Source organism: Procambarus clarkii, chromosome 32, assembly GCF_040958095.1.
Source record: "Procambarus clarkii isolate CNS0578487 chromosome 32, FALCON_Pclarkii_2.0, whole genome shotgun sequence".
In the NCBI taxonomy this organism is placed as follows: domain Eukaryota; kingdom Metazoa; phylum Arthropoda; class Malacostraca; order Decapoda; family Cambaridae; genus Procambarus; species Procambarus clarkii.
This window is the reverse complement of record NC_091181.1, coordinates 11914449-11986537: the sequence shown is the minus strand read 5'-3', so window position 1 is coordinate 11986537 and position 72089 is coordinate 11914449. Positions and strand designations below refer to the sequence as shown.

The following is a 72089-nucleotide window of genomic DNA, read 5'->3' as shown; positions in this document are numbered from 1 at the left end:
TGATCTGTGCCACGGGAAACCGAACGGGATGAAGAAAGAGGAAGAGAAAAAAGAATGAGTAAACACGAGGAAACAGACACATAGGAAACGTTTCTACGGGAAAGTGTCGACATAAACTCCCATGGAGCTTCACAAGATCAACGCACACATACACATACACGACTATGACAAATAACAAGACCATAAAAAGGACAGGCGTTAGAAGGACGTAATGTAACCGCACACTTCCAGTGTTGTATCCGTAACTTATATTGTTATTGTAGAGAGGAGGAGCGGGATGCGTGCGGCGCCGACACTTGGTGAATGGTAACGACCCGCAGTGACCCAGGATACAGATGTTACTACGGAACCCTGCACCCATAACCCTACTTTACCAGGCAACACTAATGCTTCCCGTCAGGAGCTTGGCATTGCTTTCTTGTTAAGTGATTTCGCGTTCTGGTACCAATGTCGGTCGTCAGGCAATCGACAGGAGGATGAATCAGGGGATATCTTGTGGTATGAGACGAAGGGAAGGGGGTAAATGGAAATAGATATCAGGAAAGAGATTACGAATGAGAAACTGTGGTAAAGAGGAAGAGCAGAGAGAAGGGAGTATGAGACACAGATAAAGAGAGAGGAAGAAAGGGCAGAAAAAGATGTGGAGAGTGATTAGAGACAGAGGAAGGGAGAGAGTGTCATGGTACAAGCACATGTTCGAAATACGTGGTCACTGGTAAAATTAAGTGGCCGCCCTGTAGCCTGGTGCTAGCAGTCGTTCTCTGCATGTAGTAAGTGTGGCATTACTCCTCTTAATTCCTATTTGGTAAATCAAATGCTTTACTTTCAGTGGTTGTAATCATTTCCTCTCCTGGGGCGTTTCATCCCAATGAATGAGCTGGGGTGGGTTATCTTGAGATCTTGACATGATTTCGGGGCTTAGCGTCCCTGCGGCCTGGTCCTCGACCAGGCCTTCTTTTTGTTACACACCCTCAAGAAGCAGCCCGTAACAGCTGTCTAACTCCCAGGTACCTATTTACTGCTAGGTGAAAAGGGGTATCCTTTCCTGCCATTGCATTCATCATAATCATCTTCGCTGCCATTGCATTCATCATAATCATCTTCGCTGCCATTGCATTCATCATAATCATTTACACTTGCATTCCATTCATCATAATCGAGCACAGACGTCTGCTGCCACATGCGGGCATTTTCCTCATTTGGTTTGCGAGCGAACAATTTATGTTTAAGGCTAAGAGTTCTATTTATAAGTTATACTGTATATGAACGTCAACTGAAGCCGCATGTGTTAACGCTTGCTGCGACTCAGGCGACTCATTCGTGTGGTAAATGACTGTCAGAAGTAATAACAGTTAATAACAGAAGCAATAACTGGAAATTGTAATTATGAACGTTATACAAATATATAGCAAAGGAGAAAGTGTGTGTGTGTGTGTAGTTAAAGAATGAGAGCTACGCTCGTGGTGTCCCGTCTTCCCAGTGTGTGTGTGTACTCACCTAGTTGTACTCATCTAGTTGTGCTTTCAGGGGTTGAGCTCTGGCTCTTTGGTCCCGCCTCTCAACTGTCAATCAACTGGTGTACAGGTTCATAAGCCTACTGGGCTCTATCATATCTACACCTGAAACTGTTTATGAAGTCAGCCTCCACCACATCACTTCCTAATGAATTCCATTTGTCAACCACTCTGACATCAAAAAAGTTCTAATATCTCTGTGGCTCATTTGGGCACTAAATTTCCACCTGTGTCCACTTATGCGTGTACCCCTTGTGTTAAATATCCTGTCTTTATCTACCCTATCAAATCCTTTGAGATTCTTGTATGTGGTGATCATGTCCCCCATAACTCTTCTCTCTTCCAGCGACGTGAGGTTTAATTCCCATAGTCTCTCCTCGTAGCTTATACCCCTCAGTTCGGGTTCTAGTCTGGTGGACTGGTGGACAGAACTTTTTCCTGTTTAGTTTTATGCTTGAGTAGATATGAACTCCATGCTGGAGCTACATACTCCAGTATTGGTCTGACATATGTGGTATACAAAGTTCTGAATGATTCCTTACACAAGTTTCTAAAGGCCGTTCTTATGTTAGCGAACCTGGCATATGCCACTGATGTTATTATCTTGATATGAGCTTCAAGGGACAGGTCTGGCGTGATTTCAATCCCTATGTCTTTCTCTATGACTCTTGAAGAAATTCATCTCCCAAATGATACCTTGTATCTGGCCTCCTACTCCCTACACTTATCTTCATAACATTACATTTGCTTGGGTTAATCTCTAACAACCACTTGTTCAACTATTCCTTCTGTTTGTTCAGGTCTTCTTGAAGCCTCAAGCAGTCCTCCTCTGTCTTAATCCTTCTCATAATTTTGGCGCCGTCAGCAAACATTGAGAGGAATGAGACTATACCCTCAGGAAGCTCATTTGCGTATATCAGAAACAGGATAGGACTCAGTACAGAGCTTTTGGGGACTCCACTGGTGACTTCACGAGATCTGAGGTCTTTCCTCTTTCTGTAACTCTCTGCTTCCTATTGCTTAGGTACTCCTCTTATTCACCGGATCACCTTACCAGTTATATCTGCCTGTTTCTCCAGCATATGTACCAGCCTCTTATGGGGAACTGTGTCAAAGGCTTTTGGGCAGTACAAGAATATGCACTCCCTCCATCCTTCTGTTTCTTGCTTAATCTTTGACACCTGATCGTAGAATTCTATTAAGCCTGTGAGGCAAGATTTACCCTCCCTGAACCCATGTTGGTGGTTCCTTCCTCAAGTTCCTTCTCTCCAGATGTGTTATCAGGTTTTTACTCACAATCTTCTCCATCACCTTGCATGGTAAACAAGTTAAAGACACTGGCCTGTAGTTCAGTGCCTCTTGTCTGTCACCCTTTTTGTATATTGGTACTACATTAGCCGCCTTCCATATTTCTGGTAGGTCTCAAATCTCCAGTGACTTACTATACACTATGGAGAGTGGCAAGCAAGGCTGTACTTACTTAATTGTACTTACCTAGTTGTGCTTGCGGGGGTTGAGCTCTGGCTCTTTGGTCCCGCATCTCAACGGTCAAAGGTTGTGTGTGTGTGAGTGTGTACTCACCTAGTTGTGCTTGCGGGGGTTGAGCTCTGGCTCTTTGGTGTGTATGTGTGTGTGTGTGTGTGTGTGTGTGTGTGTGTGTGTGTGTGTGTGTGTGTGTGTGTGTGTGTGTGTGTGTGTGTGTGTGTGTGTGTGTGAGTTTATACATCCTGACTTGAGAGGATTGATTGGGCGCATACTCCCGAACCTGTATGCGCCTGTTTACCCAGCTGTAATTGATGACCTTAAAAAATAACTGATTGCAGGGTTGAGTTTGAGTGTAGAATTTGACTGGATACTGCACTCTGTATTACTCGCAAAGCTTCAACATTAGGTATTTTAGTCTCCTTTTTGCCGCTAAAATGGGTCTATCTTTAAGACGGAATATAAGAGATAGTCAATGGAGCAGGATCTGAATACCTAATAGATAACATATTTCCACATGAGGGTGTTATTGGTCCTTTTTTGTGGAATGTCTATTTCATAGATCTACTACACCCCATCTCCCGAAGCTGGAGCCCAAGCTGATCACTGTAATCTTTACATGTGGAAAAGGGAAATGCCAACTGCTCCGATGGCCATTAATTACGGCTTACGGCAATATCTAACTAGAGCATACGAGGGCAGGTATGATCTTAGAAGGGAACACAGGCGATGATGATGGCAAGTCAGTGTAATAATATTGTAACTCAGAGAGGTATAGAAACGAGTGGCAAAAACCAAGTATCCAGTTAATAAGGTGACATCCTGACACTGAGGTTTGACTCTTCAATGACCATGAAGAGCATTTGTTCTTCACGGAAAGAAAGAAAGAAATAATTTTGCAGCCCTTTCCCCATCTAAGATCATTTTGACAGCATGGGTGGAAAAGTTTTACATGGAGTAAAAGTTTGGTTCCATCTTGAGTATGCATCACTCTCCAGGATCGCCTGCCCCAAATCATTTATCAAAATTTTCGAAAAAGTGAAGAGCTTTGCGGGAATGTTCATTTTTTGTTTTTGTCTTGAGCCATTCAGGTGTGACCGGTCAATACAGCAGAGATATTCTTGCACTTACTGTTGTACACATGGACAATACTCTCAAGAGTCCTCGCCAGGCGCGACTACGAGGACATGCCGAGATTAGCCACAACACAACGCATTCTAGCATCAACAATTTCATGGTGGCTGTTCCATTCTCTTGAACCTTTCCGTTCTCCATCAGCGTTGATTCATTCCTAAATTGAGAATTGGCGCAAATGGTTACACTTGGTGCAAATGGTTACACTTGGCGCAAATGGTTACACTTGGCGCAAATGGTTACACTTGGCGCAAATGGTTACACTTGGTGCAAATGGTTACACTTGGCGCAAATGGTTACACTTGGCGCCAATGGTTACACTTGGTGCAAATGGTTACACTTGGCGCAAATGGTTACACTTGGCGCAAATGGTTACACTTGGTGCAAATGGTTACACTTGGCGCAAATGGTTACACTTGGCGCAAATGGTTACACTTGGTGCAAATGGTTACACTTGGCGCAAATGGTTACACTTGGCGCAAATGGTTACACTTGGCGCAAATGGTTACACTTGTTGCAAATGGTTACACTTGGCGCAAATGGTTACACTTGGCGCAAATGGTTACACTTGGCGCAAATGGTTACACTTGGCGCAAATGGTTACACTTGGCGCAAATGGTTACACTTGGCGCAAATGGTTACACTTGGCGCAAATGGTTACACTTGGCGCAAATGGTTACACTTGGCGCAAATGGTTACACTTGGCGCAAATGGTTACACTTGGCGCAAATGGTTACGTCTTCGACTCACAATCGAGGATTGCGGTTATATCCTCGTCCAGGATGGAATCAATTGGCAACGTTCCCTTTCGTATAATGTCCCTGTTAACCTTTGGGGCTAGACAAATGTTGTTGCTATATCCATTGAAGGTTAACAGCTTACAAACTAGTTAGGTACACACACACACACACATGTAATGTACAGGTTCCTAAGCCTATTGGGCTCTATAATATCTACACTTGAAACTGTGTATGGAGTCAGCCTCCACCACATTACTTCCTAATGCATTCCATTTGTCAACCACTATGACACTAATAAAGTTCTTTCTAATATCTCTGTGGCTCATTTGGGCACTCAGTTTCCACCTGTGTCTGCATTTTCTTGGATTGTCGGAAAGCCTTTGACACAGTATCGCATAAGAGGCTGGTACATAAGCTGGAGAGACAGGCAGGTGTAGCTGGTAAGGTGCTCCAGTGGATAAGGGAGTACCTAAGCAATAGGAAGCAGAGAGATACGGTGAGGGGTGAGACCTCCGATTGGCGTGAAGTCACCAGTGGAGTCCCACAGGGCTCTGTACTCGGTCCTATCTTGTTTCTGATATATGTAAATGATCTCCCGGAGGGTATAGATTCATTTCTCTCAATGTTTGCGGAAGATGCCAAAATTATGAGAAGGATTAAGACAGAAGAGGACTGTTTGAGGCTTCAAGAAGATCTAGACAAACTACAGGAATGGTCGAATAAGTGGTTGTTAGAGTTTAACCCAACCAAATGTAATATAATGAAGATAGATGCAGGGAGCAGGCGGCCAAATACGAGGTATTATCTGGGAGAGGAAATTCTTCAGGAGTCAGAGAAAGAAAAAGACTTGGGAGTTGATTTCACGCCAGACCTGTCTCCTGCAGCACATATCAAGAGGATAACATCAGCGGCATATGCCAGGCTGGCCAACATACGAACGGCATTCAGAAATTTTTGTAAAGAATCATTCAGAACTTTGTATACCACATATGTCAGGCCAATCCTGGAGTATGCAGCCCCAGCATGGAGTCCATATCTAGTCAAGGATAAGACTAAACTGGTAAAGATTCAAAGATTTGCTACCGGACTAGTACCCAAACTGAGGTGTATGAGCTACGAGGAGAGACTACGGGAATTAATCTTCACGTCACTGGGAGACAGAAGAGTTAGAGGGGACACGATCACCACATACAAGATTTTCAGAGGAATTGATAGGGTAGATAAAGACAGACTATTTAACACAAGGGGAACACGCATAAGGGGACACAGGTGGAAACTGAGTGCCCAAATTTACCATAGAGACGTTAGAAAGAATTTTTTCAGTGTCAGAGTAGTAGACAAATGGAATGCATTAGAAAGTGATGTGGTGGAGGCTGACTCCATACACATCTTTAAGTGTAGATTTGATAGAGCCCAGTAGGCTCAGGAACCTGTACATTAGTTGAATGACCGTTGAGAGGCGGGACCAAAGAGCCAGAGCTCAACCCCCGTTCTCGCACCTACTTATAGTCTATATTTGGCATATCAATAAGTGCATATGTGACATACTAATTTAATGTGAATATTTGAGTTTACGGTGAAATGCTGAATAGAAAACACCGACCTAACCTAACCTTCTTAGTATGTTAAGATATTACAATTAGTACTGAACCTATCCCTATATTGATATTACAGTTTTATAAAAATAATAAAACAAAACTAAAATATTTCAATAAATTGTAAAGTAACTCAGGGTATTGTCAAATTTTGTATAAAATCTCTATTGTTTAATAAAACTGAGAGGAAGAGTTAGTGGCTTGAAAAAAAATATGGCTTGGAATATGTCACATATGTACTTATTTATAAGCCAAATAGTGACTCTAAGCAATAAGTCCTATATGTGCTGTCTTGTGCGAGAGCGGGTTGCCTAACCACACACTGAGACCTTGACAAAGCACTCAGGAGAGAGCAAAAAACTTTATATAAATTTCTTACATAAATTTCACAAAAACACAAGTGTGGTTTTTAATCCTACAATAGACAGTAATATAACATTATATATCTATTAATATATATAAATAAGACAAATGAAAATATATTTTAACAAATACAATATTATAAGTTTGTAATAAACGGATTCTTCAAACTACGCGGAAGACTGATAAGGCCCTTAAGATTCGATATAAAGTTCTCTAAGAGTAAATGCCACATTGTTGTTGTCGATTTATATAGATGTGTTTACGTCAAGATCTGAATGGTTTCTCAGTTCTCTGTTATTGAAGCAGAGCAGAGACCAATATTCCGGTGATCACTCGTATTGACAAGAACCTTCCAAGACGCTTGTGTGTGTACTCACGTAATTGTACTCACCTATTTGTGCTTGCGGGGGTTGAGCTCTGGCTTTTGGTCCCGCCTCTCAACTGTCAATCAACTGGTGTACAGGTTCATGAGCCTACTGGGCTCTATCATATCTTTACTTGAAACTGTTTATGGAGTCAGCCTCCACCACATCACTGCCTAATGCATTCCATTCGTCAAATACTCTGACACTAAACAAATTCTTTCTAATATCTCTGTGTCTCATTTGGGCACTCAATTTCCACCTGTGTCCCTTAGTGTGTGTGCCCCTTGTGTTAAATGGCCTGTCTTTATCTACCCTGTCAATTCCTTTGAGAATCTTGTATGTTTTGATCATGTCCTCCCCTAATACTTCTGTCTTCCAGCGCGTCGGAAATCCGACACACATTATAACATAAGTTACCCCAATAATGGAAAAGAGAACGGGTATTCCGTAACGTCAACAACAGGACATATTTATATTAACTCTAATTTCCTTTAAACAACAGTCTAGTGTTTATACTTAATAAAAAAGTGTTCACTAGGACTGAATATAATTTCCAACACCAGGAATATAGCTTAACTCTCTTTTCCTTAAACATAAATAGAACCACCAAGCATTTGATGACATCTCCCCTGGAGCATCTTCACTAGACCAGAATTATAACAAACACGAAACGAGTGCTCCTGAGAGAGAGTTTTAATACTAGTCTAGTACGATAGACTTACTCTGTCTCATGAGAACTACCACATCAACACCTCTACCACACAACTGGAGCACTTGAGTATCCGACTACCAAGTATTCTGTTTTAATTGATGCATCTTTTAATATAGATTGGTGGCCGGTTATTAGCATGAAAAAACCACAAACAAGTGAGTTTACTCAGCTCTACACACACATATTCCATGTCATACCTGTACTTATATGTTTAGGGAACCGTTATTAATTCCTTACATCCCAAACAGGTAATTGTGAGGGAATATAGTGAAGCAGGAAGCTGGCTCCCAACATAATTATACAAATTTGCTACCACTAGCTGTACATCAAGCCTTGTAGGCCTCCAGACAGCCGTCATTACGTGGCACTCAGAGGCACAGGGCCACACCCTCATTTGATGCTACAATTACACAGCCTTAGCATGCCTAACCAACAGGAACAGCTAAGGTCTTTTGTGTTTAATACGGTAGACATAGTAATAGTGGTTATTAATTAAATTTGCTGATATAATAGTAGATTAGACCACAATATGTGGTATGATTTATAATTTATATATCAAAGACTAGGTAAACAATTTGTGGTTTATGAAGTAGCCACCTCAAAGTGGTTTAAGCTAAAATTGTCCCCCAATTGTGTGTGATAAGTTCTAGCAGCTAAGTCAGTATATACAGTCCACTCACTTACTAACTAACTTACTACTAAGAAAATAATCAAATAAAAATAATATAATATTAAAGTAAATTAAAAAATAAATAAATATTTGAATATTCACAAAATAAAAACAATTAAAGCTTGCTAGGATTTTCCCACACCGCGACGTGAGGTATAATTCCCGTAGTCTCTCCTCGTAGCTCATACCTCTCAGCCCGAGTACTAGTCTGGTGGCAAACCCTTTAACCTTTTCCAGTTTAGTCTTATGCTTGACTAGATATGGACTCCATGCTGGGGCTGCATACTCCAGTATTGGTCTGACATAGGTGGTATACAAAGTTCTGAATGATTCCCTACACAAGTGTCTAAATGCCGTTCTTATGTGAGCCAACCTGGCATATGCTGCTGATGGTATACTCTTGATATGGGCTTCAGAGGACAGGTCTGGCATGATATCAACACCCAGGTCGTTCACTCTCTCTGACTCTTGAAAAATTTCATATCCCAAATGATACCATGTAACTGGCCTCCTGCTCCATACACCTGTCTTCATTGCGTTACATTTGCTTGGGTTAAACTCTAACAAACATTGGTTCGACCATTCCTTCAGTTTGTCTAGGTCTTTTTGAAGCCTCAACCAGTCCTCCTCTATCTTAATCCTTCTCATAATTTTGGCATCGTCAGCAAACATTGAGAGGAATGAGTCTATACCCTCTGGGAGATCGTTTACGTATATCAGAAACAGAATAGGACCGAGTACAGAGCCCTGTGGGACTCCACTGGTGACTTCACGCCAATCTGAGGTCTCACCCCTGTGGTGTTTGTGTGTTACTGAGGAAGTCTTGGTTGTAGGGTTGATGTAAAGTCATGACTTGGTTACTGACTTTAATACTTAATATGATTACATGACTAGTAGCTACCAAGCTTGGCGGGCGTCCTGTACGCTCTCTGTTTACCTTCTCTGGCGTCTGCTCCGCCTCACATAGAAAACGGATGGTACCATTTTCTGTGAACATGACATCCCTCCTTTTCTTTAAAAAGAATGAATACAGGATGTCTACCATGCTTGTAGCACAAAGCAAAGTTATTGACACAAAGTAAGTTATTACCATATCAAGAGATACTGCATACATTTAACATTAATTAAGCATACAAAGAATTTAAACAACTTAATCTTTTCCACAAAGGATTTCAATGTTAAAAATACATATGCAATGTTAAACATGAAAGAAACTGTAATACAAAGTTACAAAATATTGAATGAGATATCTGCATTATTCAAACAATATTAAATTTAGTTTAGCACAATAAGTAAATACTTTTCATTACATAGGAACACAATTAATCATCAAATCGTGTAGGGCGTTTAACATGACGTTTAGGACGAGAGTCCTTAAATGCAATAACATCCCTTGATGAATTGTTTGTCGGGTTATAACTATTTTTTTCTTTTTCTTTTGCACGACTTTGCACTTCATCATTTTCTACACTAGTTGGAATCACTTTGAAATAAGCCATATTACGTGTTATACTATGATCTCTATTACTAGCTGTTACCATAGTTCCTTTTACACTAATCACTTTATATGGTTTTGTATCATACGGCATATCTAACTTTCCCTCTTTTTTCTTTTTAACGAGAACAGTATCTCCAACTTTTATGAACTGTTCCTTTGCACGTTGATCATGAGCAATTTTCATTTTGCCCTTGGCTAGTGCATCCTTCTGAGCGAGACGTTTATCCGTTACCTCGGCTGGCATGACGGGTAGTGTGATCCTCATAGGACGTCCAAATAAAAGTTCACCAGGTGACTTGCCCAGTGTTCCATGCGGTGTTGCACGGTAGTTCCTGAGAAAAGCATACATAGCTTGTTTCCAGGATCGTCCTTCGGCATGAGCACAGCGTACCGCTTTCATGAGAGGTTGCATGAATCTCTCAACTTCTCCATTTGCTTGAGGATGTAGTGGCATCACACGGCGGTGTTTGAATCCAATATGCTCAACAAAGTTGACAAAGTCTTGTCCATTGAATGGCGGTCCATTGTCCGTCTTGACAACTTCAGGAATGCCAAAGTTTGAAAAGATCTTGTCAAGTTTTGGGATGACGGCCTTTGCAGATGTGGAATTGATGATTTCTACTTCTGGATAACGTGAGTGATCATCAATGACTACCATCAAGTACTCTCCAGTTGGTAGTGGTCCGCAGAAGTCCATTGATACTTCCGTCCATGGTGCAGCAGGTAGTGGTGAAGGTTGTAGAGGTGTTGGTCTTGAAGTATCCACTGCAGCTTGGCAAGGGACACAGGCATCATGCATATCCTTTGCTTGACGATCAATGCCAGGAAACCACACCTTTTCTCGTAGCAGCTGTTTCGTCCTAACAAGACCTTGGTGTCCTTGATGTGCAAGCTTCAGAGCACGTTGCTGGAGAAGAGCTGGAATCACGATACGAGTACCTCGCAGCACAGTGTCGCGTTGTTGCGTAACACTTAATTCTGTCTGGATGCGTTCAAGTGCTTTGAATGCATCTTGGTCAACTCCTGAGGGTGGGATGCGTGGAAACTTTTTCTTAGTCAATGCATCCACTGTTGCTTGCAGAGTTGGGTCCTCCAGGGTTGCAGTACGGATTTCATCAAGAGTGAGAGCCTTAGGGACTGCATCACAGGTTACAGAGTGTACATATTCCTCGGCAACTTGCTGATGCTTGGTGATGGTGAAACTGTTGGCAGGATGTCGACTGATGTAATCAGCGGGATTGCCTGCACCCGGCTTGTATTTCACCGTAAAGTTGTATGGTTGCAGACGAAGAGCCCATCTCTCAATGCGAGCTGGTGGTTTGGACTTTGGATTATTGAAGATGGTCTCCAACGGTTTGTGGTCAGTGACCATCGTGGTGAAGGGCGCACCAAGCAGATACACATTGAAGTGTTCACAGCCCCATACAAGAGCAAGAGCTTCCTTCTCTGTCTGACTGTATCGTTGCGCAACATCTGTGAGAGAACGGCTGGCGTAGGCAATTACTACTCTGGAATCTGGTTGACCAGGTTTGTGTTGGGCTAAAACAGCACCTAATCCAACAGGACTAGCATCCACCGTTAACTCAGTGTCCATTGATGGATCAAAGTATGCAGCAGTTGCATTCTCTACTAGTGCATCTTTCACAGCATCAAATGCATTTTGCTCGATATCGCTCCAGTACCATGATGCAATTTTCTTCAGGAGCTCACGTAGAGGCTTCGTAATGGTAGCAAAATCTGGAATGAAGCGAGAACAGTAGTTTGCCATTCCCAGAAAACTATGTACTTCAGTGGACGTTGAAGGAGGTGCAGCATTCTTGATATCTGCAACTTTCTTAGGATCTGGAGACAGACCTTTGTCACTAAGTACATGTCCAAAGAATTCAATTTTATGTTGATTGAACTCACACTTTGCTCGGCTTAACGTCAGATTCTTTTCTCGTAAGCGTTGCAATGTTGCACGAAGAGCTTTGTCGTGTTCAGCTTGGGTACGGCCATAAACAATGATGTCATCAGACATGTTGTCAGCATTAGGTATGTCTTGCAATACCTGGCTGATGATGTGCTGGAATACCTCGGCAGCACTGTTGATACCAAAACTCAGGCGCTTGTACCTATACAGACCTCGATGTGTCGTAAACGTTGTGATGAATCGACTCTCCTCATCAAGTTCAAGCTGATGATAGCCCTTGCTTAAATCTAACTTGCTGAATACAGTTGCACCATTCAAGCGGTAGATCATATCATCTACAGTCGGTGTAGGATGGCGTTCACGCATTATTGCCTTGTTGGGAACACGCATGTCCACACAAATGCGTATCTCATCTGGATTCTTCGGCTTTGGTGGAGTGACAATTGGGCTTACCCATGGTGTTGGGCCTGTTACTGGTTCAATGATGTCTAGTTCTATCAGCCTATCCAGTTCGGCATCAACTTTCTTGCGAGTATGGAATGGTTGTCGGCGATGTGGTTGGGCAACTGGAATTACATCTGGGTTGATATGCAGATGTACTTTGCTATCAGTATAACAACCTATGGATTTAAATCGATCAGAAAATTCAGCAACAATAGCATCAACATTGTTTGCAGATTCCACTGCTACAGCATTAGAAAGCTGAAGTAGCCCCAATTTGGTTGAAGTCTTGTAACTGAGTAAAGACTCCTTTGCATTCCTAACAACATGGAATGTAGTAATGAGCATTGCATTCTTTGACTTAATCTCTGCAGTTAAAGTTCCAATCACTGGCAAGGCTAACTTCGAAGCATAGGCAGTGGCTTTACCATTGTATTTTTCTAGCTTTGGGAACTGTTTTCTAAATTTTTCATAGTGGCACTCAGCAATGGTATCGATGTTTGATCCAGTGTCAATGAGAACCTGGAGACAAATACCAGCAATGTATACACATGTCTCTGGGTTGTTTGGAAGATCATTCCATTCTGTGATTGCTTGTACTCCATAAGTATAATCACATTCACTGTCATCTGAGACTGGTTGTAATGAAATGTTGTCTTGTATATTATTAACATTCTGGATATGAGGTGCAATATTGTGTTTACCACCTCGACCCCTATGACCTGATCCTCGTACAGTGCTTTTATTCATTGACTGTGGTTTCTTAAGTGCAGAACGACTCATAGCACCAAAATGACCTAGTTTTCCACACTCATAGCACTTCTTACCTTGAGCAGGACAAACATTATCTTGGTGTGGGTAGTCTCCTCCACAATTGTAACATTTATTGTTGACACCCTCTGATGTGGGTCGTTGAGACTGCCTGAGCCTTGTTCCTTGACCCCAGTTGTGACGTGGTTCTCGGCTAAATTTACTGTTAGGTTTGCCATGATATCTTCTTTGATCACGGTGTCCTCCCTGAACCTTACGTACCTCATCACTGTTAGTAACAGTGGCAGAACCATTATTAGCACTGCACTCCATGACACGAGCATCACGTGCAGCATCTTCCATTCGACGAGCCATATCCAGTATCTTGGTAAGAGAACTGTCATCATCAACAAGTTCTAGAGCTCTTCGACGAAGACGTGTAGATGTGCATGATTCAATTATTTGCTGTTTGATTTCTTTGTCAACATCAGCAAACTCACAATGGGCTGCTAAACCCTGCAGACGTGTGTGGTATTGATCCACAGTTTCATTAGAGAGTTGTTTTGCTCTCCTGAAATGCATAATTTCCATTGCAGTATTTTGCCTTGGTTTGAAATGCTCTGTTAGTTTGGCTTTGGCAGTGTCATAATCTTTGGCACCACCAGTGTCTTTCAGTGTGTCAAAGATGTCACAAACTCTATCACCTGCATAATGAAGTAGAAAGGCACGCTTTCTTTCAGCACTTTTGATGTCAGAAACTATCAACAAATTTTCAAACTTTTTAAGCCATTTGACCCACCTCTGTGACAGGTTTGTCTGGTCACAGTCAGGATCAAATGCAGGAAACTGAGGTATATTTGCCATTTTTACTGAATAAATGTAACTTATCACTTAAATGTTCCTCAGAATATTAAACACTTACTGCACTGAATATGTTAGTCAAGAATTCACTGTAATTACTTTAATTTTGCAAAGCACACAAGCATTTTAATGCAAAAGTTCACAACAGTGCACAATATAGCAGCAACTGACTTCTTACCTAGCCCTTGTGTACATGTGTTGTTCCTACTCACAGCAGCAGCACAGCAGTTGGCACAGCAGTTGGTACAGCAGTTGGTACAGCAGTTGGTTCAGTGTGATGAATTTTGTAGCACGAAGCGTCGTTTCGTAACCAAAACATCAGGTTTTGTACACATCAAAGCGCCGTTTCGTACACAACGTCGGCAGATTCCTCAGTACACAGTTTCTTCAGCACAGCTTTGGTAGCACACAGCTTGGGTAGCACACAGCATTGGTTAGCACACAGCATCGTTTAGCACACAGCATCGTTTAGCACACAGCATTGGTTAGCACACAGCATCAGTTAGCATACAGCATCGGGTATGGCGCTCACAGCTTCTCTTCCTCCTCCAGGCAGCATGCTTCTCCCTTGTGTTTGAAACTGAACAAATACCTGCGTTCACAGTTCATCCTCGTCGCCAATGTGGTGTTTGTGTGTTACTGAGGAAGTCTTGGTTGTAGGGTTGATGTAAAGTCATGACTTGGTTACTGACTTTAATACTTAATATGAGTACATGACTAGTAGCTACCAAGCTTGGCTGGCGCACATAGATTCGCCGCTGTAGATTCAGACGGCGGCTGTAGATTCATTGTGACCAAACGACACTCTAGAAATTGAAGAGACGACAACGTTTCGGTCCGTCTAGTACAATTATCAAGTCGATTGTGATGAGACGAGGGAGGCACGGGCCTTACGTCGTAGTCTCCTCAGTTTCTAGTGTGTAGTTTGGTCAACATTTTTCAGCAGCATTATTGTGACTTAACATCTGTGTAATATTCATATTCATTATTCATTCGCTATTAAGCAAGTAAAAGTTGGTGTTAACAGCTAAGGAATACAGTTATTATTCTCCCGTATCTATCCATATTTCTCCTCATATCATGTATCTCTCTTTCTCCTGTCCCAGGCGCAGTCATTTACGACAGGAAACGTTACATATATTTTTGGTTCACATGGGTCATTAGGGAGCTCTTGTCCCTCCCAGCGCCCTCAGTTGATCTCCTCGACCCCCACCTCCACACCTCCGAAGCCAGCACTCTTTGAGGTCAAGTTGACCTCCTCGACCCCCACCTCCACATCTATGAAGCCAGCACTCTTTGAGGTCAAGTTGACCTCCTCGACCCCCACCTCCACATCTATGAAGCCAGCACTCTTTGAGGTCATGTTGACCTCCTCGACCCCCACCTCCACACCTATGAAGCCAGCACTCTTTGAGGTCATGTTGACCTCCTCGACCCCCCACCTCCACACCTCCTAGGTCAGCCCTCTTTGAAGTCAAGTTGACCTCCTCGACCCCAACCTCCACACCTCCGAGGCCAGCACTCTTTGAGGTCATGTTGACCTCTGTGGGAAAACTTGACTCATATAATTCATTTAAATTGATGCTAATTTTCGATAGCTGCGAAGGACCACCACTTTTTAAAGGAAAAGTGGAAACTGGGTAGAGCAAGTTGTTATCTATTAAATCCATGAACTAGTGTCCTATGGATATTATTGATAAATATTGTATTGTATATTGAAGGAACTGTAATTTATGAATCAAATTCTTTCACCCTAAATGGAGGGTTATATGTCAAAAGATTCCATCCCACACCGATGGATGTGGGATGGCAGTCCATCCCACCGGTGTGGGATGGACTGCCACTCTCGGATTGGCCTCAACAGTCACACCAGACGCTGCACCAGGATTGAGAACTAGGGCGCAACTCCATAGTCTCTCAAGACAGAAGGATGCCTTTAATGTCAAAAGACTATTGTATCCCTGGCATCATTTCAGTGTGGTTCGCTCACTGAAGTAAATAAAATAAGTAATTGCAAGAATTAGGCAAAAATAATTACAGGCGAATGGAACTCAAGATACTACGATAGACTAATAATACTACCAGTGGTTAGTAACATGGATCTCAAAGGGATATCATTAAAATGTTTACGTTATTAGTATTGTGACGGTAAAGCGTTGGTGTTCGGCTGTTTCAAAAGCTAGGGGCAGGGCCTCGTCACATTAAAGAAAAAAAAAAGAGAAAAAGCTGGAACTTTCGTCTGTGGTAAGGTAATGGCAAGACACACAAAACACAAGTAAATTTAACAATGAAATTTTAATTACGTTAGAAAAACAAGACATGAATAAAATTAAGCATAAAATATAACAGACAAGTCAACAAACAAAATAATAAGAATAATCACTGGCAAATGAAAAGTTACGTTAAGACAAGTGAGTTATAGCAAAATAAATAATAATGATGCCGGAATATTGGCTTCGAGCTGCCACCTCCCTTAGCACACGAAAGCCAAGGCTTAGTCTACCAATGAGAGATGTCAACTGCAAGGAGCACTGGGATATTCTGACTACTCTGGGCCACAGCAGCCCAGACATCAACTTGTGGCGGAGGGTGGAGGGCAGGTGTGACGGGACACCAGCCAATCAGCGACAGGCAGGCAATGGACAAGCAGTTTGGCGGTTTACGGTGGCGGGCGGTAGCAGGTGTGCCGGTGTGCTGGATACGTTTTGCTCTCTGGGCAAAACGTTTTGGAGATACTTGCTGGATATATCTTCTATATTATCTGTTGTTGTCACGTACTTTGAAGGGAAGAGCAGGCTCAATCTCTCTTGAAAGAGATTATCGTCACAGTATCTACATTGACATATTGAAATAATAGTTAGATAAGAAAATTGTTCTTATCTTAATTTCATGAGGCTATAGAAATATGTTTGGATTCTTAGCTCACATAAATTAAATATAATTTCAAGATATTATTAGGTTTCAACTATTCCTAAGTAAGCAATGAGTAAATTAAGGGGGCATTAAGTTGGTGTTTGAAAAGTTGTTCAATGTCAACCAATATTATTTGACTAGTTGTATATGAAAAGAGCTGAAATTGTCCCAAGTTTCAGTACTGCAGCGTAAATAGAAAGGGAGATTTTTTTTTTTTCAACGTTTTTTACACATTTTCAAGTCATCACTTCAGAACACACGTTTCAGATATAATTATTCTGTGACAATCTTCTGACACATTAGCATATAATAAAGGACCTTGAGATATAGAATTTCCAAAATATCTTTAGTTTTCCTAATACAAATGTTCAAAGTTCCCCCCAAAAATTATGCAAATATGGCATGTTTATTGCTATTATAAAATCAATAAATGAACTTAGAGAAAAATGAAAACTCACCAATGTAGAGACATGCCCTCCACATATACTGTGTACGTTTCATGTAAATTGAATAAAAAATGAATCAGTTTTGTTAAACATTTGTGTCAATTGAAAAAAAAAAGAATAAAGTCTAAGATTCTAAAATCTGTGGCTGAGGTTGACATCAACCAATTTTCTCCAAAATTGGCATCCTTACAGATAGGCTTACGTACAATCAGGTGTGTAAATTTGATGCAAATCGCCAAAAGAAAAAATGAAAAAAAAAGAATTTGAAAAAAAAAAAAATAAATACATTTTTTTTTTCTTAAAATTTTTTTTCCAATTAAACAAATTCTAATATTTGTTTAATATATGCTATTGTTATAGCAAAGAGTCATAGCTATGATTTCAGTTGACACTTTTGATTGATAATCAATTTTGACCATTTTGGCATAATTTTCACAACTATTTCAATATTTTTTTCCTCCCTTCCTATTTATGTTACGATGCTGAAACTTGGACCCGATGAAACACTTTTCATATAAAACTTGTCCAAAAAGTTTGATTGAAATCGAACGAGTTTTCATTTATTGCATTTTTGGAACCTAATGCCCCCTTAAAATAATCTCAGCTACTTAGCTGTGACAGTGAACGGAAGCGTGGTGGTGTGGTGGCGTTATCTAGAACCTGCTGGAACACATGACCCGATAGCATAGCGTAGGAAATTGTCTCACTCCGGCTGCTTCAACACATGCTGGAAACCCAGTGTGGAGTAATAATTGCTGACACACATTAATTTATATATCATTATGATTTAATAAAGGGATAAATTAAATTCCCTGTGAACGTACTTGTTGTTTGGGGAGGGAGCACGGTGTAACGATGGACTATGCGTAAAGTTTACATAATTAGAGCTCTAATACGAAAACTAGACCCCTTGACCTGCTGGTGGTCCTCCGATGCAATCCTTGGATCGCTAATGGAGTAACTGCACACTCCAGGGCCGATTAATAGCAAGGGCCGATCGTGTAGTTGACGAAAGCTTCACCTGTCTCTGAACTTATGGCCGTCACGTTGTCTATGGCGTCGTCCAACAGGCTTGAATCTGGCGTCTCCCTCAACCTCTCTCTCGCGCATGCGCAACATATTCTTATACAAACGGAAAATTCTTTTCCTTGTATTTACTCTACTTAATAAGTTAATGAGAATAAGGTCGCAATTATAGGTAATTAAATATTATTTAAATTCTCGTCGTATAACAGTTAATATGAACAGTGTTCTTATTAAACGAGAAATGGAGAGAATTTCTGTTTCCTCCATGTTAGTTTAAGATAACAGATAAACTGTTATATAGTGATCTTTTAGTTGATAGCTCATTGTTATTAGATCACTAGTTATTATATTATCAGGTATTAATTCTTGTAAAGAATACTGACAAAAGGCGAGAATATTATTCAATTCTCTGGCATGTTGACAATATTTATGCCTTGCTGGATATTATCTGACGCAATACTGTCCCTCTATGTGGGAAGAATTTGGTAAATGACGCGCAGACAGGAAAATATTAATCTATGTTAAATCTACAAATTAGTAGGATTAGTATTTACTATGGTTAATACAATGATGATCTATTATGATAAAATAATGATGTATTAGTGTTGGAAATTTCCAACAACCTCCTCGACCTCCACCTCCACACCTCCGCACCTCTGAGGCCAGCCCTCGTTGAAGTCATGTTGACCTCCTCGACCACCACCTCCGAGGCCAGCCCTCGTTGAGGCCATGTTGACCTCCTCGACCACCACCTCCGAGGCCAGCCCTCGTTGAGGCCATGTTGACCTCGACCCCCACCTCCAGGCTCATCCCCTTGCTCCCTCGCTTCAGAGACTTTCGACAGTTTGGCACTTGACAAATGTGGATACAACTGCGGTCACGTGACATAATCCGGCGTCTCGACCCTGTCCCGTGAGAATTGTTTTTGATTGTTGCCGCCGGAGGCTCATAGTTTATTGTGCACCCCATACTCATGCTGTGAGCAGTAGTTTATTGTGCACCCCATACTCATGCTGTGAGAAGTAGTCTATTGTGCACCCCATACTCATGCTGTGAGAAGTAGTCTATTGTGCACCCCATACTAATGCTGTGAACGGTAGCGCAAAAAAGGATTACAGAAGGCTCAAAAGGTCCTTATCAGACCTCAACGGAGATTATTACATTAACTATTACATCTATCCTTCACACTTATAATTATAATGTCAGCTGGTGACCAGTGTCCTGTCTACGCCCAGTGATTAGAAATAGGTTTTTCATTGGCTGAGTGGGCGGAGTTTCATAGTCGGTTGTTGTAAATTCCTTGGACATATCTTCAATACTCACCTAATTGTGCTTGCGGGGGTTGAGCTTTGTCTCTTTGGTCCCGCCTCTCAACTATCAATCAACTGGTGTACAGATTCCTGAGCCTACTGGGCTCTATCATATCTACATTTGAAACTGTGTATGGAGTCAGCCTCCACCACATCACTGCCTAATGCATTCCACTCGTTAACTACTCTGACACTGAAAAAAAACTTTCTAACGTCCCTGTGGCTCATCTGGGTACTAAGTTTCCACCTGTGTCCCCTTGTTCATGTCCCACCAGTGTTGAAGAGTTTGTCTTTGTCCACCCTGTCAATTCCCCTGAGAATTTTGTAGGTGGTTATCATGTCTCCCCTTACTCTTCTGTTTTCCAGGAACGTGAGGTTCAGCTCCTTTAGACTTTCCTCGTAGCTCATACCTCTCAGTTCCGGGACAAGCCTGGTGGCATACCGCTGAAACTTCTCTAACTTTGTCTTGTGTTTAACTAGCTATGGACTCCAGGCTGGAGCTGCATACTCCAGGATTGGTCTGACATAAGTGGTATACAAGGTCCTGAACGATTCCTTACACAAGTTTCTAAAGGCAGTTCTTATGTTGGCCGGTCTAGCATATGCTGCTTATGATATCCTTTTGATGTGGGCCTCTAGGGACAGGTTCGGTGTGGGTTGGACTGTGTGGGTGAGATGTCCCTAAGGCTAATTCCAAGGGGAAACTGATTGTACATTTTCGGTTGAAATCACAAATAGAGAAAATTGCCTATTAAAGTTTCAATTGCTAGTAGTTTGTTATGATATTCCATGAAACTAATTGAAGCCTTTCGTTGAACGCATCAATATGATGAAAAGTGAAGGTGAAAAGTATACCAGTTACGAAGAGCAAGTGAATAGATAACTAGAAGTTTAAACTCGTACTCCTTGAGATGCTCATGACACACTCTCCAGACACCATGGGTCATGTAAGACTCTCCAGACACCAAGGGTCATGTAAGACTCTCCAGACACCATGGGTCATGTAAGACTCTCCAGACACTAAGGGTCATGTAAGACTCTCCAGACACCATGGGTCATGTAAGACTCTCCAGACACCAAGGGTCATGTAAGACTCTCCAGACACCAAGGGTCATGTAAGACTCTCCAGACACCATGGGTCATGTAAGACTCTTCAGACACCATGGGTCATGTAAGACTCTCCAGACACCAAGGGTCATGTAAGACTCTCCAGACACCAAGGGTCATGTAAGACTCTCCAGACACCAAGGGTCATGTAAGACTCTCCAGACACCAAGGGTCATGTAAGACTCTCCAGACACCAAGGGTCATGTAAGACTCTCCAGACACCAAGGGTCATGTAAGACTCTCCAGACGCCATGGATCATGTAAGACTTTTCAGACACCATGGGTAGAGTGCCCAGATCTGTCTGTCTGTCTGTCTGTCTGTCTGTCTGTCTGTCCGTCTGTCTGTCTGTCTGTCTGTCTGTCTGTCTGTCTGTCTGTCTGTCTGTCTGTCTGTCTGTCTGTCTGTCTGTCTGTCTGTCTGTCTGTCTGTCTGTCTGTCTGTCTTTCTGTTTAATATTAGGTAAATATAAAATTACAAACAGATGAATCTGTGTTCGAAAACTCTCCAGGAAGCAAATCCCCTATTTCAGACATTATCCAAATTGCGGGTGATCACTGCTGGAGTCAATATTTCTTGTTGTTTGTGCATTGTTAATCGCCTTGAGAGGAAAGAGTCCTGAAGGATATTATTGCTAGGAACGTTATCCCCCACGATCACCAATCACAAGATGCAACTAACAATTTACTACAAAAACATGAAGACCCCAAACTTGCTTATGAACTTTCCTCGTGTCCTCGTGTCTGAACTCGTGTCCTCGTGCTTATGAACTTTCCTCGTGTCTGCACAAGCTCCAGACACCAAGAAAACCGGCTTAAGAGAGACTAACGTCGTCTATGCCTTCACATGCCCACTTGGGGACTGTCAGTCCTAACGATTTTAGTATATAGGCAAGACAACAACGTCTCTCTCTAGCCGATTAACAATGCACAAACAGCAGGGCTCTATCAAGGAACATGTAATCTTCACAAACAACCAGATCATCACCAGAGACATCTTGACAAGCAACACTTAAATAATCGACAGATATAACGACACCAGACGACTGGACATTAGTGAGGCACTACAAATTAAGAAGTCCAGACCAGCAATCAACAACCAGCTAACACATAATTACATTCTACCCACCTCAAGACCCAGAGCAAACACAGACACAGTATCCAATGATCCTACTAATACCCCCCTGATCCCTTTATTCATTGATATATTTAATACCCCCTTGTTATAACAGTCATCCACCACCTCATCCAAAGAGAATAAAATCAGATGTGATGTTATTCACAGTAAAATTGTCTTTGAAAATGTAAGGTGTTCCTTGCGAAACGCGTCCCCAGGCGTTTTTGCGCAGTCGTTCTTTCAAACGTATTTCGTTGAAAACGACAGAAAGTTTTAGAGTGATGGTTCTGGAGCGAATCTTTTCGATATTCCTTATCGAGATTCTTCCTTATTCTTCCTTATTATTATTCCTTATTCTCCACTGAAGCAGAAAGGTTAAAAATTAACTCTCCAAAGTTAATTTTTATTTTTTATTTGGGTCTGACGCCTAGTGATGCGTTTCGTAAGGTCTCTCCTCACATTCTCAAAGACAAATTCTGTTGTTGTTGTTGTTGTTGCTGCTGTTTTAGATTCAGCTACTCAGAACCAAAAAATCCAGTAGCACGAGCTATGGTGAGCCCGTGCGTGGAGGCTCTTTGGAGCCATTATCTGTATCTATAGTTGATACTAGAGATCTGGGGATGGTTGGGGGGTGCTCATGGTGGTTTTCAGCCCTAATTCGTCTGTGTTAGTACCTGATTATATCCTTTAATGGGGAGATGATAGATGACATGAATGTATAACATAAATGGGGTTCTATATAATGGGGGTCCAAATAAAAGAGCTAAAGTGGCTGGAATGGTGTTCATAGCTGAATAAACACACCACTCTTGGAGAGATGTGGCAGCAAATCCACCGGCCAAATGAACACACCTCTCTTGGAGAGATGTGGCAGCAAATCCACCGGCCAAATGAACACACCTCTCTTGGAGAGATGTGGCAGCAAATCCACCGGGCCAAAGGAAATAAAACACTTAAAGCCTAAGGATCCGCATCAGGAACCCGGAGTTCTGGCAACCAGGTTTGCAGAGAGAGCAGTCACTAATCACCGTCTGTCAGATGTATTAGCAGTGCAGACAGGATTAGAGGAAGAAAGGTGGCACAGAATCCTTACAGCATGTGCAGAAGTCTCTGACACTAATACCTCTTTACACAGGATGAGCTCAATCGGGCTAAGTAAAACTCCAAGGATACATTACCCGGAAACGACTAAATAACCTATAAAATTATTAGAAACCTCAGACCAGAGAGAGACGCTGCATACCATAGGTTAATTAATATAGCCAGGACTTCTCAAACAAGATCTACAGCTTGGAATAGGGCAGACATAGTGCTGATCTCAAAACCCAAAGATCCAGCTAATCCCTGGCCCATCTCTCTCCAAAGCTGAGCAGTCAAGACGGCTGACAGTCAATACCTGATCAACCCGGTTGTGACTCATACGTCAGGCTGCGAGCAGCCGCGTCCAACAGACTGGTTGACCAGTCCAGCAATTAGGAAGCCTGGTCGACAACCGGGCCGCGGGGACGCAAAGCCAAGAAAACACTTCACGGTAACCTCATGGTAGGACAGAATGACACTTAATAGACACTCAGTGGAAATGCCTAAACTGCGCCATGATATGTATACCTATAGAAGAGGGGTTGGCACAGTGGAATGAATTACGACTCTGTTAGCCCACTTGAATGACAGACCAGGAATGCTGATCTTCCCGGACCTCGAGAAAGCCTCTGAACTGGCTAGCGCCCCAGCTATTTTCTGCTGCCTCATTGACAAAGAGGGCAAAGGCAACCTGGACCTAGATTCAGGAAGCTTTGTGTATTTCTTCGTAAGTGGGTTTGCTACGAAGGTTCCTAAGTGCGCCCTAAGAAGATGCTTAGGTGCGATTCAATAAGGTCCACTTAGGAAGAAATTTATTGGTTCACCTGCGTGCCGATAGAGGTCACTACTGTGTTTCGTTTGGCCAATCAGAGAGCAGCAGCATTCTTCATATTGAAGATTTAGCGCTGGTTTATCGGAGCCCTACTGCCTCCTATTTACGTCGAATTTTCTTATAAAATTAGTATATTTCGAAGTAAAACAATGTTTTTTCAACTTCTACAGCCAGCACCGACATTGTAATAAACAAATATGTTATATTTGTTGTTTACCTACGTAATTCTAAGAGATACTGTGTAGCTGTCCTTGTTGCTCGGAAGATGCGCTGACAATTATTGTATATATTTACTGAATTTACCCAAGGGCCACTAACTATCTAGTGACCTCGAAGAGGACAGAAAGCCGGCGGCTTGTTAAAGGGCCCGCCAATTGTCTTAATGATATTTTTTATCTGGAATTTGGCATTTACGGCTTCTGCGGGTAGGTGGTTCCATGGGTTTATAGCCCTCTTGGTGGAAAAAAAACATGTGTTTTCAGTCCTACTTGAGAGAACATACTCTCCAACACTATATCTGTGATTGTCCTGTTATCAGTGACTTCATACCAAATGGTGTGAGGTATTTTGAGCTCTGTAATTACTTCATACACTCAGGAATATTGGAAGATATTCTTGTGCTGCACCCAGATTTTGCCAGTGGAGGCTAATAGATCAGCATTAAGTATTTTGTTCTCTCCTAATTCAATGTATGACTGGCCATCCTGTGAGGTGAGGATGTTGGATGATCTTGTAGCTGGTTTTTGATCTACACTGTGTGATCCTTTATACAGAATAGGGAAGCAGCACATTGCTGTGTATACCTAAACATGTTTAAAAATACATTGTTTGAGAGGAGTCTTGTAGAAACTGGTAAGAGTAATTATAATATAATGTTTCCATGATTCAGTGCTTACCTCTTGTGAAAATTGCTTAGAGTTGTTTAGTCAGAGTTGATTTGTTTTTTGTATTGAGGCTGGTATTTTCTAAATTGATTCCATGTTCCATGTAAATTGATTCCATGTTAGTACAGTATGTCTAACCTTCCTGTGAGATGGGAGTATTAGATAAACTTATAGCTAGTTTTTTATCTACACTGTGTAATATTCCATATAGAATAGGGTAGTAGTACATTGCTGTGTATACCTAATCTTCTTAATAAAAAAAATCAATAATAAAGATTTTAAATTATAGTTTGTATTATTACAAATTCAGTACTGTATTATCCTTATTAAATCATGTTGACCATGGATCATTAAGATCTCATGTTGATATGTAATAGTCATATTTCTTTTAAACTGCTAATCCATGCTAATCATTCATTAAATTGTGCATTTAATTGTGTCTCAATTTTTCACTTCCTTGGATATACTGTACAGTACAAAAAGATAGGATAAAAATAAACCAGTAATATTTCTTTCATTATATTTTTCATTTAAATAACTGCATCAATATTTTTACAGCTGACAGGATTTGTTTTACCATACAGCTGCAGTATTTGTTAAAAAAAAATTTGGTTTATTGTTACACACAATGGTGCTACATAGCCTTCCCAGCTTGGTGCCTTCTTTTAATACTTACTGATTAAAAAATAAATAATAAATACATTTTATTCAGGAAAAGTACATACAGTTGATTTACAAACATAATGTTGGGATATAGACAGAGCTAGTACATACAATACCTAAAGTCACTAATACTCATAGTATTTCGGGCAAGGTGTGGGGGAAAAAACACAGACTAAAACTTAATAGTATCGGGATTAGGTATAAATTGTGTTGAAATAAGGAATAAAAAATACAAAAAGGGGGGTTAACATAGCATAAATCAGCAATTGCACATGTTGGTGAACAGCGTTGTTTAAAAAATAGCAAGACATGGGTTGACATTTAGGAGGTAAGTTAGGTTACATGGAGTTAATTTGGCAGTACTTGGTTTAACTCTTAAACTGGTTGAGAGACGTACAGCCTTTGACATGATTTGGGAGGTCATTCCACATTCTGGGTCCCTTGATTTGTAGAGCACTTCTAGTTTGGTTACACACAGCCAAATTGAGTAACAGGAAGAGGTCTTGGACACAAATTTGTTCCATGCTAAATGTAGAGGAATCAGCTGAGTATTCCTCAAATAAAATAAGTTGCCTCAGCTTATAAGGTAAATAAAATAAGCATTTCTCAAATAAGTAGCTGCCTCACCTCACTGCCTTACTGCTACATAGCCCGGCATGGTGCCTTCTTTTGATAATTACTTGTTCCACACCCAAATTGTATAACAGGAAGAGGTCTTGGACCCCTACTTCCCTCTCTCTTTTTTAATAATCTACAGTATATAGTCATAATTATAGCTTTAAGTATTCAATGAATAAAGTTTGTGACATTTTTACCCTTCTCCTTACCTAACATCATTTGTGCAGCATATTTTTATTTTATGTCTCACCCAGATTTAATTTCAAAATAAAACCAAACTAAATAAATTAGAAATGGGTATGTATAGCTAAGGTACACCCTCACTACTAGGTGAACAGGGGCATTTGGTGATAGTAAATGATCCCATCAGGCAGGGCTCATCACCTTCTCTCATATTTCATGTTCACCAGTGTTTATTTACTTAATAACTACTGGTATAATATCTTGCTATTATAAAACTAATTCTACTATCATCAAACACATATTTACTTCAAGTTTCAAGCAGAGAATGCATATATAACTAACACGAAGGACTCCTCTTCACTAGATTCAAATCGATCTTTGAATTATAAACTGGATATAAGCCAAGTTTTCATGAATTAATGGTTTTTCGTCTACCTAACCTAACGTTTTAGGCTACCTAACCTAACCTAACCTATAAAGATAGGTTAGGTTAGGTTAGGTAGGGTTGGTTAGGTTCGGTCATATATCTACGTTAATTTTAACTCCAATAAAAAAAATGACCTCATACATAATGAAATGGGTAGCTTTATCATGTCATAAGAAAAAAATTAGAGAAAATATATTAATTCAGGAAAACTTGGCTTATTAGGCAAATTGGGCCTTGCATAGTAGGCTGAGAAGTGCGTTCTGGCTACTAGGTACGACATATATATATATATATATGTCGTACCTAGTAGCCAGAACTCACTTTTTGGCCTACTATGCAAGGCCCGATTTGCCTAATAAGCCAAGTTTTCCTGAATTAATATATTTTTTCTAATTTTTTTCTTATGAAATGATAAAGCTACCCATTTCATTATGTATGAGGTCAATTTTTTTTTATTGGAGTTCAAATTAACGTAGATATATGACCGAACCTAACCAACCCTACCTAACCTAACCTAACCTATCTTTATAGGTTAGGTTTGGTTAGGTAGCCCAAAAAGGTAGGTTAGGTTAGGTTAGGTAGGTTAGGTAGTCGAAAAACAATTAATTCATGAAAACTTGGCTTATTAGGCAAATCGGGCCTTGCATAATAGGCTGAGAAGTGAGTTCTGGCTACTAGGTACGACATATATATATATATATATATATATATATATATATATATATATATATATATATATATATATATATATATATATATATATATATCGTACTACTAGGTACGATATATATATATATATATATATATATATATATATATATATATATATATATATATATATATAAATATATATATATATATATATATATATATATATATATATATATATATATATATATATATATGTCGTACCTAGTAGCCAGAACTCACTTCTCAGCCTACTATACATGGCCCGATTTGCCTAATAAGCCAAGTTTTCCTGAATTAATATATTTTCTCTAAATTTTTTCTTATGAAATGATAAAGCTACCCATTTCATTATGTATGCGGTCAATTTTTTTTCATTGGAGTTAAAATTAACGTTGATATATGACCGAACCTAACCAACCCTACCTAACCTAACCTAACCTATCTCTATAGGTTTGGTTGGGTTATGTAGCCGAAAAAGTTAGGTTAGGTTAGGTTAGGTAGGTTCGGTAGTCGAAAAACAATTAATTCATGAAAACTTGGCTTATTAGGCAAATCGAGCCTTGCATAGTAGGCTGAGAAGTGAGTTCTGGCTACTAGGTACGACATATATATATATATATATATATATATATATATATATATATATATATTAGTATATATTAGTATATTTTGGTAGCAGTCTTTCCTGTAGACATATATTATTAAATATGACCGAAAAAGTAAGATTAATAATTCTAACACAAATTTTCTCAATCTTTCGTACATTACGCTTCACTGTTGGAGGTAAATAAAAAATCACTTCTCCAAAATTCATTTTTATTTCTAGTCTGACGCGACACGGGCGCGTTTCGTAAAACTTATTACATTTTCAAAGACTTCACAAATACACAACTGATTAGAACGTATCTCTGATTTTATATCTACATTTGAGTGAGGTGGGAAGGGTGATGTGGCATTAACACAAGACAGAACAGGAGGGGATATTAATAGGGTATTAAAAGTATCAACACAAGACAGAACAGAAACAATGGGTATTGAATAGAAGTGTTTGTAGAAAGCCTATTGGTCCATATTTCTTGATGCTTCTATATTGGAGCGGAGTCTTGAGGTGGGTAGAATATAGTTGTGCAATAATTGGCTGTTGATTGCTGGTGTTGACTTCTTGATGTGTAGTGCCTCGCAAACGTCAAGCCGCCTGCTATCGCTGTATCTATCGATGATTTCTGTGTTGTTTACTAGGATTTCTCTGGCGATGGTTTGGTTATGGGAAGAGATTATATGTTCCTTAATGGAGCCCTGTTGCTTATGCATCGTTAAACGCCTAGAAAGAGATGTTGTTGTCTTGCCTATATACTGGGTTTTTTGGAGCTTACAGTCCCCAAGTGGGCATTTGAAGGCATAGACGACATTAGTCTCTTTTAAAGCGTTCTGTTTTGTGTCTGGAGAGTTTCTCATGAGTAGGCTGGCCGTTTTTCTGGTTTTATAGTAAATCGTCAGTTGTATCCTCTGATTTTTGTCTGTAGGGATAACGTTTCTATTAACAATATCTTTCAGGACCCTTTCCTCCGTTTTATGAGCTGTGGAAAAGAAGTTCCTGTAAAATAGTCTAATAGGGGGTATAGGTGTTGTGTTAGTTGTCTCTTCAGAGGTTGCATGGCTTTTCACTTTCCTTCTTATGATGTCTTCGATGAAACCATTGGAGAAGCCGTTATTGACTAGGACCTGCCTTACCCTACAGAGTTCTTCGTCGACTTGCTTCCATTCTGAGCTGTGGCTGAGAGCACGGTCGACGTATGCGTTAACAACACTCCTCTTGTACCTGTCAGGGCAGTCGCTGTTGGCATTTAGGCACATTCCTATGTTTGTTTCCTTAGTGTAGACTGCAGTGTGGAAACCTCCGCCCTTTTCCATGACTGTTACATCTAGAAAAGGCAGCTTCCCATCCTTTTCCGTCTCGTAAGTGAAACGCAGCACGGAACTCTGCTCAAATGCCTCCTTCAGCTTCTGCAGATGTCTGACATCAGGTACCTGTGTAAAAATGTCGTCAACATACCTGCAGTATATGGCCGGTTTCAAGTTCATGTCGACTAAGACTTTTTGCTCGATGGTACCCATGTAGAAGTTTGCAAACAGGACACCTTCTTGAGCCCGGATGGGCACATGTATAAGCAAGTAGATGGGGTCGCCATGGGTTCTCCCCTAGGTGTCCTGTTTGCAAACTTCTACATGGGTACCATCGAGCAAAAAGTCTTAGTCGACATGAACTTGAAACCGGCCATATACTGCAGGTATGTTGACGACATTTTTACACAGGTACCTGATGTCAGACATCTGCAGAAGCTGAAGGAGGCATTTGAGCAGAGTTCCGTGCTGCGTTTCACTTACGAGACGGAAAAGGATGGGAAGCTGCCTTTTCTAGATGTAACAGTCATGGAAAAGGGCGGAGGTTTCCACACTGCAGTCGACACTAAGGAAACAAACATAGGAATGTGCCTAAATGCCAACAGCGACTGCCCTGACAGGTACAAGAGGAGTGTTGTTAACGCATACGTCGACCGTGCTCTCAGCCACAGCTCAGAATGGAAGCAAGTCGACGAAGAACTCTGTAGGGTAAGGCAGGTCCTAGTCAATAACGGCTTCTCCAATGGTTTCATCGAAGACATCATAAGAAGGAAAGTGAAAAGCCATGCAACCTCTGAAGAGACAACTAACACAACACCTATACCCCCTATTAGACTATTTTACAGGAACTTCTTTTCCACAGCTCATAAAACGGAGGAAAGGGTCCTGAAAGATATTGTTAATAGAAACGTTATCCCTACAGACAAAAATCAGAGGATACAACTGACGATTTACTATAAAACCAGAAAAACGGCCAGCCTACTCATGAGAAACTCTCCAGACACAAAACAGAACGCTTTAAAAGAGACTAATGTCGTCTATGCCTTCAAATGCCCACTTGGGGACTGTAAGCTCCAAAAAACCCCGTATATAGGGAAGACAACAACATCTCTTTCTAGGCGTTTAACGATGCATAAGCAACAGGGCTCCATTAAGGAACATATAATCTCTTCCCATAACCAAACCATCGCCAGAGAAATCCTAGAAAACAACACAGAAATCATCGATAGATACAGCGATAGCAGGCGGCTTGACGTTTGCGAGGCACTACACATCAAGAAGTCAACACCAGCAATCAACAGCCAATTATTGCACAACTATATTCTACCCACCTTAAGACTCCGCTCCAATATAGAAGCATCAAGAAATATGGACCAATAGGCTTTCTACAAACACTTCTATTCAATACCCATTGTTTCTGTTCTGTCTTGTGTTGATACTTTTAATACCCTATTAATATCCCCTCCTGTTCTGTCTTGTGTTAATGCCACATCACCCTTCCCACCTCACTCAAATGTAGATATAAAATCAGAGATACGTTCTAATCAGTTGTGTATTTGTGAAGTCTTTGAAAATGTAATAAGTTTTACGAAACGCGCCCGTGTCGCGTCAGACTAGAAATAAAAATTAATTTTGGAGAAGTGATTTTTGATTTACCTCCAACAGTGAAGCGTAATGTACGAAAGATTGAGAAAATTCGTGTTAGAATTATTAATCTTATTTTTTGGTCATATTGAATAATATATATATATATATATATATATATATATATATATATATATATATATATATATATATATATATATATATATATATATATATATATATATATATGTGTGTACCTAGTAGCCAGAACTCACTTTTTGGCCTACTATTCAAGGCCCGATTTGCCTAATAAGCCAAGTTTTCCTGAATTAATATATTTTTTCTAATTTTTTTCTTATGAAATGATAAAGCTACCCATTTCATTATGTATGAGGTCCATTTTTTTTATTGGAGTTAAAATTAACGTAGATATATGACCGAACCTAACCAACCCTACCTAACCTAACCTAACCAATCTTTATAGGTTAGGTTTGGTTAGGTAGTCGAAAAAGTTAGGTTAGGTTAGGTTAGGTAGGTTAGGTAGTCGAAAAACAATTAATTCATGAAAACTTGGCTAATTAGGCAAATCGGGCCTTGCAAAGTAGGCTGAGAAGTGCGTTCTCGCTACTAGGTACGACATATGTATATATATATATATATATATATATCTTGGTGTATACTGGCAGCAGGTTTTCTTTCAAACATGTTTCATTGAATATGACCGCAGATTCTGTATTTATTATTTTCTGGTTTAGGGCTTCTATCCCTCTAACTATTTTCTTAGCATCAGGGCTTAATTGGAATAGGAGTTCTCCAAGACTCATTTTTCGTACTTTTAAGGTGAAGAAAAGAAGTGATTTACTATAGAGTGTATTACACTTATTTGTATAATTTGCACGACGTTTCGAACCTCCATGGTTCATTCTCAAGTGAACAATCTTACAATACTAGTTGATTTTATACCCGCATTAGGTCAGGTGATAATACAATGAAGGTGAAAAACATGGGGGGATACATAAGGGATAAACATAGGGGCTGCAGAAGGCTTATTGGCCCATACGAGGCATCTCCTATCTAAACACAAAGATTAATCCAGTGTAATTGGCCTGTTATGTTGGACATTGTCTTCTGTGTTGGCATCGATATGTTCTTGTCTTGTCCTTACTCTCATGGTGGGTAGAGTAAATAGTTCCGTGATTTGGGTGTTCATGGTAGGTCGCTCTATTCTTATGTGAATTGCCTCAAGAATTTGTAATCTTCTTGAATCTTGGGTTTTATCTATTATGCAAGTATTCTTGTTCAACATTTCTCTTGTTAGAGTAATGTCATGGGCTTGTCTCATGTGATTCCTAGGGGCACCAGATTGAAGATGGCATGTCAAACGCCTCGTCAGCTTGGTCGACGTCATACCTATGTACTTACATTGAAGGTTACATCCTTCGTGGGGGCAAGTGTACATGTATACAACGCTTGACTGCTGTAGAGGGTTCTCCGTCGGCTTCGGGCTGTTTTTGATAAGGAGTTCGGAAGTCTTCTTGGTTTTGTAGAATATTATCAGGTTTATGTTTTGGTTAGGAGTAGTGCTTTTTACTCCTTTACGGATTATTTCTTTCATTATTCTTTCCTCTTTTATATGTTCACTGTGCATGGTTGATTTGTAATATAATTTTATTGGGGGTGTTGTGGTTTCTGTTCTAGGTTCTGAATTATACCAACGGTCCAAGTGTCTTCTTATAGCAGCGTTTATTTCCGCGTTGCTATATCCGTTGTTCACCAATACCTGAGTTACTCTTTCAAACTCTCTACTCACGTTGCTCCATTCAGAGCAGTGGGTAAGCGCTCGACGAATATAAGCATTGAGAACACTGGCTTTGTATCTTTGGGGGCACTCACTTCTACCGTTCAGGCATAATCCTATGTTGGTGGGCTTGGTATATACGTTGGTGCTTAAAGAGGTTCCTGTTTTTGTTATTAGTACATCCAAGAATGGCAGACTGTTATTTTCACTATTTTCATGTGTAAATCGGAGTACTGACTCTCTCTCTAGGTGTCTTTTTAGGTCAATTAGTTCATCTGAGTCTTTTACTATTACGAATATGTCATCTACATAACGGCAGTATACAGTTGGTTTTTGTCTGCTACTGAAGACCCTATCTTCGATGGTTCCCATATAAAAATTAGCAAATAAAACTCCTAAGGGGGAGCCCATTGCTACTCCGTCTATCTGTAAATACATGTCTCCTTGTGGACTGATGAAAGGGGCTTCCTTTGTACATGCTTCGAGAAGACTTTTCAAGTGTGGCTCAGGTATGTCTAATTTGGGGGTGCTCTCGTCTCTGTATACTCTGTCCAGTATCATTCCTATGGTTGTGTCGACTGGGACGTTGGTTAAAAGGGATTCAACGTCCAGGGAAGCGATGATTCCATCGGGCTGGGTAGATTTGATCAATTCTAGGAAAAAATTTTCCTAGAATTGATCAAATCTACCCAGCCCGATGGAATCATCGCTTCCCTGGACGTTGAATCCCTTTTTACCAACGTCCCAGTCGACACAACCATAGGAATGATACTGGACAGAGTATACAGAGACGAGAGCACCCCCAAATTAGACATACCTGAGCCACACTTGAAAAGTCTTCTCGAAGCATGTACAAAGGAAGCCCCTTTCATCAGTCCACAAGGAGACATGTATTTACAGATAGACGGAGTAGCAATGGGCTCCCCCTTAGGAGTTTTATTTGCTAATTTTTATATGGGAACCATCGAAGATAGGGTCTTCAGTAGCAGACAAAAACCAACTGTATACTGCCGTTATGTAGATGACATATTCGTAATAGTAAAAGACTCAGATGAACTAATTGACCTAAAAAGACACCTAGAGAGAGAGTCAGTACTCCGATTTACACATGAAAATAGTGAAAATAACAGTCTGCCATTCTTGGATGTACTAATAACAAAAACAGGAACCTCTTTAAGCACCAACGTATATACCAAGCCCACCAACATAGGATTATGCCTGAACGGTAGAAGTGAGTGCCCCCAAAGATACAAAGCCAGTGTTCTCAATGCTTATATTCGTCGAGCGCTTACCCACTGCTCTGAATGGAGCAACGTGAGTAGAGAGTTTGAAAGAGTAACTCAGGTATTGGTGAACAACGGATATAGCAACGCGGAAATAAACGCTGCTATAAGAAGACACTTGGACCGTTGGTATAATTCAGAACCTAGAACAGAAACCACAACACCCCCAATAAAATTATATTACAAATCAACCATGCACAGTGAACATATAAAAGAGGAAAGAATAATGAAAGAAATAATCCGTAAAGGAGTAAAAAGCACTACTCCTAACCAAAACATAAACCTGATAATATTCTACAAAACCAAGAAGACTTCCGAACTCCTTATCAAAAACAGCCCGAAGCCGACGGAGAACCCTCTACAGCAGTCAAGCGTTGTATACATGTACACTTGCCCCCACGAAGGATGTAACCTTCAATGTAAGTACATAGGTATGACGTCGACCAAGCTGACGAGGCGTTTGACATGCCATCTTCAATCTGGTGCCCCTAGGAATCACATGAGACAAGCCCATGACATTACTCTAACAAGAGAAATGTTGAACAAGAATACTTGCATAATAGATAAAACCCAAGATTCAAGAAGATTACAAATTCTTGAGGCAATTCACATAAGAATAGAGCGACCTACCATGAACACCCAAATCACGGAACATTTACTCTACCCACCATGAGAGTAAGGACAAGACAAGAACATATCGATGCCAACACAGAAGACAATGTCCAACATAACAGGCCAATTACACTGGATTAATCTTTGTGTTTAGATAGGAGATGCCTCGTATGGGCCAATAAGCCTTCTGCAGCCCCTATGTTTATCCCTTATGTATCCCCCCATGTTTTTCACCTTCATTGTATTATCACCTGACCTAATGCGGGTATAAAATCAACTAGTATTGTAAGATTGTTCACTTGAGAATGAACCATGGAGGTTCGAAACGTCGTGCAAATTATACAAATAAGTGTAATACACTCTATAGTAAATCACTTCTTTTCTTCACCTTAAAAGTACGAAAATGAGTTTTGGAGAACTCCTATTCCAATTAAGCCCTGATGCTAAGAAAATAGTTAGAGGGATAGAAGCCCTAAACCAGAACATAATAAATACAGAATATGCGGTCATATTCAATGAAACATATATATATCTATATATATATCTATATATATATATATATATATATATATATATATATATATATATATATATATATATATATATATATATATATATATAAATATATATATACATATATATATATATTAGAATATTTTGGTAGCAGTCATTCATGTAAACATATGTTGTTAAATATGACCGAAAAGGTAAGAATAATAATTCTAACACGAATTTTCTTAATATTTCTTATGTTTCTTTTTACTGTCGATGGTAATTGAAGAATCAATTCTCCAAAATTCATTGGAGAATTGTTTTTTTTTGTGTTCTGCTTTGTGTCTGGAGAGTTTTTCATGAGTAGCTTGACTTTTTTTTTGGATTTATAGTAAATCGTCAATTTTATCTTCTGATTTTTGTATGTTGGGATAACGTTCCTATCAACAATATCTTTCAGGACCCTTTCCTCCGTTTTATGAGCTGTAGAAAACAAGTTCCTGTAAAATAGTGTAATAGGAGGTACAGGTGTTGTGTTAGTTGACTCTTCAGAGGTTGCATGGCGTATCACTTTCCTTTTTATGATGTCTTCAACGCAGGTCAACCTACTGATGAAAAACTCTCCAGACACAAAGCAGAACGCCTTAAAGGAGACCAACGTCGTCTATGCCTTCAAATGTCCACTTGGGGACTGTAAGCCCCAAAGAACTCAGTATATAGGCAAGACAACAACATCTCTTTCGAGGCAATTAACAATGCATAAGCAACAGGGCTCCATTAAGGAACATATAATCTCTTCCAACAACCAGACCATCCCCAGAGAAGTCTTAACAAACAACACAGAAATCATCGATAGATAAAGCTATAGCAGGCGGCTTGACATCTGCGAGGCACTACACATCAATGAGTCAATACCAGCAATCAACAGCCAATTAATGCACAACTATATTCTACCCACTTCAAGATTCCGTACCAATATAAAAGCATCAAGAGGAAGTATGGGCCAATAGGCCCTTTGCAGTTACTTCCATTCTTCCCTCTCATTTATCCAATTAATACCAAATGTTCTGTGTTCTGTCTTGTGTTGGTCAGAAGTTTGTTCACCTCATCCAAAACTGTTACAGCATATCACCTCACCCAAATGCGTGTATATAAGACAAGCTGTTTATAGTTAGCATTAAGTAAAACTCTGTTTAATGTTTTCAGGTTACAGTTGTGTGTGTGTAAACTAAAGTCTTTGAAAATGTAATAAGTTATTTCAAAATGCGTTCAATCGTTGCGTCAGACTAGTAATAAAAATGAATTTTGGAGAATTAATTTTTCAATTACCATCGACAGTAAAACAAAACATAAAAAATATTGAGAAAATTCGTGTTAGAATTAATAATCTTACCTTTTCTGTCATATGTAACAACATATATATGTGAATATATATATATATATATATATATATATATATATATATATATATATATATATATATATATATATATATATATATATATATATATATATATATATATATATATATATATATATATATATATATATATATATATATATATATATATATATAAATATTTTGGTAGAGGTCTTGCACACCTCTGAGGTCACACTTTACAGAGGTCTAGCACACTGCTACAGCTTTGTTCCGATCGGCTCGGAGACCTTCGGTTCGTGGGGAAAATGTGCATTGAAGTTCCTGAAGGAATTGGAGGACAAATTGATCAGCGCTACAAAAGACCAGAGAGCAAAAAGTTTCTTGTTCCAGCGCCTCAGTGTTGCGATTCAGAGGGGAAATGCCTGTTGCGTCTTGGGCACTAGTCCAACTTCAGAGGAATTCGAAGAAGTGTTTGACTTGCAACAATGATCGAACCCGTCTGTGACATTCATCAATGTTTCCTATTGTTGTGTTTTTCAAGAGATCCATAACCTTTAATCACCTTTTTGCAATATTATTTTTGTATCAACCCATGTATATCTTGTAACCATCAAATGCATAATAAAGCACAAAAAATAAAAAAGGAAGGGGGGTGGTAGGAGAAAAGCACACAGAAACTGTATTGGAGGGGATCTAAACATTCCCTCTAATGCGTTATGCGTGGTTTCCTCCGAGGCTATGGGTCCCCCTTCTTCCAGCTAGAGGTGGTACTCCCTTCCAATTTATATATATATATATATATATATATATATATATATATATATATATATATATATATATATATATATATATATATATAAATATATATATATATATATATATATATATATATATATATATATATATATGCGGAAAATCCACAGAGAAATACGAAATGAGGTGAACGTTTCGGCTTGTTAAAGCCTTTGTCAACACCAGACTGACTAAAGGAGAAGGGAGAAGGGGGAGGATATATAGGCCAACACCTGACCATCCCATCCCTAGGGAAAGATTTAACCAGAAACAGGTATAGCTTAGCTTAGAATGGTCAAAGAGAATTAAGCGGTCAGAGAATAAGGATGAAAGATTAAAGAAAAGCCTCATGAACATACAATATATGAATATAAAATTATAACGATGTAACACGGGTTTGGGTTCCTCTCTCTCTTTTCCTTCTTCTCCCTCTACCCGTATTCTTACTTTTATTTCTAAACCAAGGGACTCCAAAACTTTTAACAAAGCCAACTCCACGCCACGTGGTCCTAAGACGATTGACCGACTTAGGATTCTACACCCAGTATGACGTGACCTAAGCTCTGAACAAAACCCTAGAGTCACCTCTGCTGCCACCACCAGACCAGTAATACAAGAGCAATGATCGAGGTCTGGATCGATCACGCTAATTAATCAACCTTGGGGCTTGATCCCCACTATATACGATGACCTTGAGTGTGGAATAAATTACGCGGTAATGATAATTCCGATTCGATGTTAGAATCGGCGCCCAATGCAACTCTGCCTCGTGTGGACCACGTGACCAGGACAAGTTTACACATAACCACATGGAAACAATAAAATGCAAATTAATAACAAATTTAATTTATTAAAAGAAAACTAAAACAAAATCTAAATATGTTCACTCCCTATCACTTTAACACTCCCTACTTGACCTGAGTGGCAAATGAGAAGACTATTTCTATAATTAACAATAGCAACTATACCTTGGGCGACCAGCTAGATGTCTTGGCTGGTCTTGGGGAGAGGTAAGATGTTTGACCTCTCCTAGCTGCTTCCGTGACCACACTGATTTTTTCCTTGTCTGGACTACCCCAGACAGAGTATTGTATTGTTCCGCATCGCTTACCCAGTTACTTTAGCAAGGTTAAGTTATAACAATTAAACTCTGTTGTACTTAATTGATCCAGACTGGTTGAATTATTTTACTGAATTAAATTACAAACATCTAACGGCAGAGCTGTTCCCGATCCCCAAAATGGTTAATAAAACTTTGAGAAATATTAGACATGTCAACCCTGCTGACCTATGACCGCCGGTCACTCCGCCTTAAAAGTTAGATCCGATTCGTGACGTCACTGATGGTGACTTAAACTCAATAATTAGAATACTCTTGATATTGTATCCAGTACTATTATACAATACAATTTTAATGCAAAATGAATAAAGGCTAATTTTCTCTAATTTACTGAATACTATAGGATGATTCATTATACGCAGCTATGAACAACGCGTCGGTTATTTCCACCGCGAATCCCCCTGGGGGTCAGGTCACCATGCGGCTCAGCTTCCCATTCTCTTTTGTCGATAAACCACTCTGGATAATTCTTACAACAGCCTAGTTTGTTACAACCCCCCCGCACAAGCACTTAGTAAACCTTGTTACTTTGTTAAAATTCACGAGGTTTAGTATCCAAACCCACAATTCAACTCATGCCACAAACAAAAGCTAACCTAACTAATAAAATTTGACAAATAATAGTCCAACATCATAATGAACATGTTCATATTTCATAAATTTCTCAGCTGTCAACTGACAGCAATCCTCCAATATCAGGAAACATACATCCTATCCTTACTGACATAGCTAAATAACATGTCCCTACTCTACCATCAAAGACTAGCTATTAAACTCTCTTGGCTCTTCACTAGCCAAGTCCATGTGTCCTCTAGAGCCGGCCACACCGTGCTCAAACAAACATTAAAGTTATATCATCAGACTGAACTTTCAGTCATCCGGGAGCGTACTACGGAACTATCAGGTACACATCCGTGTACTACCCACTCCCCATCAATGTCAACCTTGACATGTTAAGGAACACACCTAACGTTTATTTCATGTATCTAAAAATATAAAAAAAAATTCCTATACTATATCACAGGTTTCAGCTGACTGTACAGCCAAGTGTTCTCACTCACTAGAAGTGTCAATGTTTATATTGGTCCGCCTCTCCTGTGTTCAAACATTCTGAAAAAAATAGCACAACATAATTTTCCATAACCGTTTGTTCTGGGCTGAGACAATTACACAGGGGCTTCGATTTTGATTACTGACCAATTTATAGAGTAAAATTCATATATTATACCAGAATTATTTTAAATGTTTTTCAACATTTAAAAAAGGATTGTGATTCTAACTCTGTTTTTCAACATTTAAACAAAAGTGTCCAGATGTTCTTTACACAGATGTTCAGAGCCACTTTGTTGTTTGTATCAATTGTTCATATTGAGTAAACGAGAAAAAAAAATCGATGCTGCTGGATGCTGAATGTAGTCGCTGACGATGACGATGTCGATCTTGCTTCTTCCCATGTGTAGACATCAATACCTGGTCCTCTTGTACTCCCATCCGGTACTACTGAATGACGACAGAGTGTAGTAGAGCTGAGTGCCAAGTGACAGCTGTAGAATACTGTTACTTCGGCCATTAATCTTGCTCTCGACAGTCCACACGCCTTCATATCAATCACAGTTCACACGGCAGTCGTGATGTTAAACTTGACGTCGCAGATGACCACAGCAGAGCAGAACTGGATGTACCAACGGTGTCTCCTAGCAGGAGTGATGTTAGAAGGTCGTAGAGGCGGGTTGCTTGTTTGCAGAACAGGTGAATCTCGTCTTCCATCATTGCTCACGTCATCTCAGGCGTTTCTTGATGTCACCAGGTTACTAGGCCGTAAACACCAACTGTGTATACCCTCGTACCGCCGACTTTAGGCCAAAGGAGACAATTTTGCGACCTTCTATTGGCGAGTCCCGGTACTCTGTAGGGAAACCGTGCCTTCCACCTGTGACCGCCTTACTTCCGCTTTCTTGTTACTTCAGATGACGTAATCATTAATCTTCCGGCGAAATTCTTGAGTACTGCTACGTGCTTTCCATTTCTTGACCTCTCCTCCAACACTGCTGGAATGACTGCAGTCTTGATGACGCAGCAGGTGGGTATTGGTGATCTCGAGACAGCTACCCCGGCGTTGTATGGCACCTCCGGTGACTGCTATAATGTGGGCAGCTCGCTGGCCCTGACAACCTCGTTAGTGACGTGAGGCGTCGGCCGGGTGACTCTTGGACAGTCACTCATCCCCAAAGTAACTGATGTATGGGTTACTGGGTCTGGTGGGGGGAGGGCTTTGTGTAACGTGCCTCCCCCCTCGGTCTTTACAGACAAGGGTTCACGTGTGGCTGGAACAACTGGGTCGGTGTACCAATCAGACCTGGGAACAGACAGACACAACACAGCGGAAGCATAGATATACTCTGGGTTTGGTGGAGGTGGAACCCCAGAGCACGGTAAAAGTTGCTACCTGAGTCAAGTATAGACATAGTACATCTCATTGCCTTTACAGGAAAATCTAATGAATACTAAATTATACTAACCAAGGAAGTTACTTTACTGTACAGCGCGAGATCTCGTCACCATAGGGTGGCGAGACTGCACCTGACTACTGATGAGCGATGACAGAGGGTCATCCTCATCTTCTGACTCGTCGGTGAAGCCATGAGTCAGCACTGCTGAGTCAGGAACTAGACCCGCTGAAGGCAGTTCTAATTCCTCTCTAGCATGATAATGTTTCAATTTATTTACGTGAATTGTCCTTTCCACCTGGTCCTCGAACACTGCTTTTATAACAAGATTAACCGGCCCCGCCCTTTAATTACTCTATATGGTCCTCGCCACCTCGGAGCTAGTTTCCTGCTCTGATTGGCGGGCGCAGCCTCATTCACTCTCAATACGAGGCTTCCTTCCTTCAACTCAAGAGGGCGCACTTTCTTGTCATAAAAATGAGCATACCGAGTCCGTGCCTTCTTGGACGCTTCAGCTGCCATATTCCATGCATTTCTCATTTTTCCAAGGACCTCTGAAGGATAGTCCTCCCCGTATGCAACATTATGTCTGTTAAGCAGACCTGACGGGAAATTGCATGAATTACCAGTAAACAAATGAAGTGGTTGGGTGTTAATTGATTGGTGGATGGCAGTATTCAAGGCGAACTGAACATAGGGTAGGTGTTCATCCCAGGTGTTTGCATCATGTTCAGCAAGGATTGCAAGCATATCCTTGACTGAACGATTAGTCCGTTCCGTCATTCCGTTTGCTTGTGGGTGGTAGGCCGTTGTAAAAGCCGAAGTTGTCTCTAAAATCTTACAAACTTCTCTAAATATATTCCCATTGAATTCTTGACCCCGGTCAGAGACTAAAACTTTAGGAGGTCCGAATACAGTAACGAACCTACGCAAGAACGCATCTGCAACCGTACGAGAATCCTTCTGAGGTAATGCAACTAGTGTAGTGTATCTAGACAGATGGTCAACTAGCACCAACACATATCTATTTCCTGAATGACTGTGGTGTAAATCAATCAGATCGGCCCCCACACGATCTAACGGTTCACGAATTTCAGGAAATTCCTGAAGTGGGGCTTGTACCTTAAGGGTGCCTTTCCTCCTCTGGCAACGAGGGCACGACTTCACGAAATTGATTACCTCAGAAAGTAATCCTGGAAAATAAAATAGAGACTTTGCTTTTAAGTGCGTTTTAAAGATCCCCGGATGCCCTGCAATTTTTGAAGCATGCGCGAGCTTTAACGCTGATGACCGCAACGCGTCCGGAATAACTAGCTGAAATACTGCCCTATCATTCTGGCTATTAACATAATACAGGACGCCCTGTTTCATCTCAAAATCATGTATAGGTAAATTCTTTTTCTTTTTCGGGTATTTTCCTCCCTCTAAATACTCAATAATCTCTTTCCATCTCGGCTCGTTCATCTGGTAATCTCTCATTTTATCCGATGGAATGGTTTCAATATTTTCATTAATCTGCATTGCCGCTATATTTCTACTTAGCGTATCTGGCACAACATGGGCTGGACCAGGCTTGTACAAAATCTGGAATGAGTGGGCCGAAAGTTCGTGAGACCAGCGTGACATTCGTGGGCATTTCGTTCGCTTTTTAAATATGTGTTAACGCTCGATGGTCTGTGTAGATTACAAAATGCCGCTGAAATAGGTAAGGCTCGAAATACCTAACTGATTCTACTACTGCCAGTGCCTCCCGATCCGTAGCTGAATAACGAACTTCAGGTCCTTTGACCTTCCTACTGAAATAGGCTACTGGATGGGGTAAATTATCTGCGTCTCGCTGAATTAAGCACCCGCCAATAGCAATACCGCTGGCGTCAGTGTGCACTTCCCACTCTTTCTCAAAATCAGGAATAGCCAATACCGGTGTCGTGATTAGTTGGTCTTTCAGTTTGCGATAGGCCTCGTCATGTTCTGATTTCCACACAAACTTCGCATTTTTCTTTGTCAGATCAGTCAGGGGTGCTGAAATGCCAGCGAAACCTTCAATGTGACGACGAAAATATCCGGCCGCCCCCAAAAACCTACGCACGTCCTTTGCTGTCCTTGGAGTAGGCATGTCAGCAATGGCGCGGCAAGAATCTGGGTCAGGTCGGATACCGTCTGGGCACACCTGGAACCCCAGAAATTTGAATTTCTGAGCCGCCAGGGTGCACTTCTGAACATTCAGCCTGAAACCTGCCTGATCTAACAACTTCAAAGTCTCAGTCAAGTCCTGCAGGTGTTCCTCAAACGTCCTGGAATATATCACAACATCATCCAGGTACGCTAAAGAATGCCTACCCAGTACCGGACTAAGGATAAAGTTGATGGCCCTCTGAAACGACGAAGGCGCTGTCTTCAAACCAAACGGCATCCTACGGAATTGATAAGTGTGCCTACCATCCGAGAATGCTGTTTTTTCCCTATCTTGTTCTGCCACCGGAATCGCCCAATACGCCGATTTTGCGTCAAGAGTTGAGAAATACTTAGCAGCACCAAATTGATCTATTATCTCCTGTATTCGGGGCAACGGATACACATCACCCTTAGTTAGTTCGTTCACCTTCCGGTAGTCAACACAGAAACGATAACTACCGTCCGGTTTCCGAACTAGCACAACAGGAGAGAGCCACGGTGACGTACTAGGCTCTATCACGCCCTGTCTCAACATTTTCTGGCACTCCTCCCTGATAATGTTCTTTGCCTGTTCCGGCAACCTCCACTGTCTTGTGTACACAGGCAAATGGTCACCAGTTGGAATGGTGTGCTCGATCTTATCAAGGAGACCAATCTGGTCATCCTCTGTCGCAAACAATTTCGGGAATTTTCGTAAAACTCCTCTCAGTGCCTTCCTATCCGCCTGTGCAACATGTTGCAAATCAAGTGCTGAAATTAATTTTTCTATTTCCTCTACATTCTGTGCAACATTTCTCGTCTGGTATTGTACTTTGGATGGTGTTTTAGTGTTCAACATATTTAGTGCACTACATTGTGCAGTGACGGCTGGCGTCTCAGCTGACTCATGGTGAAAGATTTCTGTGTCCTCCACCATGGTTCCCTGAGATACCCTATCACCTGCCCTGAAGCGAAAAGTCTTATGTGAAAGATTGACAACTGGAATGAGTGCACCTTTATCGAGCACTACAACTAAGTGATGAGGAATTAATAAACTATCACATCTCCCAGCCACCTGAAGGGTGGTACCTGGTTGTATGTGACGTCCCACGGCTACTTTAATAAATTTAACAGAATGTGGTGGGCAACTCTGTTTAGTCAATGCATGCAATGCGCATGACCTCTTAACTGTGTCTGGAAGAGACTTAAAAATCAATTTTGGATAGTGCGCATTATATTTCAGCTTCCTCTTAATTGAAGCTACAACTGGGGGATGGTCGATCATCTCCACTGGGTAGGAAGTCTGTCCCAACTGCAACCTGCAGTTCCTAGCCCCTTTTTGAGCAGACAAGGAATAATCAAATCGCGACAGAAAATCAGTTCCCATTAAGATGTGACCAGGAAAATCAAGGTTCTCTACGATCGTACATGTGTGAGGCTGCAATTCCCCATCAATCTCAAAATTAACTGTACCTTGACCTACGATCTCAATCTTTTCCCCATTGACTGCTGTTAATGTCTTTGCGCAACGTTGAAGACGTGTATACTTAAAATTGCTGAAGGCTGACTTTTTAATTACCGTTGCCTGGCTTCCTGTATCAACAAAAGCTGTCAATCTCACACCTTCCACTTTCACCTCAAACGTAGGCCTACCATCACTAGGAGCCTGCTTTCATGCTCTCGTAATAGTGACTTTACAGTCCCTCTGTATGTGCCCCCGCATCCCGCAGGAGTAACACCTACGCGGATCCCTGTTGTTACCCCGCGCAGGGTGGCTCGAACTTGCCGCTGAGGGCTGCCTCATGCCTGATGAACCCGCGCCACAGTGACTCGGCTTGGCTCCCTCGCCTTTACTTACCGCCTCTACGTATGGCGACAACTGAGTGCCCGATGTCCCTGCGCGCGTCCGCCTGTCTAGGGCTGTGGCGGCCTGTTGGACTAGGTCTTCATAACTCACACCCGCTCTCCCCGCAAGGAACAATGGCCCCATATCGGAAGGTAACGTTTTGCAGAACAACTCTTTAGCGAATTGCTCTGCCTGACTCGAATCGAACCCCAGTTCCTTAGTGAGGTCGTCAACCCTTCTCTTTAATATTGACCCGAAATCCTTGACAGTGCTTCGGTCATCCCTCTTAAGTGACTCGAGATAAAAGTACGCCTCATCCTCTGAAACCTTGTCTTTGAATCTGTCCCTAATCGCTTGGACAAACTGAGGCCAAGATGTCAGGTGCTGAAACTCTGTAAATCCCGCTAGTGGACCGGCTACGTGCACGCAAGCCCCCATAGCGAGAGCAATTTTCGATCTATCCCCCGGGACAGCTTCTAGCATCGAACCAATTTCACAAAGCCAGTCTTCCACCTGGCGGTTGCGTTCCACCTTAATAAGCGACAACTCCCTACCTCTGAGTGTCGGCAGAGTCAACTTGGGAATCAGACTCGCAAGTCCCTCTGTATGTGACGCGGAGCTACTGGCAGTGGGTGGGTCCTGGGGTTGGGGTTGAGGTATGGTGTGGGTGGCCTGGGGTTGGGTGTGGATGGAGGTTGGGGTTGAGGTATGGTGTGGGTGGCCTCGGGTTGGGGTGTGGATTGAGGTTGAGGTGGGTATGGGGTGGCCTGGGGTTGGAATGGGTATGGGTTGGCCTGGGGTTGGAATGGGTATGGGTATGGGGTGGCCTGGGGTTGGAATGGGTATGGAGTGGCCTGGGGTTGGGGGAAGGGTTGGTATGGGAACTGAGGATGGGGTTGGTATGGGAATTGAGGATGGGGTGGGTATGGGAATTGAGGATGGGGTAGGTTTTGTTGTAGTGACGGATGAGGTGTACCTAGGTGTTGTGGGTGCTGTGGTATTGGTGTTATGTTGGGTAGTTCCTGCTGTTGGTGTGGTTGTTCATGTTCCCGTTGAACGGGTTGCTGTTCTCTACCGAGCGAAGTGGGACGTCCTGCCATACTAACTGAGGCCCCCTGTCTACCCTGCTGGCATGGCGTCGATGTTATTTGTGGGGGAACCCAAGACGGCTCTCCCCACTCATGGGACGACTCCTCGCAAGACTCCCCACTCATGTCAATAATAGTATCTCTCCAGGGATGGAAAGATACCCTCGACTGCCCAGTCCCATGCAGAACCCGTGAACTCGTCGCTTCAGTCCCCACTGGCCCCACCTGTGGTGCCAGTTGAGCTACCTGAGCGGTCCCCAGTGGTGTCGGAAAGAGGTTCTATCCTCTACACTCCCATTCCCACTGGTCCCTACTGACTGGCCATTATCTGGGTTAAACATTTCCTGTGATTCCTGGTGTGCCACGTCTCTTCTAAACTACCCTTTAGTACACCCTCGACCCGGACTCACTACAACCGTGATCTTACACAAATAAAAAAAAAATCACAACTCTATTCTAAGAGAAAACTACTAACTTCCCAAAATAGGAAATACAACGATTTATCGAGAGAATCGCTGAAGTGAATCCAATGAATGAGTGTCTGCCCCGCACTCGTGTCTGACCGTGAAATATCCCGCAGTTCTATTGCTGAAACCTAAGTCCTTTACGTTAAAAAAAAATTAAAGAATCTAATTTATATAAAACAATTTAAATGATAACGCCACTACGCGCAGCACTCGTGATGGATTAATAAAGAATATTTACTGTACTTGAATACTAAACGCGCTTGAAGTGAGCAGCGTGGCCACTGATGACTGATGGAGCGGGACCAGCTGCGCTGAAAAAAAAACTAAGTCCCGCGCTTTTCGCTTAAACGCTGAAAAATCAAAATCTTTGTTCTGAAGGAAAATAACTAGTTTTAACGTTAGTAAATCGCTCTAGCGATTAATATAGACACCCAGGACCTATATATGCTTACTAAAAATTGAATTTTTATCAAAAACTGCGTTTTTACTCAATTGCTGACTCTGCCAATTTTCCTGACTCTGAGGGAAAAAAATATTCTATCACCCCAAATATCACAAAACTCCTTTAATTCACAAAAATTCGGGTTTCTCGTTCCCAGATATAAATACGTTATTATTTAATACTGACGTTGTATACAGAACAATACTGACACTTCGGGCGGTTTCAACACTCAATTAATTCGAATTTTCGTCAAAATCAGAGATTTTCAACCTCAAATGGACTCTGACAAAATTACAACACGATTTTCTCGAAAAATAACTAAATTCGGCAAAAATGTAATTATCACTGTTTAATGCTTACGGACAGAATTACGTCCCTTGCGCGCACTAGAGAGCAATACTGACCCCAGAATATCCACGAAACATGAAAATTAGAATTTTCGCCAAAAAGTCAGATTCTAGCCCAAGCTGGACCTTAGAAAATTTTCCACCTACGTTTCTACTGAAAACAGAATTCTAAGTCTACAAACACAATTCTACCGTCTTACTGGTAAAAACTAGAAAATATCACGCGCATCGACTGGGGAATCCTAATGACGCCCAGATCATACACGTGACCCACGAATACAAATTACTTACAGTTAACGAGTTTCCGACATTGACTTAGCCGAAAACTTATCCCAAAATACTTAGAAAATTTATTCCATGGACAAATAACATTTACACGCAACTTACTATCCCTTAAACTCTTTCACTTATCTATCGTGACCGACACATAGCCCTAAGGTCCAGAGGATTACTACACTCTAGCAACAACGCCTCTGACTTAGACTAATACAACAGGGAATAGCAAAACTTAACGTACGCACTTAGCCTAATATGCAAGAAAATGCTAAACACTTTGATAAAAAAAATTTTAACCGGGGATTGAATGTAAGGGAAAAAAATTAATCTAGAACAACGCAAATAAACGGAAATTACTTTATAAATTTAAGTATACTTAATTCAAAATGCACTCGACTTAATCTTATAATTGTTCCTACCGGCTCGCCGTACCACACCTAGCCTAGAGGCCACACCATCTAGGTTCCAACAGAGCGACACGCAGCTTCAGCAACAATTATGACTAGGGACGACTCAACCTCCACTAAGTGTGCGATCACTTAGTTGTTGAATCGCTGCTAGGTAGGTTACTAGTCCGTCCCTCGGAGGCCGCAACGCCCTTCACGGATTACGTTTTTCCTAGCGTTTTGGGTCGTCTAATAACGCCCTCGGACTATCTACTGGCGTCCCACAGATATATCCGCCCCCGACAGCCCTCAAGGAACTGCTGTTGAGAGTATGGTGGCTCCCAACACCTCTGAATTAATTGCAATGGGTCGAGTATGGTACCCAGTCCAATCAACTCGGAGCGGTCTCCTTTTCAATAAATCTATTTTAACAGCCTAATCTTACTAACTAAACCTTAATCATATCAGCCCGCATGACCCAAGATTCGCCAATCCCCACTCAAACGCACTTGTGGGGCGCACTGCTAATCCTGGCCCGCGGCTGTCTCCTTAGCATCCGCGCACGTGTTCGAACGGCTAGACGCGTGAGCCTTTCAACAATTTCAAACAAAATTGTTGAAACCACCGCTGTGCACCATTGTAACACGGGTTTGGGTTCCTCTCTCTCTTTTCCTTCTTCTCCCTCTACCCGTATTCTTACTTTTATTTCTAAACCAAGGGACTCCAAAAACTTTTAACAAAGCCAACTCCACGCCACGTGGTCCTAAGACGATTGACCGACTTAGGATTCTACACCCAGTATGACGTGACCTAAGCTCTGAACAAAACCCTAGAGTCACCTCTGCTGCCACCACCAGACCAGTAATACAAGAGCAATGATCGAGGTCTGGATCGATCACGCTAATTAATCAACCTTGGGGCTTGATCCCCACTATATACGATGACCTTGAGTGTGGAATAAATTACGCGGTAATGATAATTCCGATTCGATGTTAGAATCGGCGCCCAATGCAACTCTGCCTCGTGTGGACCACGTGACCAGGACAAGTTTACACATAACCACATGGAAACAATAAAATGCAAATTAATAACAAATTTAATTTATTAAAAGAAAACTAAAACAAAATCTAAATATGTTCACTCCCTATCACTTTAACACTCCCTACTTGACCTGAGTGGCAAATGAGAAGACTATTTCTATAATTAACAATAGCAACTATACCTTGGGCGACCAGCTAGATGTCTTGGCTGGTCTTGGGGAGAGGTAAGATGTTTGACCTCTCCTAGCTGCTTCCGTGACCACACTGATTTTTTCCTTGTCTGGACTACCCCAGACAGAGTATTGTATTGTTCCGCATCGCTTACCCAGTTACTTTAGCAAGGTTAAGTTATAACAATTAAACTCTGTTGTACTTAATTGATCCCAGACTGGTTGAATTATTTTACTGAATTAAATTACAAACATCTAACGGCAGAGCTGTTCCCGATCCCCAAAATGGTTAATAAAACTTTGAGAAATATTAGACATGTCAACCCTGCTGACCTATGACCGCCGGTCACTCCGCCTTAAAAGTTAGATCCGATTCGTGACGTCACTGATGGTGACTTAAACTCAATAATTAGAATACTCTTGATATTGTATCCAGTACTATTATACAATACAATTTTAATGCAAAAATGAATAAAGGCTAATTTTCTCTAATTTACTGAATACTATAGGATGATTCATTATACGCAGCTATGAACAACGCGTCGGTTATTTCCACCGCGAATCCCCCTGGGGTCAGGTCACCATGCGGCTCAGCTTCCCATTCTCTTTTGTCGATAAACCACTCTGGATAATTCTTACAACAGCCTAGTTTGTTACAACGAGACATTGTAAGCCTCTACATCAGAGTTTTTTCTTAAACTGTTGTGCAATATTATAACTTAAAAATGGATCAAGTTTGTACATTCCAGTACTAACATTAAGAAGATTTGGACACTGACTGATTAGAGCAGACTCAATTAAATTCCGTTCCACGAAATCCCCACAATTGGTAATGCTTTTTGCCCCATTCCAGTTAATATTGTGATCGCATAAACTCGTATGTAGATACAATGCATTAGACGTTTGGTCAGTTCTAATACTATAAGCATGTTGTGACACCGCAATTGTAAGGACTTTCCTGTTTGTCCAAGGTACACAGAATCACAATCATTGCAGGGAATCGAATACACACAACGTGCTGTATCAGGGGAGTTTTTTATTAAATTGGATTTGATCGTACTATTAGTGAACACCAAATTTATATTAAGTTTCTTAAAATCAGAGACAATTTTCAAGTCCACTCGCATAAGGAACCACCAATGAGTTAATAATTTCTGATTTCGCCTTAGGGACGTGATTATAAAACGTACGCTTGGCTTGTTCAAACGAGAAATCCAAAAACCTCTTAGGATATTGTAAACTCTTCCCAATTTCATATATTTTAGCAATCTCTTCATCAAAAACTCAGGGCTGCATACCCTCAAAGCTCGTAGAAACATTCCTGAAAATACTGCCTGTTTAACTTTACTATGATGATTGGAATAAAAATGAACATACGACCCCACGTTGGTAGGTTTCCTATACACATTAAATTTGAACATTCTAGTGACTCTATGAATCATAATGTCCAAAAACGGAAGAGTACCATTCTCCTCAGTCTCACAAGTGAATTTTATTGAAGGTACCAAAGAATTGAGTTCGTTAAGAAAAATATCTGGTCTTTGTTGCACGGCCATAAGCACAAAATATCATCAACATACCTAAACCAAACTACATTAGCAGGGATAATCCTGGATAAGATTTTTGTTTTGAAGAATTCCAAATACAAATTGCTTAAAACTGGGGAAAGGGGATTGCCCATCGCCATACCAAATGTTTGTTTGAAATTTTTTCCATTAAAACTAAAATAATTGTCTTTTATACACAATTTGATAAGTTCCAATACTTTATTGGTCTGCAAGCTCAAATTATATTTAGGCAGTTCCTCACATAGAAATTCTAACAGATCATCAACAGGAACTTTAGTGAATAAAGAGGTCACATCGAAACTTATTAGTTTAAAATCAAAATTTAAATTCAGTGTGGATAGCTTATTAACTAAGTCCACATTGTTTGTCAGGTGTGAGTTGGAAATAGTACCAACTATAGGGGACAAAACTTTGACTAACCACTTAGAGAGTTTATAAGCCGCCGAACCAACTGAACTAATTATCGGCCTTGCCGGATTATATGGCTTATGAGTTTTTATAAGACCATACATGTAAGGAAGAGAGGGGGATCGACTTGTTAGCCTAGATATCAACTCTTTATCGCCTTTACACACAGTTTTAAGAGTTTTGTTAAAATGTGCAATCACTTTTTCGGAGGGATCTCTATTAATTAATAGATAAGTATCCCTGTCTTCCAGGAGTAACTCCATTTTTCGGACATAGTCATCTTTATTCATAATAACTACTGCATTTGACTTATCAGCCTTGGTAATATGTAATGAACTATCTTTTTGAGATTTTTGAACGCATGAACAAATCGACTTGGACAATTAGGAACAGAATTGTTAAGTAAAACGCCATACATCATACCTTTGCACACATTAATATCTTCAACTGAGACATCGCTATACTTTTCAAGATTGCTGAAACCTTTGGCAATATCTACATAATTGACTGCTCCGTTAGATGTGGCAAAGCTCAGGCCATATCCTAATGCAGTAATCGTGTCATTATCAAGCTGTCTATCCGAGAGGTTTATAACAAAATCCCGGTTAGAGTGTTTATTCCAGTCACTTTGTTGAATAAGTTTCTTTAATTTGAAATCAAGTTTAGTACTCACCTTTCTGCAGGTAGACCTCAAAGTAGTATATATATATATATATATAGTATATATATATATATATGTATATATATAAATATATATATATATTGACCAGACCACACACTAGAAATTGAAGGGACGACGACGTTTCGGTCCGTCCTGGACCATTCTCAAGTCGATTGTGATGAGGAGGTAGGGACAGGCAATAAATAGGCAAGAGAGAAGAGTCCACAAGTACAGCTTGTTTTCTAAAAATAACCACCTTCCTCGTCGCTTCCAGCTTGCCCTTGCCTCCCTGAAATCTAACAACTCTATTCTTATCCTTCCTTCCGACAAAAGCAATTCGGTTGTTGTCCTTGACCGTGAGGACTACCTCCGAAAAGCAGATGTCTTGCTCTCTAACTCTCGCACTTATGCTCCTCTGACTTCTAACCCTTTGGATCGCCTCAAAACTTCCTTTAACCGCAAACTAAGACAGCTCTCTAGTCTTTGCCCTCCTGACTTTGGTCTCATTAAACGTTTCCGTGTCATCTGCCCTTCTCTTCCTTATTTCTATGGTCTTCCTAAGACTCATAAACCTGGTGTTCCTCTTCGTCCTATCATTTCTTCACGGGGCTCTGTCAGCTATCCTCTTGCCTCCTGGCTCGCTAAAACCCTGACACCTTACCTTGGCACTTTTTCCTCTGCCCACCTTCGTCACTCTCAGGACTTCATAGAAAGACTGCGCCTGCAACCCTCTTGTAAGATGCTTAGTCTTGATGTCGACTCTCTGTTCACTAATGTTCCGCTCGATGACGTTCTCTCTTTCCTCAGAAAGAAGGCGTCAGAGGCCTTCTTCCTCTCCCACTTCCCACTGACGTTTTCCTCGATCTCATTAGACTCTGTGTTGAATCTAACTCTTTCTCTTTCAACGGTAAATATTACACTCAAACTTTCGGCGTCGCTATGGGTTCCCCTCTCTCCCCTGTTCTTGCTAATTTCTACATGGAATACTTCGAAACTGTTCTTCTTCCTTCTATTGATACTCGTCCCTCTCTCTGGCTTCGATATGTTGATGACATTTTTGCTTTATGGCCTCATGACCTTAATCTTTTCCAGCCTTTCCTCGCCTCTCTTAACAATCTGGCTCCTTCTATCCATTTCAAAGTTGAGTGGGAATCTAATTCCCTCCTTCCTTTCTTGATGTTCATGTTCACAGCTCTGTGTCTGGGTTCTCTTTCTCTGTCTACCGTAAACCCCTGCATAGTGGCATGTACATTCACTTCTTTTCCTACCATCCTCCTTCTGTTAAGAAAAGTGTCTTCGTCTCTCTCTTCCTCCGCGCTCTACGCATCAGCGACCCTCAGTTTCTTGATTCTGAAATTGCCTTTATCTACAAATCATTCTCTCGCCTTGGTTATCCTTTGCATTTCATCAACTGTGCCCACTCTCAAGCTAAACGAAATTTCTTTCATCCTAAACCTGCTTCCAACACTAGTACACTGTACTATGCCTTCCCTTCATATCTGAACTCAAAACTTTTACCAATACCTTTCGTCCTCTTGACATTAAACTCGCCTTTCGACAAACTAACACACTTCGTAGCAATCTAGTTCACACTGCTCCTCCTGCTTCTAATGCTGCTGGTGTCTACTCTATTTCCTGTTCATCTTGTCCTCTCCAATACTTTGGCGAAACTGGCCGTACACTGAATGACAGACTAAAAGAACACAAGAGAAGTGTTAAGTCTGCAGACACTAACAATGCTCTCTTCTGCCATGTGAGGGATTCTAATCATCCCATTGATTGGTCTTCCTCCAAAATAATCTTTCCTGCCTCTACTCTACACAGACGCCGTCTTGTAGAATCGGCTCTTATAAACAATGTACCCAACATGAACTTGAGTCCTGGCTTTGTTGCTGTGGACTCTTCCCTTTCACAGTATATACTCAAATGCTCTAATCTTTCTAACAAACATGACTTAACATAAGCTTTCCCCCTTCCATTTCTTTCTTTCTCTTTCCTTTTCTTTCTCTCTTCTCCCTTTTTCTGTTCATTGTCTTCTCCTATGCTCCCTTGCTATCCTCTTCTTTTTTTTCCTATTACTATCTCCTTCGGTGGTTATAATAGGAGCTGCCTCGTATGGGCCAATAGGCCTGCTGCAGTTCTCATTACTACTATCCCCTACACCTGACTTTCCTCCTCAGCTCTCTCTTGCCTATTTATTGCCTGTCCCTACCTCCTCATCACAATCGACTTGAGAATGGTCCAGGACGGACCGAAACGTCGTCGTCCCTTCAATTTCTAGTGTGTGGTCTGGTCAACATACTTCAGCCACGTTATTGTGACTCATCGCCTGTATATATATATATATATATATATATATATATAATTATATATATATATATATATATATATATATATATATATATATATATATATATATATATATATATATATATTATTAAATATGACCGAAAAAGTAAGATTAATAATTCTAACACGAATTTTCTCAATCTTTCGTACATTACGCTTCACTGTTGGAGGTAAATCAAAAATCACTTCTCCAAAATTCATTTTTATTTCTAGTCTGACGCGACACGGGCGCGTTTCGTAAAACTTATTACATTTTCAAAGACTTCACAAATACACAACTGATTAGAACGTATCTCTGATTTTATATCTACATTTGAGTGAGGTGGGAGGGGTGATGTGGCATTAACACAAGACAGAACAAGAGGGGATATTAATAGGGTATTAAAAGTATCAACACAAGACAGAACAGAAACAATGGGTATTGAATAGAAGTGTTTGTAGAAAGCCTATTGGTCCATATTTCTTGATGCTTCTATATTGGAGCGGAGTCTTGAGGTGGGTAGAATATAGTTTGTGCAATAATTGGCTGTTGATTGCTGGTGTTGACTTCTTGATGTGTAGTGCCTCGCAAACGTCAAGCCGCCTGCTATCGCTGTATCTATCGATGATTTCTGTGTTGTTTACTAGGATTTCTCTGGCGATGGTTTGGTTATGGAAGAGATTATATGTTCCTTAATGGAGCCCTGTTGCTTATGCATCGTTAAACGCCTAGAAAGAGATGTTGTTGTCTTGCCTATATACTGGGTTTTTTTGGAGCTTACAGTCCCCAAGTGGGCATTTGAAGGCATAGACGACATTAGTCTCTTTTAAAGCGTTCTGTTTTGTGTCTGGAGAGTTTCTCATGAGTAGGCTGGCCGTTTTTCTGGTTTTATAGTAAATCGTCAGTTGTATCCTCTGATTTTTGTCTGTAGGGATAACGTTTCTATTAACAATATCTTTCAGGACCCTTTCCTCCGTTTTATGAGCTGTGGAAAAGAAGTTCCTGTAAAAATAGTCTAATAGGGGGTATAGGTGTTGTGTTAGTTGTCTCTTCAGAGGTAACCTCTGAAGAGACAACTAACACAACACCTATACCCCCTATTAGACTATTTTACAGGAACTTCTTTTCCACAGCTCATAAAACGGAGGAAAGGGTCCTGAAAGATATTGTTAATAGAAACGTTATCCCTACAGACAAAAATCAGAGGATACAACTGACGATTTACTATAAAACCAGAAAAACGGCCAGCCTACTCATGAGAAACTCTCCAGACACAAAACAGAACGCTTTAAAAGAGACTAATGTCGTCTATGCCTTCAAATGCCCACTTGGGGACTGTAAGCACCAAAAAAACCCAGTATATAGGCAAGACAACAACATCTCTTTCTAGGCGTTTAACGATGCATAAGCAACAGGGCTCCATTAAGGAACATATAATCTCTTCCCATAACCAAACCATCGCCAGAGAAATCCTAGTAAACAACACAGAAATCATCGATAGATACAGCGATAGCAGGCGGCTTGACGTTTGCGAGGCACTACACATCAAGAAGTCAACACCAGCAATCAACAGCCAATTATTGCACAACTATATTCTACCCACCTCAAGACTCCGCTCCAATATAGAAGCATCAAGAAATATGGACCAATAGGCTTTCTACAAACACTTCTATTCAATACCCATTGTTTCTGTTCTGTCTTGTGTTGATACTTTTAATACCCTATTAATATCCCCTCTTGTTCTGTCTTGTGTTAATGCCACATCACCCTTCCCACCTCACTCAAATGTAGATATAAAATCAGAGATACGTTCTAATCAGTTTGTGTATTTGTGAAGTCTTTGAAAATGTAATAAGTTTTACGAAACGCGCCCGTGTCGCGTCAGACTAGAAATAAAAATGAATTTTGGAGAAGTGATTTTTGATTTACCTCCAACAGTGAAGCGTAATGTACGAAAGATTGAGAAAATTCGTGTTAGAATTATTAATCTTACTTTTTCGGTCATATTTAATAATATATGTCTACAGGAAAGACTGCTACCAAAATATACTAATATATATATATATATATATTTATATATATATTTATATATATTTATATATATATTTATATATATATATATGTATATATATATATGTATATATATATATGTACATATATATATATATATATATATATATATATATATATATATATATATATATATATATATATATATATATATATATATATATATATATATATATATATATAAATGGAAATGTTCGTTGGTGCATAACCGCGAATCTCCGAAAGTTCTTCGCCGATTGCTTTGAAATTTTCACACTAAGTTCCATTCACATCCGAGCAGGTTTTTATATACATACTATATAGACGTCACGTCTGTGACGGTAAAAAAAAAAAAAAAAATTCTGAAAAATTGTGTTTTTCATGTGAGGGAAATCTTCAAAATTTCTTTACCGATTGCTTTGAAATTTTGACACAACGTTGCATTCGAATAGGCGCATTTTTTTTTAAATATATAATACTATTGTATACATGTCTCACCTGTGACAGAAAAATAAACATGTTTTTTTTTTTAAACAGTGCCATTTGTTGTACCTAAGAGCAACACACGCTGTAATCTCTGAAAGTTCTTCACCGATTGCTTCGAAATTTTGACACAACGTTGCATTGCAATAGGCGCATCTTTTTATATACCTACTATATAGATGATTCCCCTGTGACAGGTAAAAAACATGCGTTTATGAAAAACAGCGTCATCTGTTGCACATAATATCAACATGCACGCAATACTAAATGTTACGAATTCCATTTCAATGTTTCCGATTGCATTGATAAATTTTTTTCATGGATTTCGTTTTATTTTATTTTTTATTGAATAATTTTGTTTGACATTGTGTTGGAATTGAGCTGTGTTTTTAACCATACCGTTCATTTTGTATGTATAAGTATAGATGCGACACCTGTGACAGGTAAAACTATGCTTTTCTTGAAAAACAGCGCCATCTCTTTCATGTAAGAGCAACATATGTGCTATACTAAGTATGTTACAATTCCATTTCAGTGTTTCTGATTCATTGATATATTGAATTTTCATAGATTTTGATTTATTTTAATTTTGATTTAATTATTTTGTGTGAATTACGTTGGAATTGCGCTGTGTTGTTTACTATACTATCCATTTCGTGTGTATAGTTTATTTTTTATTTTTCATATTTCATTTCATATGTTAACTGTTTTTCTTATATTTCAGTGATGGGAACATCAGATCACTTGATGTTCCCAATTTTCTGATGGGAACATCAGACCATTTGGGAAGGCATCGGACGAGGGAGTGGGGAATGGTGGGGATGACGAGGGAACGGAAGTGAGAGATGGTGGGGAGGACGAGGGGATGGGGGAGTTTGGGATGGTGGGGATGAGGGGATGGGGGAATGGAGAATGGTGGGGAGGACAAAAGGACAGGGGAGTGGGGCATGGTGGGAAGGAAGAGGGGATGGTGGAGTGGGGAATGGTGGAGACGACGAGGGAACAGTGGGGTGGGGAATGGTTGGGAGGCCGAGGAGACAGGTGAGGGGGGGGGGGAAATGGTGGGGAGGATTGGGGACAGGGAAGGTTGCTGTGGCTCCACAACGCACATGTGTTGCTGAGCCACAGCAACGCGTGGCCGGGTACTGCTAGTATGTAATATAGCTAAAATTGCCCAATTCACTATTCCTGAATCTTTACTACACCACTTTTGACAACGCAAGTAATATATTACTCATATTTACTGATTTATAGGCACAGTGAACGAGAACAATAAAGACTATTTGAATTATAAGATATTGAAGACAATGAAAGGAAACAGGAAAAGAGGAAGAGTCGTAATTGATGGTTTCAGAGGGGGTTGGGCCTGGGAATGAGGTGAGTTATGGGGCTTGAGGGAATAGCGGTATTGATCCCTAAAGGTACATCAAGTTTAATGGAGATTATACATAAATCATATCACACCTCAGACTCCTGCTCCAGTGACAGCTCTTGGCGCGTGTATTATTACTCCTGTATTATTACTATGACGATACCAAAGCTGCTGTTGATGCTGATGATGATGACATAATTATTTTTTATGCTTATAGTGATGATTCTCTTCCATTTGTTTTTACAATTGATTTTTGCAATTTACTATGGATGCCGTAGCAATTGCTGTTGTTATTGCAACTATCACCGTGGCACTGAAGGTGTCTTATCTCGAGGTAGTAGGGCTGCAACTTGAAGGTTACTCAGGAGAGCTCAAACAAGTAAGGTTGATCATTTGTGCAACAAAGTGCCTTAGCTCTCTTCCATCTCCTAATGAGGAGCGGCAGAATCGTGGTTGTTTATTGTTGATGTGGTTGAACCTGCAGAGGTGTGTACTCACCTAGTTGTGGTTGAGTCAATAGGCAAACTTGATTATTCTTGGAATAGTTCGAAATAGTGTAAAATATATTGCATGTAATGTAGGCTAGGTAAAGATAAGAGAGTAAATATGGTCAGGTTTTGGGGTTTTGTAGTCAGATTTGGATACTGTCCTCAATATAACGTTTCGTGTTCGTGAAGGAAGATACCTGAAAAATAGACAATATTTTGCACAACCAGGAAATTAATTATTCTGTCCTTTTTAGTGGGATTAGGTATTTATAAATTGTTGAAGGTACTTTTGGTCACCAAAAATTAATGAATAAGGCAATCAACCCATTCACGCAATAAAAACAATCATCGAATTTTAAATAATTTTACTTATCCTAAGGTGTACGAAACTATACATGCCGTCCAGTCCACTCGATCCTGCTTCTCGATATTCAGAAAAATCATCAGAATTGAAATGCTTTAAGTTCACATATACCACCTCGGTTTCTGTGCGTTTATATCATTCATATGGAGGTGTGCCTCCAGTTGATGCTTGAGGTCAGCTAACTGACCCTAGCAGCACTATTGTTACAGCATCTCTGATAGCGCTAGTTGGGTATACGACCCACGAGCTCCCATCTCCAGTAACGCTGACATTGGTCGCACCATCTCCAGCATAAAGGTTCTTAATACTGAAATGGATGATAATGGTAATGCTTTATATGCGAGGATTTTCTTTTTTGACACCATAATTCCTCTGCTTAATGTGTATGCTTCCTCTGGCACCCGTAGGAAGAAAGAAAGGGAGGAATTGTTCTCTAAAGAGTTATTGTATTTTTTCAGAAATGATACACGTAATGTTATTTTTGGTGGCGACTTTAATTGTGTCACTTCTGTGAGAGATTGTAGCATTCAGTCAAACACATGTGTATCTCCTGCTTTAATTACACTTTTGAAATGTATTGGTCTCAAGGATGCGAATAGCATTAACGGGGGTGTCTATGAATACACATATGTTCGCCAGAATTATGGTTCCAGGCTTGATAGAATATATATGCACACATTACATGAAAAAAATTAGTTCTTGCAGTACTGTTCCAATCAGCTGTTCAGATCATTGTGTAGTTGTGGTGAAGCTTGTTATTGATGATCAGGTTAAATTGGGGACAGTGTCCATGGAAGCTCAATTGCAGTCTGTTGCAGATTAGAGATGCAATTGATAGTTTTCAAGTATTGTGGGGAACACCTGGTTGGGCAAAAACATAAGTTCAGATGTCTGTTGGAGTGGTGGGACATGTGTAAAATTGCATGCAAAAGTTTCTTTGTGAAAGTGTCCAAAAGAAAGGCTGCTGAAAAATTTGGCCTTTTTAACCTTATTCAAACACAGATTAAAACAACTTTATGCAAATATCAATATGGGATTAGACAAGTATGAAGAAATTACCATTTTAAAGGACAGAATTAAGAAAATGGGGGATGAAATATCTGAAGGAGTGAATGTCCGCCTGCAGATTAATGATAGGATGTATGGTGAAAAACTCTCTCCTTATTTGTTAAGTAAAGTCAAGAATAACAAGGGTACACCCTTGTGACTATTATTACAGCAGGTGATGGGACGGATATGACAAATACGGATGGGATTGTATGTTATGTTCGGGGTGAATTAGAGAAATTGTATAAAAAAGTGAACGTGGACCAAGGTATGCGGGAGTATTTCCTTGGAAAATGTTCATGGGTTTTAACCCAGGATGACAACATGTCATTGTTGGAAGATGTAGATAAACAAGAGGTGTGGAATGTGGTCAAGAGTTTAAAGAAGGGTAAATCACCTGGCTGTGATGGGTTCCCGGCGGAATTTTATTTCTATCTATGGGATGTCATTGGTAAAGACTTTGTTCAAGTGGTGCAGTATTGCATACAGCATAGGAAGCTTAGCATGTCACAATCTCATGGGATTATTAAGATGATACCTAAAACGGGTGATTTGCATATTCTAACGAACTGGAGGCCACTTTCCTTACTAAACCAGGATTATAAAATAATATCGAAATTGCTGTCAAATAGACTTAGGATTGCAATGGATAAAAATATATCAAAGGAACAGTTTTGTGGTGTGCCTGGAAGGTCTATAATCAATTGTAATAATGTAATTGGGGATGTTGTGTATTATGTGTCTGAGATTAATGTTGCTTCCTCCATGATAAACCTCGACTGGTCGAAAGCCTTTGACCGTGTTGATGTTCAGTTTGTATTAGCAATATTGGATAGGGTAGGAGTGGCCCAAGAATTTATTGACTGGATCCGTATACTTTATAAACAGTGTCGGAGCAGCGTCTGTATCAATGGAGTCTTAAGTGAACCTTTTTCAATTGAACGATCGGTACGTCAGGGATTTCCCCTTTCAATGATTGTGTATGTTATATTTCAAGAGCCACTGTACTTAGCAATTAAAATCAATGACTTTATTGTTCCACCTCGTCTTCCTAATGCTATGACACTTCCTGTTGTTGGTTATGCAGACGATACAACTATTTTTGTGTCAACAGAAGACTCGGTGGTGAATGTTCAGGATGAGTTAGACAACTTTGAGAGGGCAACAGGTGCTGTCCTTAACAAGAACAAAACGTGTATGATGGGGCTTGGCAGTTGGTGTAATAAAGTTACCTGGACAGGTTCATGTTTCAAGGTAGTGGAGTCTATTAAAGCTCTTGGGATTTGCTGGTGGAAAGCATATGGAACAACATTGGTTACGAACTGGCAAGTACTATGTGGAAATATAAAAGTTGCAACGAATATGTTGTCAAATAGGAAATTAACCCTGTTTCAAAAGGCTGTAATAATCAATTGCAAAATTTTGTCTAAAATGTGATATTGGTCTCAGAGCTTTCCAATAGACAATAAATGTGCTATGGAGATTGACAAAACTTTTTTTTTAGATATGTATGGTATGGTAGATTCCAACCAATTAAACGGACTACTCTATGTAAAGGTAAGAAAAATGGTGGAATAGGAATACTGAATGTATACCATAAGTCATTGGCAATCTTATGTGTTACCTTTAGAAAGAAGATAATGCAGAGGAATAGTGTAAATGCGCTAGGACATTGCTTTTGTAAATTACGTGTTAGTTGTGGGGAAACTCCAGAGAGCTATTCTCTTTTTTAAATTGACTTTAATAAGATAAAGTTCTGTCTTATTTATTTTCTTAGTAAGTAAGAATTAATTGAGTGAACTGTATGTACTTGATTAACTGCCTGAAATCATCTCAACACACTGTTGGGGGGACAATTTGTACCTTATACCACTTTGAGATGGCTCCTTCTTAAACTACCAATTGTTTACCCTTTATTATAATTATCATACCACATATGGTGGTCCACCTTATTATTATATCATACCACATATGGTGGCCTAATCTACTAGTAATAATTACTAATTATGAATACTAATACTACTATAACAAAAGAGGGCTTAGCTGATCCTGTAGAAGGGGCCTGCTAAGGCTGTGTAATGTAGTATCAATCTGGGTGTGGCCCTGTGCCTCTTTGTGCCACGTAATGGCAGCTGGTGGGAGGTCTACAAGGCTTGGCATACAGTTAGGTACATTATGTGTAAAGTTCAACTATAATCAGCTTCTTGCTGCTCCAATCACAATTTACCTGGGTGGAATGCAAGGAATTAATAAAGGTTCCCCAAACATATCAATTACAGGTATGGCATGAAATAGGTGGGTGTAATCTGGGGTACACGTACTACGTTGTTGGGGTTCTCTTACGACCTAACCATCTACCCTATTATATTAAACAGTGCACTAGGATAATATACAGTACTTGGTAAGACAGATACAGTCGTTGCTGTGATAGTTGTGGTGTTGTCGTGGTAGTTTTCTTGGAGCAGAGTAAGTCTATTGCAAGGCGACTAATATCACAACACTCGAGCACCCATTGTTGTTTGTTGTTGTAAAGGTGTGAGGAGAGTGACGCTCTGTGTGGAGCCGACGCCCTGAGAGCATGGTTCCACTTCTCAAGTAATTTACATTAACAAGGGAATCAAGCTACATTTTGGTGTTAGTAATTATATTCAGTCTTGTTGATTACTTTTTTGTTAAATTTAAATACAAACTGTTGTATAAACAATATTAGAATATTGTAAATATACGTGCTGTCTCTGACGTCACGGGATCTCCCATTTTCTTTCCTGAAGGGAATACTATGTTATGTGTGTGTGTGTCAGATTCCGACATTAGTTACTTGATACATATGCCAGAGTATACTGACCTTGATACATATGCCAGAGTATACTGACCTTGATACATATGCCAGACTATTCTGAGCTTGATACATATGCCAGAGTATACTGACCTTGATACATATGCCAGAGTATACTGACCTTGATACATATGCCAGACTATTCTGAGCTTGATACATATGCCAGAGTACACTGACCTTGATACATATGCCAGAGTATACTGACCTTGATACATATGCCAGACTATTCTGAGCTAGATACATATGCCAGAGTACACTGACCTTGATACATATGCCAGAGTACACTGACCTTGATACATATGCCAGACTATATTGACCTTGATACATATGCCAGAGTACACTGACCTTGATACATATGCCAGACTATATTGACCTTGATACATATGCCAGAGTATACTGACATTGCCTTTATTTCACCTCACTTTTATTCATGTGCAATTGATGTTCTCAGGCGTATTTGTAATATTGAAGGTTTTTTAATGATGAACAGTAAAGAAGTGCATGATGTTATACTACCAAATATAGTTGCTAGAGTAGAGGTGGCATATCCACTCTTTAGCTGGCAAGTAATATGGGCAAACCTTTATGTTAAATTTATTGCCCCAAAATAACGTAAGCTATTGTATCGCTATATTCATGAGACCCTTCCTACTAATGATAGGTGGTTGATGTTGGGCATTAAGGACAACATAGGTGTGACCACTGTACTGAAATTGAGAATAATATGCATATATTGTTTTTCTGTAAGCAGAAAGTTGTTCTTGTAAACTGGATTAGAGACACTCTTAAAGCTTTATGTGGACCAAGTATTAGAGTGGAGTTAATGAGGTTTTTAATGTTTCAAATTTGAGATAAAATGCAAGAAAATAAGAATAAAATAGTTATGTTACTTTCTGATTAAATTTTTGTGTGAGGATAGGCAGTGTGACAATGTCCACTTCCTGTATTTCTTCCTTACCAGCTTAGAAGAGTCATATCTCCATAGCCTAAGTGTTCTCTGATGTTCAGGGAACATTTTCATGTGTGGGAAAGCGTGGAGCGTATTAAGCTAGCTGTAAAATGCCCAACTAGGTTTGATAATGTAAGGGGCTTACGCCTTCTGAAGCACAGGACGGTGACGAGCCATCCTGTTTCCCGCCAAGACAGCCTGACGCTTCCCGGCACCTGATTGGCCAGGTGAGGTCACATGCCGGAAGTGACCAATGACGAGAGCCCTCGGGCGGTGTGACGTCATGAAGCGTAGGGCGCGGGGCGGCTGGCACCTGGGCGGGAGCCGTCAGAGAGGGAAGACGCGCTCGAGCGAGCTCCGGACCTAGAAAGCCCTTACCAGTAGATTTAAGCTCCGCTTCGATTCTGCAGACAGTCTGGGAAGCCATCCAACTTCCGTGGAGTGCCGGAGGCAAGGACGGACCAGATTGAAGAGCCAAAAGCCATATCAAGAGTCTGAAGCAGAAGGAACGTTGGGCTGGTGACGTCTGGACGCCCAACTAGAGGACCACGTCTTACACATCAAGCGAGAAGCTAGGGCCGGGCCCAAATCTACTGGCAGTTAAGGTGAGAGGAAGCTGTACTGGACTGTGAAGAGTCGACAGTGCCAGTGAGTGTGGAGGACGACGACGGAGGTACCTGTCTCCAGTACCCCAGAGAATAGGAGGAGGAAGGCAGTACCTGTTGGATTTGAGCACGGCGAGGACACGTTACCACAAAGGCGATGGAGGAACCTGTGTGTGTGTGGGAACTGTTCATCAGGAGACCAGGAGCCAGAACCAGGAACCTCAACATCCCTCAACAGAGGACGAGTCAGCTTCGTGGTTGGAGTGAAATAAGGTAGATATAATTGTCCCTCCCTTACCCCTTTTTGAGCTAGGCGAGTTAGAGTATTTTATATGTTGTGAATATTTCCACTCATCATTTATTGTCTATCTTGAGGTTATCTTGAGATGATTTCGGGGCTTTAGTATCACCGCGGCCCGGTCCTCGACTAGACCTCCACCCCCAGGAAGCAGCCCGTGACAACTGACTAACACCCAGGCACCTATTTACTGCTAGGTAACAGGGGCATAGGGTGAAAGAAACTCTGCCCATTGTTTCTCGCCGGCGCCGGGATCGAACCCGCGACCACACAGGATCACAAGTCCAGCATGCTGTCTGCTCGAGCCGACCGGCTCCCTAACTTCCTGTCTAAGTGACAGGACGTTAGGCTAGGTGCCAAAAACTCATTTAGGCATGAGTTGGTGTGTGTGAGCATTAAGGCGGGGATGTTAATGATCCTGGAAGGGTAGTTGGTGTGCAAGGAGCCAACAACGTACTCTGAAACGCACAGCTGATCGCATCGCTGGAGGTGTGGGAAAGTCACGACGTTCTGACAGCTAGAAACCGTCAGCTGATCGTGCTGCCTGAGGCGCGAGGTGTGTGCCTGCACCGGGGGAGTGGATCTAGTCAGCTGACCGTGTTGCCAGAGGACGTGTCATCGAGAATGCTGCCGCTAGCGGATGATTTGAACATAGACATTTCTTTATGCATTTGTAAATGTATACTATGTTTCTTCAGTAAACTCTTAAACTAATTGAGGAGTTTAAGTGAGCCTCCATTCTCTAGGGCTATACATATTATATATTTATGAGACCATTAGTGACACCTTGTACTGCACATGATATTGCATCCTTGATTAAGATAACCATTAGGACCATGATGTGTTTGCTGGGACACGAGCATAAACACCCAGCTGGCGACCTGAGTAGACCAGATAAAGAAGAAGAAAGCGTTCCAGTGTCAGGACAGGCAGGTTTAAGCCAGTTATAAGAAGCTTGAATCTCCCCACTCGCTAGGGGTGTATAGAGGCCAGCCCTTAGTTGACTGGGGGAGCCCAAGGGCGAGCAGTGGCGCCCGGTACTGAGGGGCTAAGACCTGTGGGACGACCCCAACCACAGGGTTGGAAGGGGGCGAACCCTGACAGCAGGCAGGAGGGTTACTCGGTAGACAAAATATTGAAGTTTTTTCGAGGCAGGATCAGGTATAACATTTGGGGTTTACGGCTCATGCTCGGTGATGATATGGAAAATTTGTTTACTGAGGACTTGTATAAAATATATATAAATGTAATAATTTCTCCCTGTAAATTAATGTAAATATAATCTCCAATATTGTAAATCATTTCAAGAAAAATAAGTATAACATTTAGGGGTTTAACGTTCATGTTCTGTGATAATGAAACACTTGTTTACTGAGAATTATACAACTGTATATGTAATGTAGTGTTGCCTTGTAAAAATTTATGTATATATGATTTGTATTGCAATTTTCCTTAAATAAAGGTGAAAAAAGTAAAAAAAAAAGTACCGCTGGCATTGGTCGTACCATCTTCAGTACTGCTGACATTGGTCGTACCATCTCCAGTACCGCTGACACTAGTCGTACCATCTCCAGTACTGCTGACATTGGTCGTACCATCTCCAGTACCGCTGACACTGGTCGTACCATCTCCAGTACCACTGACACTGGTCGTACCATCTCCAGTACTGCTGACATTGGTCGTACCATCTTCAGTACTGCTGACATTGGTCGTACCATCTCCAGTACCGCTGACATTGGTCGTACCATCTCCAGTACCGCTGACATTGGTCGTACCATCTCCAGTACCGCTGACACTGGTCGTACCATCTCCAGTACCGCTGACACTGGTCGTACCATCTACAGTACGGCTGACATTGGTCGTACCATCTCCAGTACCGCTGACACTGGTCGTACCATCTCCAGTACCGCTGACATTGGTCGTACCATTTCCAGTACCGCTGACACTGGTCGTACTATCTCCAGTACCGCTGACACTGGTCGTACCATCCCCAGTACCGCTGACACTGGTCGTACCATCTCCAGTACCGCTGACATTGGTCGTACCAACTCCAGTACCGCTGACATTGGTCGTACCATCTCCAGTACCGCTGGCATTGGTCGTACCATCTCCAGTACCGCTGGGATTGGTCGTATGTTGTTATATCACTCCAAGAGAGACTCCTCGTTGCTTCAGGAAGCGTTCATGACAACCCAACATTTCATTTGTCACTTCGTTATCTCCAGACGAGGTATAATTCTGTCATACTAAGCTGATCAAGGTCAATAAAAACAATCTCGGTTGTACAGCTTTTCCCGTTCCGTGTGTCTGGTCTCTGATGGTAGACAACCGTGAGGTCTGAGCGTGACTCAAGGAAGGTAAGAGTGATCACGACGCAGAGTGATGAGACAGTTGTTATTGCTGGTGACTCTTCTACTGCTGCTGCTGCTGGAGCTTCAGTCCACGGTGTTAGTGGCCGGGTTAGTGCTTGCAACAACTGGTGCACTTTCTTATCCTTCTGCTGCTGTTACTGCTGCTTTGAACTGCTCCAATGACTGTTACTTTGTCCTTTTTCGTTTCCTCAGTTCCTGACTTCTTTTGATTAAGCTGATTCTCACTCAAACTTATTTTCTTGGTGGTTCATAGGCTGCTGATGGTCGTTATCCTTCCCGCTGTCCTCCCAGGCTGACGAGCCGCCCAACACAACACTCTGTCACCGCTAACATCAAACGTTGTGTAACACAGTCATGTATCACTTCTGCAGGCGAAAGCTTTCATAATTTTGAAAAAACATTTTATACCCAACGTAATATTTTTGATAATATTTATATTTATATTAGTTTTCGAATTTTGCATTTGTATATATTATGGAAATGTAATAACTACTGTAAAATGTTTAATTATTATTTTGATTGTCATAAATGCAAAGCAAAGCAATTATGATAATTATGACAATTGCAAAGCAATGATGATACCAGTAGATGGTGGCAGACGCAACACTAACAGCCAACGAAAACTAGAACCCAGACTCTCCATGACGGATGATATATGATCGGTCTATGTGAATTCTTCAATGATAATGGAATTGCTCACCAATCAAATAGATTCCTGGCGAGTCTCTCCCGCGAGAAAAACTACCAAACGATCAGTGTGATGTGTGACCACCGGAGTAATGTCTCGTGGGCACGAACGGAACACCTTCAAAGGTCCTGCCACTAGAAAAAACGCCAAATTAGCAAAATGGCCACCAACCAAAACATCCCATCCTAGGAGCAGAAATGCTGTTAAGAAAATTGTATTCAATAAAAATCTTCAATTCCCCTAATAATGCTGATTACTAACTTGAAAATCTAAAAGAAACTCCAAGTAGTAATAAAAAAAATTCATAATTCAAATTCAAATTCATAAAAGCTGATGTGGGCTGCATCCTGTTAATGTGTGTCTGTGTGTGTGTATGTATTTACTATTTGTTTATATTTACTATTTGTGTCTGCAGAATTGAGTTTTTAGCTCTTGGGACCGCCTTTCTAACCAATCTATTTTTCCTCTATTATTTACACCGTGTATATTAGGTAATACCTAACATACACGCCTCCACACACACTACATTTGAAATGTAGTCTCAAAAAGACTACATTTCAACAGCAAAGATTACTCCATAAAAAAATAATTAAATTATTGACCAACATGGGAGAGGGTTAGCCAACATGAGGGTTGTGTTGATTGCCTGAAAATATTTAAATTGTGTAATGTATTGAATGGCATTTTTCAAGTTACAACATTTTTTAAATTACTGAACTAGGTTCTAGGCTTTGCTAGGCTTAATTCAATTATTACAGATAAGCCTAACCTAGCCTAGAACCCAGTGGGTTTTCTTCCTATTGGGGAGTGTTGTACATGCCTCGCCTCCACATACACACTAGCACAGCCAGGCCTCGCCTCCACATACACACTAGCACAGCCAGGCCTCGCCTCCACATACACCAGCACTGCCAGGCCTCGCCTCCACATACACACTAGCACAGCCAGGCCTCGCCTCCACATACACACTAGCACAGCCAGGCCTCGCCTCCACATACACCAGCACTGCCAGGCCTCGCCTCCACATACTCACCAGCACAGCCAGGCCTCGCCTCCACATACACCAGCACTGCCAGGCCTCGCCTCGCCTCCACATACACCAGCACTGCCAGGCCTCGCCTCCACATTTAAACCAACCAAGCCCACAAATACGTTAACATGGACCAGCATTACACCGTCTAACATACTCTGTCAGATGTAACAACTAAATTTGTGAATTCAAGACCAAATCTATTGTATAACACAGTGTTAGTACGAGAAAAACATTACTTACATTCGAAGCCGTGTTTTAAAATGGCGGCGGTCTTGTACTGACGCTCCAAACTGTGTGTTCGTTTGCGTATGATGAACGTGTGACAATTTACTACAACAATTATTTAATTATTCTTATTCTTTATTTTAATATTTTTAGGGTACATGAAATTTCAAACTTATTTGCACACAATAATATAATTGCATTGTCATAACCTTTATATATTACGGAAAATACGATGACATGAACGAAGTCAAAGTGAAGTTGAAGTCAAAGTCATTCGCCGAACGTATTAGTCATTTTTTTTCATACATACATAGTTGATTTACAAACATAATGTTGGATTTATAGATAGAGCTAGTGCATACAATACCTAAATCCACTATGTAGGCCTATAGCATTTCAGGCAACCGGGCAGTATATATGGACCCCTTACTCAAATCTCTGAATATGTTAGATATTAAGTCCCTGCACATACTCTCATGTGTATTTTATATATATAAAACGCTGCACTGTAATGTCAATCCTGACCTTAAAAGCTTCCTAGAAGGTTGTAACAGATCCCATGAGCACCACACCAGAAACAAATACCTATTTGATATTCCAAGAGTACGACTTAGTCAAACTAGAAATGCTTTACAAATCAAGAGACCTCGAATGTGGAATGACCTTCCCAATTATGTTAAAAACTGTACCTCTCCCAACCAGTTTAAGATAAATAAAGATAAATTTATAAGTTAAGAAAAATTCCACAAATCAACAACCCTGTTACTGACCCTGTATTTACCCAAGTCTTTCCTAAATCTAAACTTATCCAATTTATACCCATTGTTTCGTGTTCTATCTTGTGTTGACAATTTTAATACCCTATTAATATCCCCTTTGTTATATCTATTCAGGAAATTGTGGTTGATCTCGAACCCATTGATAATGTGACGACTTATACAGAATTTTGTAACTATATCATCAAGATTGTAACCAGCTTAGCTAAATGTAGTGTGGGGTTCAGTCCCTAAGCCCATATATGTGCCTCTCTAACCATTTAGGTTACAGGGCAAAAACATAAAAACAAAGGTAACTGCAGAAGGCCTATTGGCCCATACCAGGCAGCTCCTATCTATAACAGATAAACACTAAGTACTACCTAATTAACTCAATGTAACCTACCAACCTAACCCCCAAAATGTCAATCCATATCTTTTATTTTAAACAATGCTGTTTTGTTGACCAAATTGTATTTTTACTCTTTTTCTGTCATGTTTCTCCCACCCCTGTTTTTTCCTTTTTTTCTTATTTTTTCTCAACATAATTCATACTTTAATTAGGCGGATCAGGACATCACCTGATCAAACACATCAAACATCGTTTGACCACCATCAAACACACACATTTCGTGTGCGTTTGACGCTCACTGATATGTACCAGCGTTGTTTTATATATGGTGCTATTCTATCTTACGCTTTGTTGCTCTTTTTTACCTACGGGCTCATAGAACATTCTATTGCGAAAACATTGGCACAAAAATGAATGACGTACATACAATAATAATGTCAGGACAGTGAAATAATTATAAACTTTCAAAGCGCTGTATCGCCCATGTGTCGTCTTGTCACCAATACTGGGTAACAGTTCCGCCACTTCCCACACTCTTGCGGGTGGGCAGCGACCATTATTCTACGTTTATATTCATATCACCGTGTTGGGAATTTCATTGCGAGTACATTGATACCAAAATTAACGCTGTAGGACAAGTGTGGAAGTGATAACAATCCCAAGAGTAAAAACATTTTGTTGCTCTTGGGCACTCACGGCGAGTCATCTACGTAGGTATTTATTGGGTGCTGGTATTCATATAACTTTTGGTGACCGTTTTTGCTGATTTTCTTCTAGAGAATGTTATTGCGAACACGTTGGTACCAAAATGAAATACATAGCTCGAGAACTAAGGTCAGGAGAGTAAAAAGAGTATACACATTTTTGTTTTGACGCTTAATTAAGGTTATTGTGAGTACTCATCGCCTGCCTAGAAACTGGAACTAGTAATTCCATCTATCATACATATCATACAAGAGGAGCCACACATCTATGGATCATCCAATAAAATCAGCAGACTTCTAGATGTTACTACTGCTCGGCTTAGACTCGGTTACAAGTATCTCTGGGAATTCTCATTATCTGCTGATGTAGACCTGACCAAATGTAAACTGTGTCAACAAAATTATTCGCACACCCTCCGTCACTATGTGATGGAGTGCGAAAAGATACATGAATTTAGAGACAATTCTATAACCAATGTTCCAGCGATGTGTCAATATTTCATTCAAAATGATCTGCTACCAGAAATTTTAGCCAAATATCCCCAGTTTGCTAACTGTAGATAACAACTAAGTGATTGTAACCTATCCACCGCTGCCCACTGGATGGGGGACGGTGTGCAGGACAAACATATAAATTTTGATACTAGCTCTCCACATATGTCAGTTGCTTAATTTAGAACCTGTACTTGAGGTCGATCTCGAACCCATTGTTGATGTGATGACTTATATTGAATTTTGTAACTAGCTCATCAAGATTGTAACTTGCTTAGCTAAATGAATTGTGGGGTTCAGTTCCTGAGCCCATTATGTGCCTCTGTAACCCTTTCCACAACCGCCCACAAGATGGGTATGGGGTGCATAATGGGGTGGGGTGTCTTGGCCAAACGTGCCACATCAAAACCACAAGTTGACATTGAATGTGAATTAACAATGAGACAAGTAAGATTTATACTAATACATTTATACTAACTCTGTTGAGCGTTGACCATTTATACATCAAATCTGTTGATGTGAGCACTTTAGTTTAGTCTGCCGTTTAAAGAAAAAAAGAGCATATCAATGGTATATCACAGAAAACGAATTTATCATAAACTCATGTATTTGTCTTATCATATTGAACTGCATTCATATTTTTAATATATAACAATATGAATATACAAATTTCTGTAAATCCCCTACCTTGTTGGAATCTGTGGAAATGAATGAGCAAATGTGCTGGCTGAAGGCGCTGAAGGAAACCACATTGGTTTCATTTTGGATACAAATGTCCATGGAAATTCAAAATGGAAACTAATTATATAGTTGAACCTGCAGAGACGAGTTTAAGAATCTGTGTTGAGAGTGATGGACACAGCCTTCACAATTATACTTCAGAGAATGTAAACATCTAAGAGTCATTAGAAATATGTGTAGAATAATAAACCCTACATTGTTTGAGTTAGGGAAAACACCATTTGTGATATATAGATACTATAGCTGTTCCTAAAGATTCACCCTTTTTTGCACCAGCAAGATAACATATAAGATTTTAAGAGTTGACGAATGT

At 40.5% G+C, this 72089-nt stretch overlaps 1 protein-coding gene across 1 annotated transcript; it reads left to right on the top strand.

The window, feature by feature from the left end:
- Positions 1–58092: 58092 nt before the first annotated feature.
- LOC138370427 (mucin-22-like) lies at positions 58093–66995 on the top strand. Its single transcript, XM_069334782.1, has 4 exons — positions 58093–58206; positions 60474–60939; positions 65877–66545; positions 66979–66995. Exons 1-4 carry the CDS (start codon positions 58093–58095, stop codon positions 66993–66995), a joined length of 1266 nt encoding a protein of 421 aa, XP_069190883.1.
- The last annotated feature ends 5094 nt before the right edge of the window (positions 66996–72089 follow it).

Excerpts from the sequence above, each read along its gene's own strand:
- LOC138370427 (XM_069334782.1), top strand. The coding sequence starts at position 58,093 with ATGGATGCCGTAGCAATTGCTGTTGTTATTGCAACTATCACCGTGGCA. Across the intron at positions 58,207-60,473 it reads ACTCAGGAGAGCTCAAACAA|ATTAATGTTGCTTCCTCCAT; the intron begins GTAAGGTTGATC and ends TATGTGTCTGAG. Across the intron at positions 60,940-65,876 it reads GTGTATGATGGGGCTTGGCA|GTGAAAAAAGTAAAAAAAAA; the intron begins GTTGGTGTAATA and ends CCTTAAATAAAG.